Raw genomic sequence first — 72089 nt, forward strand, 5'->3', positions numbered from 1 at the left:
GCGTGTTCTTCTCATCTCCAGCCTGACAAACAAGGCATGAACGCATCACAGCTCCATGCGAAGACAAAAGAAGTGGTGGCCTTTGTGTCTAGCATGTTCTTATTCCAAACAGTCTGCAGTGTTTTTATAAATGAGATAATTGTGTTTACTGGTACCAAGTGGCTTTCAGCCTGTGCCGACAACAAACTCAGAGAGGAGAGAAAAAAGCTGCTCTTTTGATTCTGTTAGGTTTTCAATAATTAATGCTCTCTTCTGGCAATTTTGATCCTTTATGTAAATAATATCTCATTCCATTATGCAGAGCAGTGATGAATATGATGAAATTCCAAAAGATGACAGTCCAAGTCACACAGATGTGGGCAAACATTACAATACATTAATGAACCGGGCCTTTAATGTCCTCCCATCTGAGACATTAGAGAATTCGAAATTAAAGGTACAGCTGGCTCACATGACAAAGTGGCCCTCATCTAAGTGGAATATCCACATCAGTCAGGATGCAGCCATGATGCGGCCACGCTGAGCTTAAAGCTAGTTATAGCTCAGATCAAAGAGACGTCATCATGCCCAACAGCTACCCCTGCCATTTGGAGCCAACTGAATCCAATCCTTTAGTTACATTTTTAAGCTATCTCTCCTCTCGCTTCCATAGTTAAACACCATTAAAATGGAAAATACAGTATTTTCTGCATCAGCTGTGGCCTTCGTTATTCCACAGGCCCGTCCTTGTTATCTTGATGGCAGTAAACAAGGAGCATATACTCCTCTGAATTCTCCCCTTTAGTGTGGAGTTGTCTGACAAAGTGGCCAAGAATGCAGACACAATTAGTGTTTCAAAGAAACGTCTACATATGAACAAGTTTCCTCCGTGACCTTTAAAACAAAGGATTATAAACACCCGCAATCAAGTCAAAGCACAGGTTGCCGCCGTGAGGGTCAAGCTAATTTATTTTAGTTGAGTTATACGTTCATCTTTGAGGAATAACAAGTCTGCATGCTCTAATCATACTGCTCTGGGCGGTGGATCTATCCTTAGTTATTAATAACACATAAATGTAACAAGGCATCAGAGAGATGCGCCAGATTTGTACACAAAAAATAAAATATGTGATGTTGAGCTTCTTTCCTAATTACCCTGCCTGGATTATATCGGAGTGAGCTTGTTCCTTTTTTTTTTAAGTTGTTTTTTAACAAAAGAAAAAAATCTTTTTAATTTGGTTCTCTTCAAACCGGTTGAATGGAGCATGACTGTGATTAACTTAAAAAGGTCATCTAAAATAGCTTTTTCGGGAGCCATGTGAGGAAACCTGGCTGAATCGTCCTTAAATGATGTACTTGGAGATGAAGACGCCACGGAAGTCTTGCTCAGTGACCCCTGAAATGCACTTTATGCTTTAATAACCCCTGACAGCACACAGAAGTCATTTCCAGAGCTCCTAGCACATGTACCTGCAGAACACACACCCGCTCTACGGACAACGAAACATCGAGATTCCCGTAAATGAGACCTTACATTGGCTCCAACTCTCCTCTTTGTGACCTACACCTCAGACAAGAGAGGTTAGTCCATGACAGGGTTAAAAACTTCTCTGGCCTTTCTGGTCACATAACATCCCAATTACTTGAACCGCGCAGTGATTGGAGGGAAGGAAAAAGATGGGAGCGAAGAGAAATGCAAGAGATAAAAGTCTGTCACACGAAAAGATAAGTTCTTATCCTAATCTAATGACTCTCTACCCTTAATTTGTCAGACCTGGCTTGCCGGGAAGAAAGGAAGACGATGGTTTCTTGTACACAGTGTTAATAAGGGACATCTCTCAAGTCTACTGGCAAGGAGAAAGGATCATCGGAGGAACATTCAGTGGCAACAGGGAGATGTGCTTCATTTTGTAGCTGTAGTCCCCCCCCCCCGTTAACGGTTGCTAATTAGCACCTTATCACCCTCCAAGTAGCTCAATGCTGCAGAGACGCCAAGACGCCCAGAGTATTTATAACCCAACTACAGACACAGAGGAGATAAATAGATCCATGTGGGCCAATGGCCAAGACATTTTGGGGTGTTATGGAATTATTTTGCTGGATTATTTATAGAAAGTGTGAGAAATGTAAAGAAACAGTGGCTTTTTAACTATACAAATGTACAAATGTGTGAATTAAGATGCCAACAGTTAACAATGCAATGTACAGCGATTCTAGATTGAAATTTTAAAAGCTCAACCACACAAGATCCAGTAAGTTTGACTTTATTCTCCAAAGGCTTTCCACTGACTCCACCATGATGAGAAAATATGGCTCCTCAGCTGAAGTTAGTCACATGATGATCAACTGCAATGTTGCCAGTTGCATCCGTCATAACGGAGCTTGGTGAAAAACCAAACCAACAACTAATCCCCAAGCAACCAAATTCTCTTCATTAGCTCTACATAGAGAATATGCCAGATAACCTTAATGTGAAATTTAGCCCAGGGGTTCCAAGGAGTCTCCCTAAAACCAGTCATACGTTTAAAAATCATTATTAATAATTTGGTGATTAATTGTTTTTAAACTGCTCTTTAATTGGCGCCTTGCTGTTTGTTGTGATTGAACTCATCTGGTGCATGCATGGCTCTCTTTGCAAACAAAGAACTAAAACTTGGCAGTGTTGATGATATGCTTTACTGACAGAGCTGCACAGTATCAGCGGAAATGACACAAGACAAAGGAAAAAAAGCAAAAACATGCCACTCTATTCTATTTTCTCTGATGAGACAAGGAAAATAGAATGTTCACAGTCTGTGTGAGCAAATCTCAATAGATTAATTTGAAGAGTTCACTGAATTGTGATTCCTTTTAATTAATGATAGAATTAACTGCTTTGTTAATGTGTTCCTGGAGGAAATGAGCTGCTGGCAAATCTGTGGAGAACAAAAGGAGGACACATCTCTCTTGACATTTATACAAGTCTGACTTCACTAGTGTCACGGTGCAGCGACTTATGTTGGAGGAAATTTATCTTGAAAGAATGTTTTTCTGTACCTGCATAAAACCACTCTTAAAACAGAAAATACACTTTGAAAAACGCATTTCGGAACCATAAATGGATCTGAAGCTAATCAGTGGCAAACAGCAATGTTGGAAATGGAAATGTGGAAGAAAAAAAGTCAGGTTTTATAGGGATATATGGCTCCTAATGACGTTCCTCAGACTGTAGCGTCACCATCATAATTATAACAACTCGCGATAAAAGCTTTAGCAGAAATGGATGCAGAGCTCTCAGGCTGTAGGTGGGAGCCTCATCATATAGATAGAAACAACCTCAATGAGTTTGTGTTTAGGAATCTTTCCTGTCTGCACTGTGTGATGAGAAGAACCCAGAGAAAGTCATCACTGGAACTTTAGTGCGTCGCATAGGTGCTATCTTTTCCAACCATTTAACCTTTTTGAGAGCTAAAAAGATGAAAACGGAAGCTGCATTGGTTAGAAGCGGTTTTGTACGGCGATGCCGTCTTTCTGAATGCAAAACAGAACTATATCGCTGGTCATCTTGAGTGAGAAAGACATGATTTCAAAGCGGTGTTTATTCAGTAACAGTAGTGTGTTTCTCAGTGCTCCCTGACTGTGTGCAACACCATAATAAATATCCAAATGAAAAAGGCATTTAGCTCATACGAGCTTCATCATGGAGCTTTAATGAAAGGAAAACACTCCTGGCTCCTTTGGGATCAGGATTTCAAGATGGTTCACCTATCAGGCTAAAAGCTGCACATGTTCACACAAATGTCACCTTGTGTGAGCGGTAGTACCCCTCCCCCACCTCGCCCAAAAAAACAACAGCTGCATATTCTATTCAAGAGAGCGGGGCGGGCGACAGGGCATCCATACCATCATAATATCGCAGAGCAGGCCTTTTCCTGTCGAGCATGATGTACGCAGTGCCCCCGTATCTCCCCCAGCAGAGCCCAGATTTTTTTGATATTTTTATTAGCATGTCCTCAATCATAAATCACCCCCTGGGGGGAGGGGGGTTGAGGCCGATCCCTTCTCTCCGTGCCGCATCAGATTACAGGTGGAAGACAAAGTTATCAGACTCCTTGGCCAAGTGCCTCATATTTAGGCTGACATTTCCTCCTGCCTTCCCCAGGAAGCCTTGAAACCAATTTCTACTCAAACATTAGGCTGGGATGGAATATGCCTCGTGTTGTGGAAATTCACTTTTATTTCTGTTTTTATTTGGGCATGTAATGTTGTGTATATATAGAGTCATCTGGTTATGAGTTCACTTTAAGAGGTTTGTCGTATTCCTTTAAATAAAGTTTGATGTCGTCATTTTTAATTAGCGTTGTGATACTATCTGCTTAAGAGACGCGCTGATGTACCGGTGAGGGATCATCCAGCGTCTATTTGCATCACAACAAGAGTCCAGTGCTCCCTCTGTTGTTTTCCTGACTTCTCAGCAAGCTAGCATGGAGGTGCCATCTTGACTTGACTCGGGCCGAGTTGCAGCCGAGCCGATTCTGCAGCCAAAGACATTTTAATGTTGTACCAAAATGTCGGCATGCGCAAAACTGTCAGGCTCCCTTAACAGCTCTGGATGCTATGCGTAATTCCTTTAACACAAGGCCACGCAGATATCCTTATCATTGGTGTAATGGCATGTTCACGCCACCCTGCATCCTGCGAGTCTGCACGAGGCAGCTGGTAATTCCTTTAATTTATTCAAGTTGACCCCAGAGGATCAGACGGCCAGACTACTCGCAGCAGCCTTTGTCCTTCAGAGGTGAACTCAGGGTCATGTGTGATTCTATAATATCAACCATGATATCCACAGGGAGGATTTCATGAGGAATAAATGTACGGACTCTCAGCGGTGAGAAATACTGCAGTCGGTTATGAAGGACGTGCAGAATTGGTCTTAAAGCTTCGTCTGAGCAATCTAGAACCGAGCCTGCCGGGTTTGTGTATCTATGTAAACACCATCTGGTTTAATCCTCCTCAACAGGTAGCCAACTCTACAGCACGTCCACTCACAGCCCAGTTCATTTGGTGCAGGGACGCATCATCTAACATCAGCGTGTTGGGGTTTCAAAGCAAATGTGTTGTTCACGTGTGGTCTGAAACACTGCAGGTCTGGTCAACAGGATCCCAGGGAGCACAGGGTGGGTTGATCTCCCTTGATGGATCTGGACACTCATTATGAGGTGGTCTCCACTAAAGAGCTCTGCGTTAACACTGCTTCAGTGTAGCATGAGTGTGGCATTATTGAATTAACTGGAGCGACGCGGTTTCATTGAGAGTTTAATTTCCCTTTGAATGCATGTTTTCCAACATTTTTACCTCTCTCAGTGATTTATGGGAAGCCTTTCAATGACAAGCATTTGTTTGTTGTTCCCCAGCAATATCCCTTCAGTTTATTTACTACATATTTAGACATTATCTTTCTTTCCTGTAGGAAAATGCACCATTCCTATGCCAACTATTGATTCTAAGGGACGCTAGAGGGATTCACAGAAAACAATTATGAAATTCACCATTGTTGTTTTTCTTTCAGATGCATTTTTATTGAAACTGCTGAGGGCTATTGTTCATAAAATAGCATGATTTTTCTACTTTTCTACACCTCATTTAATTAATTTGAGGAGCGTTTATTGGACTGTTAGCAGGACACCTGGTGGATTTGAACCAAAGTGTTGTTTTAAGATGGGAAGTAGAACACGGATTGAGTGCGTATGATTTCCTTCTCATCTTCTTGACCACTTTATCCCTTTTGGGGTGACAGGTTACACGTATGGGCGGAAGCAGGATACACCCCGGACGCTGGATACACCCAGAGCTCTAAGTGAGCATTTGTGGGTTTGGTACCGTGCTCAAGGGTACCTCAGCATTGTCCTAGAGGTGTTCTGGTAGTTGAAGGTGCCAGATCACCTTCAGAGCACTGAAGTAACACTAGAACTATTATCTGTTTAGTTTTTTTAGGATGCTTTTTTGTCCAAGTTCAGCTGTAAGGACTATAAACCAGAGCAGAGAATGTTCTGGTAATAGACAAACATCATTGTCTCTTCATTTCCCTGTTGCTGTTCCTTGAACTTCTTATGATCTTATTTTCCCAGTTTCCCCCCCCCCCCCCCCCACTTGTTTCGTCAGCCCCGGTTATTTCTTATCAACTGCTTTTGTTTCTCCACCTTCTGTTCAGTCCCGCTGCTGTAAAAAAAACAATGGTAGTCGTTGCCATGGTTATGCTTCACAAACTTTTAATTATACAGTTTACTTTAATGTAGCTTATTACTCAATTAATGCGTTGAAATGTTTACAAGTTGCTTAATTAAATACATCTATTACTTTTTAGCTCTATTAGCAAAATACACGTCATATTTATATGATAATCAATTAGAGGTTTTATTTAGGAGCTTTTTATTTGATGGTCTGATAACACAGATATTATACTGTGAGCTTCTCCGTTAGTGTTTGTGAGTCAAATTGACTAACATGGTTTGTCCACTGTTTGTTCCACTCTGTTCTTTCCTCACAAAGTGTCATTTGCATTTTCATATTGTTTCATTAAAAGGATTTTGGACACAGTTACAATAAAATCCCCCAAAGCTACAGTCATTCAGTCTTGGTTATCCTAGACTAGAATAGATCCTAGACATCCACAGGGCTCTATTACATTTGATCTTGAATCGTATAAAATTGTGTGCTATTTATGAATACCTTTGCAACAGTGGTGTGTTGTAAGTTGCTAATTATATACAATGTTTTTTTTTTTTGTTTTTAAAAGAAGAAACTATTGTCCCTTTGTTGGGTTTGATATAGTGGACCCTGACAACGATGTATGCAGTGGTGATAAAATGATGGCATATTCACATTATGGGCAGATGTACCTCAGGTGGTATACCATTAATCATTAGAGTGACACTTAAGTTCTCATCTTTTAATTGTCCTTGAGCAATACACTGGTCAGACAATGCTGAAACCACCTCTCTTTTGACACTAATGCATCATTGCATTCAAAGAGGAGGATGAGCTCCATGTTTGTGATGACAGAGGAGCATTTGTGTTGTACGATTGTTCCCTAACCTTTTGTTCTGTCATTTGTGACGATGCGCTATTGAATAGATTTGAGAGAACCCACAGTAGGGGTGCCCTCCAACATGCCCACCTGCCTCTCTCACCACAGTTTGCTGTACCATGTGGAGCCCCAGATGTCGCCTGCAGAATAATCCACACTCACGCACTCATGAAAGTGTCCATCTGGCCCCACATGCACACATTAAGCCCCCACAACCACATATGCATGTGGAAACTGAAAAAAAAGCTAACTCTACAGTCCTGTAGTGGCATTTCTACTGCAGGCTGAGCTATCAATGCTTCCTCTCTTGTGTCCATAGAAACGCTGAGGTGGTGCACAGGTGATACTCACTTGGCTTTGGCTGAAAGGTGACATGGAGAGGGAATAAGAGAGCAGACCTTATGGAGAGTAAGGGATTCATTTTACATGAGCAATGGCTTTGAGCACATGCAGATAACAGCAAAGCTGCCTTCTGCCTTTATAGATCTGCGTCACAGTGGTTATCTAATCAACGTAAGGGTTAATTTGAAGCTTTCTTCTATAGATCTGTCTGTAGATGCTCTAGTAAATGCTCTACAAAGCCCGACACATTGCTTAAAGTAACAAGAGTGCTGTTATTATCGTTATGGTAACGTATGGGGTTGATAATGCCAACATTGATTTGTCTAATCAGAAAAAACAGAAATGTAACACTAAAAAAATAAAGATGCTCTTTGCATTTGTGTTGTTGGAGTCAGAATAGGAACTTGGGGATGACTAAACCTCCATTACCATTTAAGTCTAGTTAACCAATGGTGGCCAATGACTTTTGTGTTTGAAGATCAAAACCAAAAGTGAAACGACGGCACTTGTATTTTATGCATTTTAATTGTAAATTCACGTTGTATACACATTTGATATAATAATATCATTCATAATTTCCTTACTAAAAGCATTCCAGTAATGTTACTCTGAAAGGACATAATCCAATGTGCAAATAGCAACAGCTATGAGTGCAAATGCATGTCATTATTCTGGGAAAAAATGTTGTAACGTTACACAAATGAATGTAAAGGTGATATAATAACTTGATTTACATGGAGTAAAAAAAAATACTGCTGATTTAAAAACAGATAAATGAAATTAGTGAACACCAGACAATACAATAATTATATGGAATAACTATAACATGTAGTAATAGGATAAGATAGTAAAGCTTTTTGTCGTTTTAAACATTGTCATTGGGAAATTAGAATTCACTGAATATAAACAAAGATTACAATTTTAAAGGTTGGAAATAAATAGAGCAAAACACACAAGACTGCAGTCACTCAATAATACTAACACATGTTCAGTCCAGGGGGCCCTGGTCAGAGTTCTGATTTATTTTAAGTGGATGTTCACATCATTTCAGAGTGGTCATGTAGAGGATAACAGACGGTGGCAGCCTGACATTTCTGGACAGGAAGTCAAAGGCAAACATGGAGCTTTCAGATTTATTCCGAAGGTATTATCAAGCAGGCAAATGTGTGTTCAGCCTAAATCGTGGTTTCTCAGTCTAAAACCACGTTGTCCCTTTACTCCACTGACGGCCGCCACTACAACAGTCCTTCCCGTTTGTTACTGTGAAGTACCTCCAGAGGGTCCCACCTGTGCGTTATTGTGAAAAATGTTCACCAGATGTGGGTCACATGAAAAAAAACCCTTCCAGGCCAGCTTGCAGTGTGGATATAGCCTCTCTTACCATGTGTTAAAAAGAACATCCTGATGTGTAAGCCTGTATCAGTGGCTACACCTTCACATTTCCCCCCATATTTTATTGTGTTATTGTTATTAATGCTCAGAGCCAGTGGTTTTCACTTATTTGCTTTCCATTTTAATTATGGGAAAACCAAGTTACTATTAAACTTGAAGACTTTCAGTTTCGCTTGTTGGAAGGTATCTATAAAATCACATCAGCCTACCTAAAGCCTTTAGGAGATGGGGGGGGGGGGGTGTTCTAAGCAAAGATCCAATCAGTGCATGCAAAACTAGAAAGGGAGGATTTAATAAACACACAGATAATTCACACATGAAAGCCTCCACATCTGCAGACTGTAACTCTACACGAACCTGATTATTTGGACGGTAAAATAAATATGATATCGATAATGTTGGTATCCTTGTACATATAAACATGAATAACGTCTAAAGCTCATATTTAAAATGTTTAGTCAGTTACTGTCTGCATTGCCAAGCGACCTGGAGATGATATTTAAGGCGCGACCCTGTAGCAAACAGAAACCACAATACATGTCATGTTTGAGCATTTGTGTTTTTAAAAGATACCAATGCAGGGATGCTGCTGCAACACTCTGCTAATGTATGTCCATAGCCAAGCTGTCAGCTCTACAAAGCTTCTATATGTGACTTACTTGTGTTATGGAATCTTAAACTTTGACTCAAGGTCAGGGATCATTGGACCAGTTAAAGTGCATCAAAACCCCAAAGTAAAACAACAAAAACATAATGGCATGCAGGGAAACCAATATAGTGCTGTAATACTGCATATATAAACACAATCAACAGAGTCAACACAAAGGCCGACTGTTGACAGGTTTTACGTGTGTATAATAATGGAAAATGTCATTACAGCAACAGTTTCCTTAGGAAGCTTTACTCTCGTCTGTGGACCAGCAGCAGGACGAGCAGACGCTCGCACGTCATCGTTGTCACCACTTCTTATCAGGCTATTCAATTAGCAGAAGAAACAGCCATTATAGATCAGATGAGATGCATGTAGACAGGTGACACTAATCAGACGGGCACCCCATTGTCTCTGTTTGGATATCATAAAGAAAAGAGAGGGATTGCAGATTGTTTTCCACTTTTCGCCATTGGTCACACTCTGCAAACCACTGGGAGCCACCAGCATTTACACAAAATAAAATCTGAATGCAAAGGTGCTAAAAGGAAAGCAGAGACCTACTGACAGGAAGCTGACAGGTGACTCTAAATATCGCTTGTTACTGGTTTAGCACACTGACGCGCTTCTTCTTTCACACATCTGCTTTTCTCTGGTTCACATCCACCAGTGAGGCATCACATGACAACGTGGGGTGATTCCAGCCGCCTGGAGCCGTCCCATTTTCCTCCACGCCTCTGGCCCGGACAGTAATGGAGTTCTGTGTCGCTGCCTTGTACCGACTACAGAAATAACTGGACAGACATCTGTGAAAACACCAACGTTAGAATACTTTTAACACCTGTTATGAAACTATGGATACTTTCTCTTTTATACATATATGGTATTATGGTACATATAAAACCTGAAAACTCAAAGTCCACCAAAATAATCAAGTGTAAGTTGAGTTATTTTCATCAGCTCGACACATATATGGATTAAAGAAGCTTATATTGTGTATTTCAGCCCATTTTGTCAATCTGAAATACATTTGTCAATGTTTACATGTTACTGGATTCTTAGAACAAGTGATGTGATAGAATAAAATCAGCTAATGTTCATGTGTGGCAGTCCGAGCTTGATTAATAAAAGCAATGCTTTAAGCATTTTGAACTGGAATTCTAAAGGAAAAGAGCAGACTGTCACTAACAGGGATTTAGCATCGTGGCTATCACAGAATGAGCATGTTACGGTGAGGTTTATATGACTATTGTGGAACTTATCATGATAGCTTGACTCCCTGGCAGTTGACAGTTGCAAACCTTATCATTTCCTCAATTTCGTACCACTTATTTTAAAGCCATTCGCCTTAAAACACCAACTGACAGACTGCTGGAGGCCTCAAGGACTCAGGTTCAATGCTGGCATTTTGCTTATCATAAAGGTTAATGGTAGATTTTCTTTTCGAATGGGGTGGAAGTTCTGTGGTACAAAGTAAACCGAAACAAAAGTATTTTCCTGGGAGACACACTGAACAAGTAACCTCAGTCCACACAGTAATTGGCTGCTGAGGCAAATCAATGCCCAGGATCAGAATTGAAGCATTCAGCTTGTTTACAACATCTATCATTTGTTCTTATCAAGTGTGATCACAGCAATTTTCGCTCCTTTAATATAGGTTTGATGGAAGAAAGAAAAGCTCAAATCTCAGAGAATTGGAAAACACATTTCTTGGGCGCTGTGTTAACCAAACTGTCAACAGATAAGAGAGTCCATAGTATCAGCTCCTGGGTAATTTATCTTACAATTGTACGCTTTGGAAATGTTAGAAATTTTGTTTGATGACTTTGCTCCGACGCCAACAGGGAAGGCGCAATCCAAATGTTGATTTGAAATTCCAATGCACGTTATTGTAATCGCGATACTTGTGTTTCGAGAATGCGCACGTTGTTCATTGGAAGCTGCAAAACAAGCGACTTGTCTTTAGGCGGATTTGCAAATTGCTGAGGACAGTGGTGAGGTGACAGAGCAGTGTAGGCCACTTTGTATCATGTCAGTGCTAGCGGTTAGAGGCCATCTCCACGGTGTCCCTTGTCACCAATCACATCTTTTTAAACCACCCAGGGAGCTCGACACCCCCCTCCCCATCACACATACACAAGCATTCCCTTATCTGTCAATGCTGCTTAAATAATGTAATTAATGACTTAATTAACATTTCCATAATCTATTTTAATAAATCTAACACGGCATAATGAGAGTTTCTAACCTCCAGGCAATGGCATATAAAAATTCACAGTGCAGAGCTGCATGGTCAGGACACCGTCTCAGCAGCCGCTGCCACTGTGGCAATAAAGGAAGGAGAGGTTGCATATTGGCACGACAGCACCCTGAAAAGCACTTCAAGTGAACATGCACAATAACAGACCTGCAGCAAAGGAGTGAACGGTGCAAGAACCTTGGCCAAAAAAAGGAATACTTTATTCGTTTCATAAATGGGAAATACAAAATATGGCTCCTCGTGCATCAGTCTGCCCTCCTCCACTTTGTAACGATCACATTGGTTGATTTCATAAAAGTGGGTTTGTCTCTTCTTTGATCATCGGCATGCAATTTTAAAATACATTGTGAGTAAATTGAATGACATATGTCCCACGTTGTGAGTGAGCTAGGCCAGGCTAGTTTAGACCTGAGCGTCACATATGTCTCATAACATGCATTTCTGTCAACTTAAAATACTATATTTTTACAAACACCGTGTCAGTATAATAGAGAAAATAGGCCTCTGAGTCCTATCTTTTCATAAACCCTCACCATATGATGTATTGTGTAATCCTAAATCCTTTGCTTACTAAATTTATTTAGCAGAATTGTGCGATACAGCAGCAACCATCCTGCTAATACAACAGATTGCTCGAGTTTGACAGATGAGAGAAAGTGTAGCATGCTTTGAGGATAGAGGAGTCACAAATACTGGAGTTTGGTGACCAGGCGCACCTGAAAGTGCCTAAAATGATTTCAGGCCTGTTCTCAAACCACCCTCATGTTTTCTTGCTAGCCACCACAACAAAATGGTCAGAAGTGATTATTTGATTCTAAAAAGGTGATTAATCTATGGTTTATCTTAGTCTCCTTCCCCTTAATGCCTGGTGGGAGATAAGGAGGTTGTTCTTTACAAGGTCCCACACCCTTAGGGTGGAAAGTGACTGAAATGTACATTGACGGGGGGCAGCAGGAGGCTGGCATGTCTCAGGCAGCACAAAGCACCATGGGGCATTGCTCCCTGAGGCCTATCAACCCTAATAGGGACATCCACCAACCTTCATATCGCACCAATAATAATGAAACTACCAAAATGAAGCTCTTTATTACAAGAACTCCATATAGTAGTAGTATAAACACACATATCACAAAGATCTAAGTCCTCGCTCAGTAGTTCTGGAGCACTGTCACATAATTACAACTTAAACAACCCTTCATTGAATAAGTCGCTTGTCTGTATGGTTTTTAGATATAAACTCTATAATTCCCGTATTGTTAATTAGCTTAATGGTAACAGGTATCATAATATCTGCTTTAACAAGCACACAAAACCGTAACAAAATAGAATAATAAATCTACTCCTAGTAAATAATGATAAGATGGTATACTTGTCAGCATGACAGCTTCAAACCTCTTTAAACAATGAAATACCTGCATATATAATCTGCTAGGAAGAGGCTGCTGAACGTGTTGTAAACAAGCCAATTTCCTGCCATAAAATAACAGTTTATTACAGAAGGGATAACGGCTCCGACAACATAATGAAGCAGAGGCACATTACCAGTGTAACTACATTTATTAATTACCAGCCGACTAGCCACATTCCTTGCAAATGAGTTTAATGTGGGGAAAATGTTACGAGCCTTGTTAAGTACAAACGAGCTCCCTTATTTTAGTGCAGGCAAATACCAGATCGCTGACACATAGAACACGTTTTCAATTTTCTGTGGGGACCGTTAGCATTTCAAAACAGTTAGTGTCAAAGTTTGAAGACTCGATGCAGGATAATTGAATTACTATTTATTTTTTGCTGGATTACTGATTACTTAACATGATGCTTTTCCAATCAGAGGAGATGTATATGTTAGCAAACAGATGCATTATTACCTCTGCCAAATGTTAAAAAAGGGCCAAGGAAGAAACTTTGGTGATGTTCTTACTTCCAGAGGGAATTTGCCCTTTGATCTTTCAAAGATACCAGGGGAAAACAAAACGAGTTTGTATGTTCTGTAACCTTCACTGCCCATTTATAAAATGCACAGTAAATTCGCGTGATCTGATTGGTTCCTGGCTGTGGTATATTGAACATATATCACAGTTTTGCCTGATATTACTCCACGACTGAGCAAAGACCAACTCCTAGCTTAAGTATTGGTAACCTAACTTAAGAGAGATAAAATGAAAACAAGTGCTTTGTAGATTGGTTTGAGTATAAATTAGACATCGATGGCTATTAAGCTGATGTCTATACAGTAAGACTAAGATGATCCTGTCTGGAACGCCACTGAGAACTCGGCTATATGGAAATCTTCATTGGTCTCCACCCGTTATTCCTGGTCTCCTAAACACTGACAGATTTTGGTGGATGCACAATCCACAGAAGCCCACCTTAGTCTCAAGAAAATGTAAATTCCCTGCATAGACAAAGCCCTTGAAACAACAATGTAGTTAAACTTTTTTTCCCCTATGCTTTGTTTATGGGTGACGTCACAGTAAAATAATTTTATTTTGAATGCAACTTGAGATTGTGTTTGCTTATTTAAGGGGTTTTTATACCACCGCCTCATGTCGGGCCAAAGAAAGTCCCTTAGCTGTGGTATGACAAGCGTATACCGTTGGCCTGTTGTGATGCATTGCTTAAATATACTATTCTACTCATACTGGTTAACTTGTGCCTTCATTTTTATATGAAAAATCTCCATTAAAGGAAGACAACTCAGCTCTCTCTCTCCTTGAATCTCTAATTGGAATCATAGGCAATAAGCTGCACGTCAGTCAGTAATCCTTTCACCAAGGCTTACCCTTGAATACAAGACAAGCAGTATACCGTGGCAGACAAACTCGTGGAAGGTATTCTAATTGGGACTATTAGTTTTGGGTGTAATTCACATGTGAGAAAATTACCTGCTTGTTAAAAAGAACTCAAATGTTAACAATATAACATAGTAGATTGCTTTATTATCAAAACCAAGGGACTGGGATCATAAAGCAGCCGACTGTGTCATGTTAGGCTGTATTTTGACTGCCTATATAGAGTCTCTATGCTATGGGTTTGAGTCACAATATGTGGGGATATGAGCTGGATTCCTGTGCTCTCCAAAGGCCATTTTTAATTTACTTCTCAGACTGATATCATTCAAACACTGTGTTTGGTGCAGTTAAATAAGCTTTCAGCAGATCAACTTGTGTTCTTCTAACTTTAATTGTTCAGAGTGAGCATTGAGAGTTCTATTGTATCATAGCTGAAATACTCACTTGAGCAACAGGATTTCTGCCAACAGTCCAAATGAGACTGATGCCAGTTTAAAGACTCTGGGAGGTGGAGGGTTATCGATGAGCATTATCAGGCAATGGACCATGTAAGACACCAGACCCATCAGGACGAACACGGTGATCAGCACCACCCACGGTTCCCACTGTAGGCACAGCACTCGCCATGGAGACCTCTTCTGGAGCTGGTACTGGGCAGAAGGAAAAAAAGAAAGCAACATGCATCAGCGTCACTGATTCTAAACAATAAAAATAAAAGCTGCACGCCAGCGGAATCCAGTTTCTCGACGCACTCTTTTGTCAAAAAAACCATGGAACATTCAAATTTTACTGTTCGTCCAAAGGAGCCTCTCCCCATTTTTGGGGACACATTGTGTCCTGTAGGCCCTTTCTCCAACACAAAACAGTAAAATACAGCCGCTCGTTAGGTTCAATAAACCTGTTTACCAAACGTATCACTGAAAAGTACAAATACACAGTTCATCTGTGAGCACATGAGGCGAAACATACTGCACAATATAATGTACTGTCTGATCATGATGACGCCTTTAAAGACTCAAAATAACAATGTTTATTTAGTCTGCCAGTTCAGGTCTAATTACAACTTTAAAACATCCAAGAAGGAAAACAGTGTTTACTCTGTAAAGCCTCAGCCAGGGATGTTGCAAAATAAAAGGAACAAGAAATATAATAGCCCTGCTAGGAGTTGGCGACTCGTCTGGTGGGTCCTCGGATCGAGCCTGACTGTTGTTGTTAAAGCCACAGGTCAGTCTTGTGGTGGAAGACCGTATTTGATGTCCTCAACATGTAGCTTCATTCTCACATGAACCTGATTTCTGTCATAGTCTTGTTACATTGCAGGTAATTAGGTAAGAATCACAACAATAACATTTAAATGACCAGAGATGTGTTATATTACTGATACTAAAGGTCTGTATAGGGAAATATTATATAATACATTTGCCTCACATGCATATTAATCGACGTAAGATTCAAAAATGCGCCCCTAAAGCACAATGGATGTTATATAGCAGGCTGCTGTAAAGAATTGAATCCTACCTATAACTATAGTGAGATATGTTTGGGCAAATTTGAGTTTTACTCAGATACATTTTCCATCATTAACATTTTTAGATATATTAAAAACAAAAAGTTCTTGATTGAGATCTGGTAGATGCAAAACAGGAGATACCTAAATGCAGCTCACACGAGTCTAAATGACATAATTGGCTGTAAAGGGTACGCTCGGTGTTACAGGCATCCAAAGATTTTGTTCTGAACCAGAGCAGGGAGTGGTTTTTATTTTGTCAGTCGTGTAAATAATTAATGTTACATTGTTACACTGAAAATGTGCAAGACATCTCTGTCAATCTCTTAGTGCACTGTGCACTCTACATCCCAGCTGCTGAGATGTTGTGGCCCGGGTAAAGTTAATACTCCTGATCAAAGATTTATAATTCCACTCACCTGCAACCTAAACACAGTTAATCAGAATATCTTTTATGGGCCAGCCTCCCTAATCCAGCACTCAACCCACACATGACAGTGCAGCGCTCCACCTCCTTAACTACCCGTGGGCTGTAATATTACGTTGGTGAAAGAGGATTAGAAGAGACAGCACCAGCCTTGCACATCATGTTATGAACTACTAGATCAGGTGACAATAATAGTCGCTATATTGCTCAATTGAGGCATTTCTTTTTCACTCTTTCTAAATTGTTTCAATCGAAAGTTTCAGAGCCCCCTAACATTGTGCCATACACTGAATAATTTGGCTTTAAACTTTCTTTTCAACTTAGAACTAGAAATTGGAATAATTATACAATAACCAGTAAACAAACTCCAATAATTTCAATGCAAAGCCATTTTTGGGAGCAACCTTTCATGTTCAGTTCACTCCTTTGGCTTGAACCATTTAACATTTGCACATAACACTTACAAGGAAATAAAGGTGGACACCGAAGGCAATAAAAAGAAAACAGACCCAAGCGAAGCATGCACGCAGTGCCTTAAATTTTTCCAAACAAGCCTTTTGGACACAAACCAAAGCACTTGAACAATGTTTGATTAGTGTCTGGAATTCATCTGCAAATGTACACTTGCCTTTCATGGCTGCTATTCATTAATTAGACTTTGTGAGACAGCACTATCCTTGGTGTTTAAGGTTACATCAGGCACCAGTAAGTGACTGCATGATAACAGAGCACATCCATCTTCATTAGTCAGCCCTCTCTGTCGAGGCTTGCTCCTCCACAAGTGAGCTATGTCAGGAGGTTCTTAAAAACCGCTCCATTTCAATGTATTCAGATTCTGACCTTTTACCTCCTTTGATTTTAGACCGTCTGGTTAAATTATAAGGGCGGATGTCCTACTCATGTCATCTTTTGTAGTGGTATTTTCCATCTTCAAGCAGACAGCATTTAAATAAACTCTCTTTAAAAGACACCGGTATGCAAATTTCCTCAAAATTTGGCAACACAACACAGAAACAATTAAAATTACACCGAATTTGCAGTTACATTTCTGACAAGCTAGCCGTTCCTCTAATCGTGTATCAGTCAAGATAATGTGAATTTTATTTATTTGAGAAACCAGTTTCCTCCATGTGTGCCAAGAAAAAAGCTATTGAAGATAGAATGCGAAGATCAGAGGGAAAAAAATAAGACAAATAGGTATTCAGTTAAAGGTCTCCTGTAATCCTGATGTGGTTTTCATAATTGCATTTGTGATGAGCAAATATGATGGATTTCAATTACCCTGGTGGTTACTCCATTGGAATACTATTATTAAAAGTTGGTAACGATGGAAAATATAAATCCAATTAACCCTACAATACAAATGTCACAGTTAGCAACCCCATTACCACAACAATCGCGTGGGTGAAATTTGCCCGACATTAGTGTTCTACGGTCAAACATGATGGTAGTTCTTCATGGTGTAGAGTACTGGACATGTTTTTGCTGAAAAACATGTCTGAGGCTGATGAAACCCCCACTGTTAAACAAGTTGTTTTATAATTAAATTCACTCTGCAACTGTCATCAGTAAGTTAACAACCTGTTAGCTAAACTAGCACACTAGCACACGCATGATGGACCTTCCTGACTTTTCCTAAACAGGGGATCCAATTAATTTTTCTCTGTAGTTGACTGAAAAATGTACCAATCCCTCATTTGTTGTTGTGTACTTTTCTTTACATCTTGAGATGCTTTTCTTTCTTAATTTGTAGTCACATCTTTCATCTCTACATCCAATTATCTCGCACATCCAGTATTTAAAACACGCAAGCAGACAAACAATAATCTTTGTTTTAAAAACTCTACAAGCTATAACTTAACTCGACAAACACAAACACATTAGCCAATGGTTAAAAATTACAATGTGTTAATTACATCCTGAAGTTTTATTACTGTGACCTTTAAATTCTATACCAATCAATCAATACAAGGGGGAGCAGCCTATTGGGAATATTTAGATCAACATATTCTGAAACTAGGGCACCACTTATCCAGCCATAATCATCATTATTAATAGCCAGACAGTCAACCCCAATACATTTTTTACATATTTTTTCCATGTTATTTTCGAAACATAAAAAGGCACGGTTGTTTATTGCAACTGCAGGTAATGAATTAATATTATCACAAGACAAAATGTGCTATTTGCAAATTTACGGGAACATTTTTGCAAGCAATATTTTGTGCCGGGATATGACCTATTGTCTTTGGTGCCACCGGTGTTTTTAACAACTTTAATTGTGAGCTGAATTCCCACCTATAAGAGGAAGACGTAGATGATGATTAGGCAAGTTAGAGGTGAAAATGGACAACCATATTTATACTGTTGATCCATTGTTAACACGCATTAAGCATTTAAACAGCCACTATATTTGACCCTTCCAGCTGCTTTTATAGGGCACTGTGGCAGGACACGACACAGGCACCGTACCACATGGTGATGCTCTCCGTGGTGCCTTTGTAGAAGGTGTGCATAGTGGGGGCTGTCTTCAGTTTGTGGGGAAAGTATAGGTTTTGTTGGGTTTACTGGCCAGTGCTGCAGTGTTGCAGCTGCAGGACAGGTGTGTTCCAACCTTTGATGGTGAAAGGAGTACCCTTGGGTGTGCGGTTTCCTGAAGTCCACAACAAGTTATTCATCTTCTCCATGTTCAGGCAGAGATTATTGTCCTTGATACACATGACCAGGTGGTTCACCTCACTCTGTACTTTGTCTCGTCACTGTTGCTGATGAGACTTACCACAGTTGTCAGTGGCAAACTTGATGAAGAGTGTATAATCTTTAAGGTTTTTATGGATAAATATGAGGTACCTCTTCACCCACCTCCATATAATTATTTCTCTTTGTAAGCTAGTTCTTCTCTGCACATCATTTTTCTCGGTAGCAAAATTATTCAAGCAGATCACCTCAAATAGATCTTTTTATTAAACCAAATAAACATGGTATATTGATGGTCCACATCTTACAATGAAAATAGGTTTCGGTACTATTTTTGTTGGCGGTTTTCAGGTGCACTCCTGCTTAATGTAAGCAACTTTTAGAAAAGTTAACCATTAACTCTGCAGTGTGAAAAATGCATCGCAAATCCAGATACTCCCTGGTGTAGATGCTGCTTGTTTGTGAACAACAGGGAGGAAGTTGTGCTCAGCAGAATGAAACAATAAAATCAATTAACATCTTGAGATTAAAAGCCTGTTGCCTACATTCCCACTCAGCCTTGCGTGGCCTCTTTCTCTGGACACTATCACACCTTCAAAGAAGAGAAGTGCTGACTGAGACCCATCAGGCAACTCTGAATCTCCTGTTCCCATTAGTCTCCGTCTGCATTTAAGGCACTTCAACACATTGACACGCTCAGACATTTACATTTTACATTTATCTGTGCAAAATGTATTTGATGGAATACTTTCACCTAGACTCTCCGTAGTCTCCTTGCTTGGACAGCTTTATTCCTTCTCTTTCTCTCTCATATAGGACTGTTTGGAAATTAATGTCTCAGAGGTAGCCATGCTTGGCTAGTTGGGATGGATACCATAATTGACCACTGAGACACTCTTGAGTTTGCTGGAGTGGTAAATACAGCAAATACTGCTGTATTTTGATAATCCTATAAGAGACAATCTCAGTCATAGTGCAATATAATATTGTTATTATGCACTAATTACCAGTGGAAACTACTATAATGAGACCAGTGTCACTGCAAACCAATTGGGATCCATTCAGTCAAATAAATTACCTCTTTGCATCGAAAACAATAAAAAAGACGGATAACCAGAAACAAAGCCCTCTAAGGAAACTATTTCTATGCAGCAACCCATTGTTTTCACTGTCCAAACACTCTTCAGTTAACTGAAAACTTGAATGTGGTGTAGATAATCACAGAAGAAAATTAGTTTTTAAAGCTCTGTGCATGTTGCTGAGAAATACTCGCTATGCTGTTAGTCTGCCTGCTGTGGATGCTTAGCTGTTTTGTTTTTGTCTGGATTTGGTTTAACTGTCCTCTTCTCGCCATCTCTGCATTCCCCTCCACCACAACAACTCTTAACAGAGAGAGCCTGTGCACCATTACACACCAGTCCCCTCCAGTGACTTTAACATTTTCAGACAGCCATGGCCGTGCATATTTGTTCAAAAATGGGACAACACCACCTAGTGCTCGGACAGCCATGGGTAGCTCAACATGCTCCCTTCATTCATTGGGACCAATGGAGGTATTTCTGAGTGGGGGGTCCCACTACTCCTATACCTACTATCAAAGATCTATTGGTCACCCTCATTTGAAGGACAAAATATTTTTTGTCCGTATTTAGGGAGTATTGGGATTTGGTTTTCTTAAAGGTGGTAACCACTTTCTTTCCTCCTCATGGTCCGTATAGCTTTCACTCATGGTAGGACAAAACCAGAAATGTTGTAGGATTCAAACTTGTCCTGTTTATAGAATAATCATATATTTGGGTCAATGGATGGAGATATAATTAGAAGGACTGTCGTTCTCTTTGACTTTAGTCGTTGACATAGTGGTTAATGGTAATAATGGCAACAATATAAAATTATAAAACAAAACATTTGTTACAACCCAGTAGGTCTTATGTTTGTGAAAGTGATGTTTTGAGAGCAGTTATCATAAGAAGTAGTTACTTAAAAGCATAATGTTGGCCACTTTGGGTCAGTGTTGATGCCTGATTAGTAGCAGGCACATTGAAATACAATAATGAAATATATTGGCATAAAGATTATAAATGTAGTGACCAAACAATGCCATTTTAGTAGGATTTTTGCTATTTGTCCAGGATGATAATTGTAATAAGAATACGATATTTTTCAATATGGTGTGAAGCCCTGAGAAACTTTCAAGAGAGGCTTTAAAAACCTGCAAAAAATGCAGGCAATTTTTGTAAAGACATCTTTTTTCCCCCCAGTTGATGTCATCTCATTTAAACACCACTGTAATTAAAAATATATATATATATATATCTTCTTTCTATTACTGGATGGAACTTCCAGTTCCCCAACAATCTCCAGCAACAAAGAAAAATTAGGTGTTGAGAGGTATACAGAAGCTTTGCTCTGGGCCCATCAAGGTACCCCGACACGCCAGCAGAACCCTTGCAAAAAAAACCATCAACAGTAGCATTTTTGCACCATCTGGTCAATGTTTTCATTCTCATAAAAACAGGAACATGTGATTAAAATACTGTTAATTTGTGGATGGACAGATACAGTCTCCACTCCCCCTATATCCAAATACTCCAACATTCAGGATTTGGGCTACTGCTGGACTGTGTGGAAACTGGTGTGACCTCCCAATTCAATCCAGTTTCTCCAACATTTCTTATGTTTCCTATAACTTCTATAAATGGTGGAGTGGCCATCTAGCATTTTCTGGTCTATCATAAAGCCGCAACATCATCACACACTTATTAATGACAACCATTGGGTTTAAGGGTTGTATCACAGATTCTAAACAAGACCATAACAGTTTTAAAACAAAACAGGCATCTGGCCTCTCCCTTTAACAGCTTGAACCATCACCAAAGCAGAACCTCGGTCCTCATCCGAATCTGGTAGGTTTCACAACAATTTGTGGATGTTTTTTTTTAGCTTTTATGGTGGCCTACAATGACTGGAGATTTCCCCCACTGGCCTCTCATGAGACATGCCATTTATGGTTTATGAGGAAAGACTTCCTGTCAATTGACAATTATTATCTTGCAAAAAAAAAAAACCTTTAGAGAGGTATTTGGCCTTCTGTGCCTGCTAAGGAAGCTGGTTCCACAGCAGGGGGCCAGAACTCTTAGAGCACAGCAGTCTATCATAAGGTATGGATATGGAACTTGAAGTATTTTGAAATCTATGCTGGGTTTGGTTGCTAGGCAATAAAGAGAAGCCAGGATGGAAGAAATGTGATCGCTTTTGTTAATTCCTGTCTGAATTTTAGCTGTAACATTTTGGATCACCGAGGGACTTCTGGCAGAATTATTAAGACAGCTGATAAGGACATACAATAGCTCAGCCTAAAATGCTTTTTTCTTCATTATTCTGACTCAAATGTAAAAAAACAGCAGAAGCCTCCTCTTACCACATTAAACTGATGACACCACCTAATATTTTGACAGATGTGACCTTTATTTTGGTGAGAACTTTAAAACCTTTTGAGCACGAAAGCTTTATTCATATTTTGTGTTTGACGTTTTTTGACATGTTTGACGTAAAAAAAAAAAAAAAAACCCAGAAAGCATCACTTTTGTGATACATTTCAATAAATTTTGAATGATAAAGGAAATTGTTTTATACTGTGAGCATCAATGCTTAGCAGGTGCACCAGCTGAAACTTGGCAGTGTGTGAGGGTGTGTGTGAATGTGCGTGAAAACAGAGAATAGACTGTGAGAGACAAAGACTTAGCCTGTGTGACGGGTGGGATTTTGGTCATCTGGCATTGGGTAAGATATCCTGACAAGGCAATCAGAGAGAAACAAATTCTGCAGCCGCACGGCTTCAACTCTCCTGTTCTTCACTCTGATGAGCTTTTGAAAAATGGAGTGCAGTTGAAATTGGTTTTGTATGAGAGGCTTCAGATCTGTCTCTTGTCAGGATTATTGCCACCTGTCTTCATTGACTGCAAAGGTCTGTTAATTAATCTGCCTTTCTTTTTTGGAGCCGGAGGAGATGGGGTGACCACGGCATTGTACGAATGTGTGTGATGTAGTCCTCCAAACAAATACACCTGTGCTTAAGGATGAGGCAGCTGTGATGTTGAGCTGTTTCTCTAATCAATGTCATTAATATAGCACATCAGTTCCTTCCTCTTCAATTTTATGAGTAAAGATCCTTAATTGGATAATAAATTTAATTTGGTTAATGAAGGTCTTGGGAAATTTAGTTTAGGAGACGTCGGTATCTCTTGTGATCAATGAAGCTGCAAGGATCTTTCTTGAAATCTATTTCTGACTAATCATTTCTGGCTCTGAAAGTGAAGCTGGTTCGGACAGAATATAAATTGATACAGCTGCAAAAATAACTGTTTGCTAATGTTAGGATGTATGCAATGAGCACCGTCCCATCGTAAGGTCATCCCTTGCAAATGCTGTCAGGTGATATCAGTAAATGTAATTGGAATCCTGCAGTTAACAGCAGCAGCATGCAATCCAACATTGATTAATTGGAGATGGATAGATTAATATCCCACTAGATACCCATGCCAAGCTCATCAGAGTAAAAGTGTTATTACACAACCATCAGCTGTGGTTCTATTAATGAACAGGGGAACGTATAAGGATTTATTCCACCAGGATATTGCAGCACCAAAGTGAAAACAACAGCTCAGTGGGCTTCTTTATTTGCTGTATGACACCCAAATACAACAAACACGAGCCCACGGGAGCCTGTCAGTGGTATTAACCTTGCAAAGCGTCAAATAGAGGGAGTGTTTGCTGGGATTGACTGCTGCAGAGTGTCTGCACCTGTGCATTCCTCTATGTGATGAGAACCTAACCACTCTTAAAGTTTGAACTTGGCCTGTTGTTTTCCTGCTCCGGCATACCCAGACTTGCCCAGCTCAGAGAGTGTGTGTTGTATACACACACCCCTGTCACTCTCCGCTGTTCCTTTGGAATGTAAACCTCTGGTGTCACTCCAGAATGATATACTGGGGCAGCACATTTCTCAAGTGTTAGCAGTGCTGTAACTTACAAGTAGGCTTTGGCAAATACGTGATAACTCCTGCTCGACTGCACATGCAACAAGGTTTCTTGGTCAATGTGAGGAGAGAATCAACAAAATGATTAATACATTTGAGGGAATATTTAATTCATTTTAACTTTTTTAGTTCAGAAGCTGCTTGTATGCAGGACAATGTTGTTTTGGAACACACTTATAATCAACTAGAAAATTAACAATCACTAGCAGGACTATATAAATCATTACTCTTGACAATTAATAATGTAGGTGAAGCTTAAGATGTTTGATTGCAAAAGTTATGATTCCTGTCATTAAGGTTTGTATTTTGCATTTCACAATAAATGTAGGCAACACGTCTGCAGATCACTGTGGAGAAAAGATATGGAGCTTATGTCCCTCAGAAACCCAAGCTAAACAAAAAAAATTACTTTTGTACTTTGTATATATTTCCAATTTGATCAATAATTTAATAAACAGTCTCCAGATTTTATTAAAAAGTGAGTGAATAGAGTTTTTTAGATTATTGTGGCCAATTCATTTCATAGATGACACTTATGTTTGAACTGCAATTGGACAAATGCAACCAGAAGAAGAGGCGCTTCAGCATTCTTTAGAAGATTTTTAGTGGTCCTCTCAGTAATCATCCCAGGCAACAGATAAATAAATTCATCGGGACACGTTTATCATCGGATATATATTGATTAGTTTCAAAACGCATCTTAAGGCCGGATTACAAAGCATCTCAAGGGAATATGTGTACATCAGGTTACTTGAGATTCATTAATGTCCAGGGTAAATGAAGTCGCCAAATGCTACCAATAGTAATACAATGTTACACTGCTGATCTCCAAGTCAGCTGGCACAGAAGTGATGCAGTCTCTCACTCGTGTGTTGGATCTGAAAATCAACCTCGATGCGACGAATACACATTGATTTTTTTTCTCAGCAGGACGAGTTCTAAAGAGGCAGGGGTTTATTTCTAGGATGTGTTGGTTTTTTTCCTTTTCCTTGGTTCTCCTCTCTCTATTCATTCTCTGCCCTTCTAACTTCAGCTGTTCACATTTTTGCAGATGACAGCATGGTGTTATGGAAGTTATGTGCACAGCAGGTGGAGGGTTTCTTGGTTCCAGTCCTGGTGTGGACAATACATGTAAGGTGTCGTAGGAGGGGGTGCAGAACACCCTCAAAGCACTGCCTAGGGACCCTTAAGCAAGGTACCCAACCCTCAAATGCTAACACAGGGCCGTGCGATGAGCTGGACACTCATGAGGTATGAACTCTGCCTTTGCCCATATGTAGGTGGGATAGGCTCCAGCACCTTCCCTGTGACCCCGAAAGGGATAAAGTGGTCAAGAAAACTGTAATAAAGGTTCATGAATAACAAAATAAGGTTAACAAAAAGCTAAAAGCGATCACATATGTTTTCACCGATTGTATTTTCTTAATTAAATGAACAATCCAGCATCTGTATAAGAAAGCACCACACGAACCGCGGCGCCACTTTGCACGTTCAGCCAGTCCATTCCCCAACTCCAATAACAAAGGCCCACAGATGTTTGGGAGAGTGAAACTCACATGCACAGCCTTCCTAAGTTTTGACATCCAGCTGTCAAGAATGAAACCAAATATATTGAAAGGTAAAGAGGGGCACTGCCTGAGTGGTGGAGGGGACACAAACTTCCTCCACCTGTGAAATGTTTAGGAGCCGATGAGTTAAACACTCTCAGCGAGGCTGACTCATACTTCATGGAATCAAAAAGTAATCTTGAGGCACTTTCAAATCAGAGGCAGCTTGATGAGCACAGGCCAGTGATTTATTCTTCTGAGACTTTTTGAGAGGCTGTAAGAGTTTGTCATGTTAGAGTCCTAATTAAAACTGTTAATCACAGATTCCTGTTTGTTCAGCACTTGAGTGCAATGAAAAATGTGATCAAATTATTCATTGCTACCATTCAGACTGGCAGGCAGGTAAGTCAGCATTGCCCTGAGTATCAAGGTACTGCTGAAGTTTTATTTTTGATATACATACTTTTTTTAATTTAAGTTGATAACAAGAATCTAACCATGTTGAATTTATCAACGTATATAGTTCAGCATAATTTAGAGTTTCAGGCAATAAGACATATGCTTGATCAAAATGCTTGTTCAAAAGTGCATGTGGGCAAATTCAGTGTGAAACTGAGGGTTACATCCCACAGGTGAAGCTAGAGAGTCTGTTTGATGTTTACAGCTATAATGTTTCTTTCTTTTTTTAACAGATTCTGTTAATTAAAAAGACTTTTGGCCCGTAAAATAGCATATTTTCATTTACCGTATGGTACGACTGAAGGGCCTGACATCTGATTTTCACATTTAAATGGATGTTTTTTTGACATTTTTTGGTATTGACAGTCAGGATCCACCAGTTGCCACATATATTTACACCATGAAGTACTCCCATTCCTACATCTACTTGCTCTCCTGTCTTTTAGGTTCAGCCCTTGTTAATGTTTTCTGTTTCCTATCTAGATGATCCATTCTACATTAACAGTCCCAAATGAATGTTTGGTAATTTGATAGCTTGACAAAAAGTAACTCCTACTTAGGGCTTAGAATGATTAATCATGATAACAAAAGCCTGCTTGTCCTAGATTCCAAAAAGAAAGTAAGTGGAGACTCTGCAGTCACTATTATGGAAATAGTGGACAAAAGTGAAGACCACATGTAGCATGGTGCTGTTGCACTTAAGGGAGGGAAGGCAATGAATTGGACAACTTCATTGTGACATTCTTCTTTCCAAATGAAACATCCATAATGATAAACACAATAATATTGCCTTTATTATAAAAGCAAACACAGTTTGCCAGATGCAAATCACTCAAAAAAAGTCATTAGTCAAGAAAAAGCTAGCTTTGGCAATCGAAAGATTAAACATACTGGCCTTGATCGTCAACGACATTGTGACAATAAGTGCTTTGGAGCTGTTGTAATATTTCAACATTGTGAAACCTTAAGAAAGCCCTAATAGGCAGGCACATAATATGAGCCTATCAGCATTGAGACCTTTGGAAATGGTCTAAGTCAGATAATACATGTATAACGTGCACTGCAAATCTGAACAAAGACTCTAATTGCTGGAATACAATTGAAAATAAAAGTGTAGCTCATTTTAGTAATTAGTGAGAACGGCTGTCACTCAATTCCTATTCTTCTGTGAGAAATATCCCCATCTTGTTCATTCGACCAAGTGAGCATGTGAGTGGGCCCGACTCTAAAAGCCCATTCAGACATGGATGCTTTGCAATGGTGACCTTTAATTTCATTCAGGCTGTGTACAAATGACTACCGCATAGCCCACTTAGAGGGGGAAAAAGCAGGTGAAAGAAAGTCTTTTCAAGATTGTAGCTACTTTGAGTTTCGGCACTCTGGCATTATCTGCTAATGACTTCCCGCCGAGTGGAGCCACGGTGAGAGCCTTGGCAGTCAGACTAAGAATAGCATTAGACACAAGGTTATCTGGGCATTACACTCACTGTAACATGCAATTAACTCCACTACGCTATTTTCATTACACAATTATTCATTAATGTCAATTTAATTTTATGCATTGTTCTACATGACCGAAGCCTGATTACGGGGCCCTTGCACTCCAATATTTCCAAGTTAACTGGTTTTAGCCTCACTTGCAGGCCAACTAATTGCAATTTAGCCCTAGACAGCACCTCCCTCTTTAGACTGTCGTTAATGGAGCAACTGATTCCCAGACAGGTAACGATTGGAAAGACAAAGTGCTTCTCCCTCTGAATGGAAAACAAATGCATTGCAGCGAAGCTGTTTTCTTTGTGATAGCACTAAGGTCTGCTCTTTGTAGTCATGGAGAGACAAGGGGTAATATGTTTCCTTAAATCCTATTTGTCTTCAAATTGTTTCTCCATACAGGAATAAGAATACTCTATTAAATTACATGGAGATGTCTAGTCAACAGTAGCAACAGAAAGAAATGTGTGGACGGATAATAATGTGCATTTTAATGTCAAGATTCATGCACAATATGTACATTTTTCATTATACTAATCTAACATTTTCTGAACCACATCGTGGGGTGTTTTTAAGTAATAATTTGATCAGCTGTCATTTACAGCATTATTACAAGTGTTCTCATCGGCTACTGTCAACATTTTTGAAACATGTTGCACCAAAGACCCAGGAAGTGTTTTGTAGACTTTGGTGACTGAGATGCAACTCTTGTTACCTTAAAATGTTAATTTTGTTCTTCTATAAACAGCAGTTCTGTCTTTTGGCTTTTTAATTTTAAAAAATCATCAATTTTCCCTCTCTGGGGAACATAAAATCTGCTTCTTCTGCTTCATCTTTCTTCCGTTATGGAGTGTGAGGCATTTGGAGGATGTCCCCTTATAGTTATTTAATGACAGGTGTAACGTATTGACTTGTTAAACCTTGTTAAAGGGAAAGGTTAAGTATCAACTATTGAGATATGGTGACATTTCAAAGTCATGTCAAATGAGGTACATTTAAATTAAATTGGTGGCACTGACAAACTATAATGTTTGCAAGCCCACTAAATGTTGTCAAGCTAGCAAAGAAATCACCACTGCAGTTCAAATGGACAAAGAATAACAAACATTCACCACAAGTAACGGATACAGACAGAGACGATTAATCTTTCGGGGGTCGATCGTCACAATACGTTTAAGAGGCCAATTTTTTTTTTACTGGGACAAACAAGTCCTTTAATCTATTTATTTTAAATTGTGCTACCACGTACCAGTGATCAAATGGCACTAGCTCATATTTGCAGCCCAGTGAGTGACTGGTATCAAAAAGGACACTTGGGTTGGTCTGCTTGTTGACCATGACCACTCCTAGCAAAGGAGAGGCCTAAATCGCCATCAGGTTAAGGGGTATAGCTAAGATGGAGGGCTACTCTACCCTTAAAATGAAGACAAACAAGTTTCCCCAATCCGCTTCGCTCATTGATGCCATTTCAGAACGTTGACAAAAACATGCACGGTTATGTATGGTTAGTTAATGCTAATAGCATTGGAATTTGTTAAAGAAAGTATTTTTTATAGTAAAGAGCATGTTCGGGGATGAAAGGAGTAAACACATCTCTCTGTCTCCTCAAATATTTCTGCTATTTTGTAGTGTAAGAGTTTCAACAGAACTCTTTTTGGAGCTGTGGCCGTTACATGTACATGAAATTTAGCACAATTTTCACAGTAATGACACTCCTATTAATTTTACCTACTACACAACCATGCTTTAAACTGTTAGCTGTATTTTAAAATGTTTTGTTATAATGAGTTAATGCAACAGTAGCTAAATATAGCAAAATCACTGCAAATAACAGCAGAACCATGGTGACCATTGCTATTGATGCCGGCATTTTGATGTTATATGACTTGTCGTATCTTCTGATATAGCAGCTAGCAGGCTCCAATTCTTGGGGTAGTCAAGTGGTGTCCTGTTTCTTAGAGGAATGTTTTTATCCCTTCCTCGGCTTACTCTGTTTTGAGGGACAAGGGTAGACAAAGGGGAAGGGGTTCTGCTACTTTCCTTGTGGCCTTGGCCCTGTACAAACTCAGAGAGCTCCTCACAGTTTGTAAGTTTGGTTTGGTGAAGGCTTCTTCATAAAACCCATAGCTAGTTCTTTGATTTTAACTTTTAAAAATGATCTCTCATTCCAATTGTAAAAACCTTTCACCACTGGACTGTGATTGTTATTTTTGTTAAGCAGTGACACAATCACTGTCATGAGAAAATTTAATATGCCAGCATATTCACATATGGACTTTGACACGCATTTGTGTATAAAGTGCAGAGAAAAAACAGCCTTGAGAGGAGCCACGACCATAATGACCATATATAGAAATAAATAAATGAAGAAAGAAAGAAATTATGTTGGAACAATGCTGTTGCTGTCATGGCATCTGTTGCTTAGCTTGATGACTAAAACAACATGCATCAAATGAAATTCCATTTACTGTAAAGACTTGTGCATGTAATAGAATCCATTAGGTTTTTAAAAATATTACTGCCGGTACACCTTTCTTGTTAAAAGAACATGGTAATTGATGGCATATTGTTCTGTCTATCACATTATAAAACAACAAATATGTCAAATACGGAAGCTTGAGCACCCTACACTTCAGATGCAAATGATGACAGGGTAGCTTGATGGTCTTTGTCAACATGTAGAGAGCTTAAAGAATAAACACGTTTATTTAATACATTGTCTAATTCATAGAGCATGTTTCACTGAATTAGGACTTTATATACATTGATTAAAATAGGGGTGGGAGTCCAACATATCAAATATAGCTTAAGGCAGACTATTTTGCTGCCTTGGTAGCAGTTTTTACAGCTCCAAGTGACCTTTCAATTTCTGCCATAATTAGGTGATGCAATTTCGCTGTTTATTAAGGTATTAACACAACAACTGTTTGGGCTTTTCCTCCCATCTTGTCTTTTGTACAAGCATCTTGTCTTTCCCATATTTCGCACAAGCCAGCATATTTCAGGGCAACACATCACTTCTCACTTCAGAATCTCATGCAATAATAGTCTGAAATCATAAACCATATGGGACCATTTCTTTTAACACCTGATATGGAAGACATGATTAAAGAGTGCAAATTTGAGGGTCACCCCAGGCCAATTGGACCTGTCTTTCATGCAGTCATTCACATCAAAGAGTCTTAGGCAAGACTCCTCAAGGCGCCTGCTGTGTGATCAAAGTACTCCCCTTTTTATGAATTCTATTTTATCCTTGTTGTTCATATTATCTTCCAGTAATCACACAAACACGGATAATGGTGAGCATAAAGGAGTTTTTAAAGGTGAGCATAAAGCAGATTTTAAATTGACAAAAACCAAAGTGCAACACAAGAAATTCTAATGTAAAATAAAGATTAATGTACTTCTTTACCAATTGACCATTGAAAAGACTTTGTAAGCTTTAGGATGCAATTATTGTTCATTTTCAGACAGGCATATTCAGGGCTTTTAAAGGATAATTAGATAATAACCACCAAAATTAGAGTCAAATCTGCTCTCCAAATGAAGGAATTGGTAATTATCATAGCAAGAGGTTTCTACCTGATTTTCAGTATAATAGGTATAATTAGATTCATGTTGAATTGTGCTCAACAATCTATCAGAATTATTGAAATCTGTTTAAAATTGGAAGGTTTTCATTATAACTCATCTTACCAAGTTGTGTTTTTTTTTTTGCAACTTGTTTTGTAGATTTATATATTCTGCTAAATAATCGTGGAAATCCATTTTGTGCGTGTAGGAACTTCTCATATTTTGAACTGCATTAATGCAAAGGAAGTACTTGGAAAGGGAAAATGGAGTTGCCTGATTTTTTTTTTTTCCCATAACAATCTTAATCGCTAGGTTTTACTTGTATCATTCACTCTTAAATCACTCAGTTCTGCGTACTGAGAGGAGCAGTTCCTCTGTGGAGAGAGTGTCTGCTATTGACTTTTATAGCTTTTTTATAGCTAGTTTGTTTCTTGTGCTCCTCTCTACAACATTAGCGGGTCCAGTCTCCTGCACAGCACTGAGCCCGCTTCTTGGAGCAGCTTGTTCAATCACTTTTTGTTTGTAAGGCTGCCTGGCAAAGAGGAGCATCCTGGCCACCCCCGTTTGGTAAAACATGGTCATCATCTCCACATAAAGCGGCTAAAACAGCCCCTAGTGGAGCACCAGTGCTGCTGCTGACCATCCTGGAGACACAGCGCTCAAGCCTGGCACACTGGGGCCACCCTGTCAGGTGAGTCTGTGACCTACTCCCATCCTCTTTAACTTGTATGAGGGGCTGGTTGGTATTTAAATGCACTTGAAGAGTCAAAAAAGAGGAAAGTCACACAACAGCTACTCATTTAGGTGTAGATACAGACACTACAAGATGCTCTGATAAACAAACTGAAATGGCTTCATTGCTTTCGTGACCTCTGAACTCACAAAATGTCTACTGGGAAATTAAAAATAATTTCAGCTTGTATGGGACACGCCTTTTACTGTTTTATCAAATAATAGCTACAGGAGGATACAGCAATTTAAAATGCAGCTCTGGCTCTGCACATGAGGCTGGAATGTGGGGAAGAAATGACCAACAAGCCTTGAAATTTGTGACAAATTAGCTGAAATAAAGGCTTTGAAGAATAAAAATATTTATTTACATCCATTGGGAGGATTTTTTCTCAGTCGATTTGCACTCAGTCCACCTTGTTAAGTTAATGGTTGTTAGGCCATGGGTGATTAACAGCTCTGTGCATCAACTAGCTCTCTAAATTCCTTTTGTCCTTTAATTGAAACATTCTCATCATCTCTCCCTGCATTGTGGAGTTGTTTAATGAAAATAAATGAATGAGTCTTCCTGGGGGTATGAGCACACCTCATAAGATTTAAATTGTCCAAATGAAACTTTCCAAAACTGGCTTTAACTGAGCCCACTGTTAGACAGAAAATAGATTAGTATAGTTCTTTTTTTGTTGTAGCAATGCACACAATAAAATATCAAATAGAATAGTGTATATGCCAACCTATATGTATATAATAGTGTATATGCCAACCTATATGTATATAATAGTGTATATACCAACCTGAAAATAACATCTTCCCCATTGTTGTGCCTTAAAAATTAAAATTATTTTGGTCTGTAGTGTTCTTAAAGTGTACAACACAGGGAGGTTTCTGGGTAATTGAGAGGATAATTGCACTGAGAATGAAACACTGCATTTAAACAGTACTAACATTAGTCAACACGTACGCAGCTTATGCGTGCCAGTAATAAATGAACTGTGTAAGAGGGCATTAATGTGAGAATGGGAGGCCCTGGATGTCATGGGGAGACTAAAAGTTCTCTCCTCTCCTCGGTTGGAGTGTGGAGGCGATTGTCCACTTAAACTTGTTTACATCACTTCAAAAGCTCCATTTAGTTTCCTCTAACAAGGTTGAATGAGTGACTTGGTCATGATGGATGGACACACATGTTGTAATGGTGGTTCAGTGTGCCAGCCAGTGCACGCAACATTGATGAATTAACAACAGTTGGGACGGCCTATGCTAGCTGGGAGAATGAGGCTGCCAGGACGTTTGATGGAAGCATTAAGGAATCTCACAACATGGAGGTCCCCAAACAGCTGCACCAGAGGATCCACAGTTCTGCTTTGTGGGCTCCCCATGATTAAAGCTTGATGTCTCTCACTGCCAAAACAGGCAGAAAACATCTGCATGTTTTAGGGGGTTAATTGACATTTTACAGTTGAAATGGGATAAGGTACATTTACTGGAATACGGAAAGAAGTTCTACTTTTAAATGGTGTTTCTCCAAATGTATTTTTTTTCATATTCATTAATTTAACCAAATTTAGAGCATGTAATAAAATGCTTTAATTCAGGAACTGAATCAATGTAATTATTGCTGAACAAACACACAAAAAGTCTAGTTTTGTAATAGGTTTTATTTTGAAAATTAGAAATGTTTGTCAAACATTACCTATTATATATTGAACTTGGTTTTGGAGATTCCTATAAAGCTTTCTTTGGCAACCTCCCTGCTGCCTGCTTTGCCTCGGTGTGATATGGGATTCATAACGATCAGCACAGCTCTAATTATTTTTTAGCACTCACAACTTGCTCAGAAGGAGAACGTACCAATTTGAGGCATTTACAATGCTTTAACCTTCTTTTAAAGAGCCAATTAGCAAGCTTATCTACCCATGAAGCCCAGTATTACACCATTTTTTGTCACTTATATTGCAAGCAACCCATATTACACTATTAATGAGGACCCACCTCGCAGCTCTCTGTTCTAATTCTAAACTGAACTGTTTTGTGCGTCAGTGTGTAAGCACATCGGTGTGTCAAAGAGCATTTGGTGCTGCACAACCATTCACAAGTATGATGTACTGATGAAAAGCACGAAATTAAGGAAGGTAAGTCCAGGAACACATTCAATTAAAATGATTTGAAAAGCGGTCCTCCGTTAACTAACATCTGCAATAAATTACCAGGGCTTTTCTGCTGGTTAGTCAGGTTTCTCAGGACTTGCCAGATTAAATCCAGATGTTGGCGTTTGGTCATAGCTGAGAATAACAAAGATCTCGAGACTGAATCTGCCTGTGTGCTTGAGTACAGAAAGATGGAATGCGCATAAATCTATCCATCTATCTATCTGATCAAAACAGGCTATAGCTACCAATTGCAAAATAGGGCAACCATTCCTTCGACAAGGATCTACAATGATGATAAAATATAATTTGGATGCTACAAGTGTTGTCAAAGCGTAGACAAGAAAGGAAAGGTAGTCAGAACTGAAGGTGTGGAGTGATCAGAAGGCAACAATTGACCAGGAACTTTTAGGAAGCCACAGGAAAGTTGGTTAAATACTTCCAAACAGTGAGCACAAGCTCTGAGAAGTACCTGAGCTGAATGGGAGGAACAAAGTTGGTGTGATAAAACGACAACACCACTGATACAAAACAATCCATAAGGGAAGCTACACCAAGCCCAGCACCCTGGGGGTGTATAACAAGTGGCTACAGGCAGCGAACTAGTGACCCACCATGCAGACTGAAACAATTATATACACAACATACAAACAGACATCAGAAAGTTGGTCTACATCAAGAAACCCAGCTGGGAAGAAGAGGAAATGTCATGGGTGGACAAACCCTTCTGCATGGCATGTCCAAGGGTTTGTGGGTCAAATTCTATCAGTTGCTGGAAGGGCTGAATTAAAGACAGAACAGAGGAATTAATAATGGCAGCGATAAAGGCTGGGCGTTACCACACCAGCCATGGTCAAGATACAGGATGTGCAAAGAAGCACCTGATACAAATCCAGCACATAACAATAGGGTTTAGATCTGAGGTGAAGATGGAACATGCCTCCAAAGATGGTGGAGGATGTTCGTTCTGAGACCTTGTGGCAATTCCAGGTACAATCAGACAAACAGGTCATGGTAACTTAGTCCGATATTGTGGTGATGGAGAACTGGGAAAAGAGAGAAAATGTGGCAATCCCACGTTAGGGAGAAGGGAGAGAAAGGTGAATATATATCAGCAGTTGGGATGAAAAGCCATCAGTGACTCCTGACTCCCTGGAACTCCCTGGAGCTTTAGCGCAGCGCTAGTTTAAGCTGTTGCTTCTTAGATCTCTTCAGGGAAACATTCTTTTTCATCATGAATGCATCCATTGAATCTGCAGTTGTTATAAAAAAAGAACTTTATTTACTCTTTTAACATACATTTTAAATATGGTAACTGGCGAAAAACAATGTAAAGTTGGTGTGACTTTCATATGTTCAGACACTACACATGAATAATTCTTTCATTTTTATGTCAACAACAGATTTGTGACTCTGCTATTTTTGTTACTATGCTAATTTTACTGATTACCATCACATTTAATAGCAAATATCAGAAACAGAAATGTGAGGTTTGGGCTAATTATGCTAAATAGCAACTGATGTTGATCAAGACTCTGTCTAGATCCAGATTATGATGTAGACTTGATCAATTATTCCTTGCAAATCATGAAGCCACACAAGAGAAGTAAATCCAAATTTATTTTATGAACAATTTGCATCAGGAAAAGAGTTGGAAGGTTAAATGTTAAATCTGGCTGCAGCTCCAGAACATTCTCCACGTCATTCTATATATAAGACAAACATGCACCTACATACATCAGTTATAATAACTTCACAGTTTCACCAGCAGCATGTCTAATTCACCAACAACACACTGTTATAAATGAACAATGAGGAATGTTGCTTTTAATGGTCTCAAGCAGATGGGACACATAATATGAAGGTGTTGCCGTTATTATGCCCTCATTTCCTTTTAGAAATGAGAACTGCAGCTACACACAAAGCCAGATAAAGTGTAAGTCTTAATCTGTCCCTGTTCAAACTGCTTTTAATTGCACTTCACCGATTACAGAGCGATTATTAATGCATATAAAACATAATTGAATGCTTCATTTAAAGGATCCATACTATTCTATTTAGATACCATGTGAAAAATAAGTGTTGAGAATCTGATTAAATGTTCATTTTCATGAGGCAACTTGGTTATAAAGTCGGCTATAAGAGAATTATTCCAATTTGTCCTTTCATAGTATTTAAAGTATACATCACAACATAGAATGGGACTGTATAATGGGGGCATATGGGTGTGTGTGTGTGTGTGTTCATCCTCCTTCTGCCTGAAATCATTAAGCATCATTTTCCTTCACATCTGCTTAACTTTTATCGTGCTTTTCTGTCATCAGCTCAAAATCCCTGTTGGTTTTCTACAACTATGGAACCTTCATTATTCAGCCGGCCAAACACGTTAATGTCTAGCAACAACTACAGAAAAATAAAGGAAAATGAAAGGCAGTATGTACATGCATGAATAACATATATCTTTCCTATCATGTCTGAACATTTCAATTACACATTCCATACATTTTCTATAACCAATTCAACGCCGTGTGTAAAAATATGATTAAAGGACTGTGTGTAAAATAGGATTCCTTTCAGTAGAAAGTGTAAATTATGCACCAGGGAGATTAGTTAAATTAAACCCAATTTAATTTCAGCTGTGCTGTCCAATTTGCATATCCTGTACCTAAAAGATAGGAGGACTGACCTCTTACCCGTCTACAGATGGAATCATCAAGGATCAACTGATGCATCAAATGCATTTTGATTTTCCTTTTTTCCAGTATTAAGTAGCTTTTAATAAAGTCTTAATTTCCTTGCGACATCATTATTATCCTTTGATACCAACGTGGCATCTGGCAAATGTGAAAGCACAAGCAGATAAGAACTCCTAATGAATATGGCTGACTGTATGACAGATTGTGATAAAAGAGTGGGGCTGTGACAATTATCGCAGAGACAGAGCATGAGGGCATTTGACAACGTGGCAGGCCCGCACTTGCTAATTGCAAAGCTGCTCCTACATTCCCACTATCTCCCAACCATTACTATTCTTTTATGTGCAAACACATTTTTTTTTTTACACTCCTATAATTTCTCACCCATCTATGAGACTATGATGTAAGGCAGACATTTTATATAGCAGTTAAAGGAATGTACTGATACATAACACAAGACCTGTAACACTTCTCCACCTACACATGGTGAGAAACAATCTAAATCGCTTCATTTCACAGTGGTGTCAACTCCTCCCCAGCACCACCTGTCATCAGGATATTTTGCAGCAATATCAGAGGAAACACTTAGGAGATTGTGTGAGCCGTGTGCTTTCATCAGTGTCCCTTAATTAAATCTACCTATCCCCAGGCTCCCTCATGATCTCTGCAAATAAAATACAGAGTAAACACACCTAATTAAAGAAGTTAAAACACAAGCTGTACAGGTTCTGCCTCTATGTCATATCTGCAGAGACTCTGCAGAGCCCAGTAATTCCTCCCCGGCTTGCAGTCAGTGCAGGCTAAAATCATGTGTCATTAGTAAATTACACAGGTGCCAGACTGAGTTATCATCTTGAGTATGAAAAGCTTCATAATAACCTAAGGAGGTGCTTCTAAAACGGTCCTATCTTTTAAGCTAAATGAACACGCCACACTGATATGAGATTATCCAGCTTTAGAGCAGACACTGTTGCCCTAAGGCCTGTAGCCAGTTTATGATGCACTATTTTCCTCTAATCTTTCTCAACCTCGGCAAATGCAGGTAAGAAGAAAAGACTTTAAAATAATAGCAATAAAAAAATAAATCTGATACACATTTTACTACATTTTGTGGATTTTTATATAGATCAGAGTGTTGGCCCACATAAGATCAAATTCATTTCATCAGTTGATTCATAAAGGAACATAATATATAGAACAACTATGTTTTGCAATCACATGCGGGTCACTGTAGGTGATACCAATGGATGTCATTTATTTCACAAGTTAGCACAAATTATAGAAAGTTGGGGGTTCAGCGGCACAATTCCTCTTTCCGGAAACACGTATCGACTTCAGTCATGCTGGAAAAACAAAGTACAGGAAAAAAGTCATCTAAAAAAAGACAAAAATAGCATAAATATGTAGAAAAATATGGTTTCTTGTTGCCTTGGCTGAGATGTGAAGATTGGCACGTGAATGTTTTAACCTGGTAGTTCCATTTTACTATCATGTTTACTCCTGTTGAGCTTCATTGCTCAACTTTAGAGAAAAAATAATCCAAACAACAACAAAAAAACTGCTAAAAGATGACTCACAGATGCTGAAACAAACCTCTTTATTACCATAGCATCTCATTAAAAACACATGATGATACACTAAAGTAATCTTGCCTCACCAACATTTCTAAATTGTGTCAAACTTATTTTGTTCTATTGCAATATGAATAAAATATTACGTCAGGCTAAAATCATTTAATTGTGTGAGCTACAGATGTGTTGTCAGTGTATTGCGCACACCGTTAATGCCTCAAGTGTGTGTCTGTCCAACACTTATCTCTCCAGGACTTATAGGACCTAATGAGAACAGCTTGACAATGTGAGAGTACCTGAAGCCCGAGGCTCTGTCGTGGGACGAGTAAGCCATTAGACCTAGCCCCAGGGCAAAAGTCTCTGAAAAACTGGAGAGTTCTGCAAAACCACTTTATGACAACATTTCCATGCAAGGACAGATACAGTTGGTATTTACAGCAGACAGGATGAGGCTGCTTGGTCCTGATACTGCCACTGCAGAGAGCGGCAGAACTACGCGGACCTTTCGAAACCCGATGCCGAAGTTGGTCAGAAAAAGTCCGAGATTTGACACTGACATACAGTAATCCTTGTAACACGCATGCGCTGGTGTCTTGGAGAGACAAAAGTAATGGGCCTTCCACCGGTAACATGACTCTGGGTTAGGAAGAAGAGCTGCAGACGGCCGGGTGTGTCCAAGTTCATCCTTCTCAGCCAGACACCACTATTGTGCAGCTCATTGTCTTTGCATGATGGGTCACCCAGATAAATCCTCTTAGCGCTCTGCTAACAGACACGCAGACAAACGATAGCCCTGGGAGCGTCGGTTTTCCACTACGTAACTAAGAAGTCAAAAATAAACATTAGTTCATTTGATGAGTATAGCTGTAAATGATGCTGATGTCTTGATGGTGTGAGTAGTAGCATTATGTAGCTCAGAATCATGCTAATGTCACTTCACGGCTAATACCGATGTGAAAAAGTTTGAAAATCAATTCCGACCCATCCGCAGGTCTTTAAAAATGTGCTCTTCTGTTCTAGACAGTTCTCAGGAACAACGGATGCACTAGAAATGCACGACACTTGTGTCAGCGCGACCTGCCCTGATCGGTTCCTATTGTGGTCGCAGTAATGTAGCACAAACCTGGAAAACCACAAAGGTGCACGGCTGACGCTGGACAGACTACAGTTAATACTATAATAGAACTCAAAAGAAGCGTAACTGGACTTGAATGTCCAGCCAAGCACAGCGCGTAACTTCCTCAGCAACCGTCCACAATATAAACCACAATTTAAAGAAGGAAAAAATAAAAAAACAATTGATTAGTACTCTTAAATGCTTGAACACTTTAGATACTTGCTCCTGTGACAAGGAATTACTGGAATTACTGTAATAATGTAATGTATTTAATAATGTATTTCTCCTAGCAGTTAATGGCAACACTAATGATCTTATAATATCTTAATACTTCAGTGATATAATTATACAGGAGTCATTATAGACTCTGGAGATATCTGTTTTTATTTAACTCTGAGGAATACAAAAAACAATATAGGTAAAAGATTTTGTGGGAAAGAGACTTTTTCAAGCGAAATTTTTAACAGAAACATAAACAAAATAAAGGTTAATGTGGAAATACTAAATGGAACAATTCCTCTATGTCTTTTAATAGTTTACTTGAACAAAGAAAGTGCACACCCTTTTCAGGATTTCTCTTTACAGCAGGGAGGGACACTGGAAACCCGATGGGTTTACATATGATTATTTAGATGATTAATCTGCCAAATGTAACATCAAAATGAGTAAAAGAGTTTTTAAAAGTAGACGCATAAGTAGAAAATTATCCAGACTGTTTTTTTTAGCTTTATAATGAAAACAATCGAACATAAACAAATGAATGCCAAAGCCTCAGAATTGTATCTACAACTCATTTATTTTGGCATGAAATTAACTATTACGGGACATCATCCAGTGGATGGCCAAATCAAATGCTCATCATCGATATCCTACTTATGTAATAGAACTACGGTATTGACATGAATTTGTATTCCTCTCCTGTCTGCAGCGATAACGCAGGTGAGATTTAGAAAAGACTAAAGACATTAAATGGGAAAGTTGAAGTTAACTTTTCCCATCTTTTATCTAAAAAGGTTAAGAACGTTGGCTGATGGCCACACTTGGACTCTTTGGACCACGTTAGAGTTATTCAAAAAGGCGTGAAGCGATTTCCAACATTTGATCGCCCCGGTAGTGAGCAGGAGGGCCCGGCTCAAAGGGAGATTGTGCGAAGATTACACTCATGACATTGTCAAATATATTAGCTTGACAGCTAGATATTCCAATTTCTTTACCACTGAGCCATGTAGATTTTTCAGAGTGCAGACACGTTTAAGTACTTCTTCACAGCCAATTAAATCAGATACTACTTAGATTTCCATATTTATTAACCTGTGGGTTAATATTTTTTGTAATTTTAATGACTCTGGGAAGACTAATAGAAGGGTTTTCCTATGAAGACAGCAGTCAGGGTCATTTAGAGAGTGGCAGAACTAATCACTTGACGTCAGCTTGAATCTGCCTTTACATTCACTGTAAAGCTCATTGGATGATTTACATGTGCATGGAGATTATTTCAGGTTAGTAAAAGGAGAGATTAGGAGTGGCGATGAGCCGCAGGTACCTAAAGTGTCGGGAAAATTCAGTCATACCTGAGCCAAAGTCAGATTATTAAAATGAAGGCTGTCCAATATTTCAGAGGGCTTAGTGAAATGGTGCAAAGTTCAACTATTTTATGCATTATACCACAAATTATTTTTCATTTCGCACGCCCACACCTGTGGGCTCCTCTTCCTTTCCTCTATCATGTGTGACGTGAGGCCACCACTGAAGTGTGGACAGTAAATAACACCAAGAGAACATTAACCTTTCCTTGTGGGCTTAAGATGGAGTCTCAATTAATAAGAGTAAATAATCTTTGTGATTACCTTTCGCTGGCCTTTAGCACCCACATAACCTAATTAAACGGACCATCCTAATATAAAACCACAACTAATCAAAAGCTTTGCTGAAGCATTGCGGCATGGCTGTGAGAGTTTTCCACACATGCAAACAAACTAAGACCCTGTTTGTTTATCGAGCAACAATTTAATTAATTAAATCTCTCAAAACATTAAAATTTGTATTGTTAATGGCATCAAATTAAAGTAAATAAAGAATCCTTTGCTTTTGCAACAATACTAATTAAAGACTATAATTATGATAGATAAGGAGCAATACTCTCCATTGTTGAAGGTTGTTTGATTAATTTAAAATCACAACCTATGGTAATCAGCAGTTGAGTTGTTTTGAGTAGAACCAATGACTTTGGCCTTCAAAATGTAATGAACAATCCAATGAAAAGATTGGGAGCTAATTAAACAAATGAGACCACCTTCGGGGGGGTTATGTAGCATGTCAGTGTTTCAATAGGTTGCTCACAAGAGCTGAATAATGTAGAGAGGCCACCTAATATCTATTTTACAAAATGGATAATTGGAGAACTCAACAAAAATTACAGTCACTCCGTAACAAGGCTCATCTGTCAACAACTTTACAACTCCACTGTAAACAGCGTGATGGTTTAGCACATAGGAATAGCTTAAAGTGTTTAAGTATTTACCAAACCCTCTTAACATACGTTTGCTGTCAATCAGTACAAATTCAGACAGTCCAAGTGAAGAAGTTTTCTGTAAACTTGAATTTTGTGAGGTCAATTAGCACAAAGAAGATCCAGATCCATAACATGTCTCTCATTGTTGGTTGCTGTAAATGCAGCCTTGCGTGACATTTTTGAAGGAGGGAAGACAGCTATATACACACATTGCGTGCATGTTGTTGTTTTCTGGAAATCTTATATTTCCATAACGTCAAAAAACTTTTTAAAAAAGAAAGCAATTCCATATATACGGCTTATTAATTTTTTTTTTTTTTACAGTGGTTAACCTTTTGAATCAAAAAACTGTCTTAAAAAAAACTTTTTTTCTTTAAATTCTTTTTCAGCAACACCAAATTAAGCTTCATGGTGTTTGCAGGTTGGAGTTGGTTTAAATAGGCCATAAGAAATCGACTCTGTTTCATCTGAGCATTGAAATGTAGACCGTGTAATCAGTTCCCGTTCACTCGTGGGCCAAGATAAGACTGGTTTTATTTGTGTGTAAATCTATGCTGAGAGGCCTCGTTCTTGGCTGTGGTTTAGTAAGCCGTGCCTCCGAGCTATGGCATGTGTGTGTGTTGGTGTGTGTGTGTGCGTGTAAAGTAAAACTGGTTCTTCACTGGGGTCCACACCCTCTGCCTCAGGATCCTTGTGTAATTGAGAGATGATCTTGCCATCACACACAAAGCATGGTCACACCGCCTCAGGACGTGAGCACAATAATCTGAATAACAAGCCAAGGAAACCTCCTGCTCTCACACTGTAAGAATGAGCCAATGTAATTCGCGGGGGAGATAACGCAAATACACAAATGAATTGTTCAATGAGGGATGCTACCTGTACATGAACTTGCCCCGCAGACCTACAGTCATGCCCCCAAACGCTTTGTTTCAGTAAAAGTTGAAGTAAAATTCAATACGTACATATATTTTTAATCATCTGCGTCCATGTCTGTTACTTGAGCCTGTTACTGCATTGTATAGAAAATCTGTTTGCAAGTTGTCACATGAGCCTCATTCCCTTTAATTACATCCATTGTGTAGACATATATGCATACAAATGACTTATTTTAGAAGTGAATGGAAGGAGTTCATTTTGAAAAACTCCAACAAAACCATTTATTCCCATGAAAACAGCACTTGCCGTATGACAAATGACACTTTAGTCTTATGAATAATTCTCAAATTCTAAGCAATCAAGTTTTAAAGATATCGTAAATCCTGTTTAAATGGCGTCATTCATTACACCGCGGCTATGGGACGGATGCTAATAAAGTGTTGCGTCTGAAATTGTTACTGACTTTACGCGTGGAAGGCAGAGATTCAGCGCGGGGCTGATGTATGGCGCAGCTGACTGTATGGTGATGGAAGCATCGCCATGGCCTCGTTAGTATGCTGCTGTAACCCTACAGGCACGGGATGTCAGATTCCCTCAAAATTTACAGCTCCGTTTGGAACCGAATCATTCTGCTCTTAATGGCTGTGAGAGGCCTCATAATGAAAATACAGACACATGCCTGCAAGGTCCGAGGAAGAAGATGTTGATTAATGGACATGTACATGCGAAACCTCAGCTATGCTCAAAGTAGGAAAAACCAAATTATTAGCTTCAGTATTCTTATTATTGTTGAAAATAATAATCCGAGCCACTGAATCACTGGTTTTCACATAGATGTCACGTTGGTAGAAAGATATAGGGCTTTGATTGTGTTGTCAAGGCAGCAAATCTTTCAAATGAGGATGCAGCACATGGTTCTGTATATTATCCTTTATAACTCGTGTTTGACATATGGCGAAAAGAAAATCAAGTGGAAGGTGAGAGACACAAAGGGGTGGAGCTTTAAACTTCCCAGCTGGTTCCAGTAATGGAAAAACACTCCCTGAAGTTGGAATTTTATGTCAGAAATTGATAGTAATCTTGCAATCCAAAATGGCTGAGAGCAACACACACATACAATTCAGTTTATATGCTAAGTAGGCTTGTTTTTTAGCCCTTTAATTACTTTTACAGATGGTACTGTGCTGCTTCTCTCTGTGGATAGTGTTGATTGGGATGCTGTTATTGGATGCTATTAGCAAACACTGCTAAAAACAACAATGGTATGTCTTTTTTATGCTCATTTTGCACTACTTGTTTTATTTTTTTTACAATATTCCACAGCTGGAATATTGTCTTGGATGACAAAGCACTCGTAAATCCAATTACCGTTTCCAAAGGTGAACAGAAAGGTGACCATAAAACCAAAGCTTTCAGCAGCATGAAGATAGCTACCGAAAGTGTCCCAACACTTTAAAACTAACTGTAAATGTGAGAGATGACTGTGTCCATTTCTGATATGATAGATTTCTGTTGGAACAGTCTCTGCCTAAAACTGCACCCTTCTGCTGCTTTTAAAAAACTAGTTCAGTCTGTTCAGTTTTTAGTTTAGTCAAGGTCACATACCGTGGTTGCATGCACATATTACTCTAACTGAGGATTCCAAAAGTGTTCTTTGTGGTTGATTGATTACAGTAATATGTCATTGCGCCGTAGCTGTGACACATAGAAGCACATAAGTGAGGAAAGCAGAAACCCTGCTGTCGTGGTTCTTCTTGATTTTTAATGATTTTGTGATTGATGTGCCTTTCCCCACTTGACACGCTTTAGATAATTGATCAAAAAGACCCCATAGTGATAATAGTTTGCAAAAGTTATGAAAATGTCATATGTTCATACCTACTGAATACTTTAAAGACAAGCCATCAATCCATCAATGAGCACACACATCATAAAGCCCAAGGGTATCTCAACCATGGTTTGCACTATGCATGACACCTTTGTGACACGCAAACTCTTTTTAGAAAGAAAAAGTGCTACACTATGCTAGACCCCTCCCACCACCACCACCACACATACACACACCACCCTACTTCCCAGTATTTGCAACATACTAAGTACCAAAATACCACAATAATCATTTTACTACCAAAGTGAGGACATTTTTGCAAGATGGGGCCATTTTAGCCAGTCTCTAGAACTTGAAAGTACTCAATCAATCAATCAATCAATATTTATTTGTACAGCGTCTTTAACAATCAAAATTGTCTCTAGGCCCTTTCCAGAATCCCAGGGCCTGACCCCCAACAAGCAACAGTGGCAAGGAAAAACTCCCCTTTAACAGGAAGAAACCTCGAGCAGGACCAGGCTCATGTAGGGGGACCCTCCTGCTGATGGGGGGGTGGGTAGAGAGAGAGGAGAGGGCGAGGACAGGTAGAGGAGAGAAGAGGCAGAGATCATAAAGATACATTAAATGAGGATTTAGGGTTAAATATAGTTTTAAAGTTGAAGTTGGAATTGGGTTTAGTTTAGAGTTAGGGAATTGGGTGTTGGGAGTTGGTAGGGGGAGGGTAAAGAGCTTAATAATGTGTTATGTCTATGAAAGTCCCCTAAAAGTGAGAATGTATGGGTGTGTTTAACATAAATTAAGGGTTAGGGTTGACCCTTGTCTGGACACTACACATGACAAATGTATTTCAGAGCATATGTAAATGTCGGCGCTGCCTCAGATGCTTCATTCATGCACACTCTGCTAAGAGGGGTAGAAGCTACTAAGCTACTTAACCACAATGAATTAAGGCTGAACATTTGAACATCTGATACTGAAATTACTGTCATTATGGCGAATTATGGGAGAGCACAATCACTGCTTCAGCGCTGTATGAAGACAAAAGCCGACACTAGGGAAAAGGAACCGTTGATTTCAAGGCTGTTAATGATATGTGAACCTCAATCTTTCATTTCAGCAGCCCTCATCTCCAGCCTTTTTACAGTTGGTCTGTTGTTAGATACTCTAGTTCAATTTCTCGCTCTAGTCTGAGTCCTTAAAACTCTGACCAAAGACTGGAAAAAAAGGGTTTGGGGTGTTCAAACCATACACCCATGCCTGCTTTGAACAACTTATGTTAGAGTGAAAATCAAATTTGCGTGGACATATGATTAAAACATAAAATAAACACCATATTTTGATGTATCAGTATGGTCCAAGAGATTCAACCTCTTTTACATCAACTATTCGGGGTGAGGAAAAATGGTCAGAGAAGTCCTGCAGAAAGTAGGCCTGACCATGTTATGTTTTAGGGTGTTTCAACAAGCAATTGGAATTGTAATTCATTCTCTATCAATTTTGGTTTGATTGCCTGGAAGTCAATTAAAGGAACCTTAATTGGATCAGTCTGAGGACCCTCCTGAACAGGAACGTAAATTAAAAGTGCTTGGGGACACAGGCAGGAACAAAGAGGGGAAGATGGAGGTTAAACAAAAAAGGCCAAATATAACAGGAGTTCAAATCTTTTCTTTGAATGACAAAAAGAGTCTGAATGTGCTTTAAATAAATGATATTGGGTGTTTATTTGGTTTTGCTGACATTAAAGTCATCTGAACACTATTAACCACAAGCATATAGACTTTCTGAAATGTAAATATGCTACAAAGGTTTGATTTGTTATTAGTTATATTGACAGAAACTATTTCTATCATATAAATACTCCACTTAATACAGTATATACGGTACAGTAAATTTTCGGCCTCATATCCATTGGACATATACAACCATGTAGCTGGCAAAGGAACGTCTGTACCAGGGTTGGACTGGAAACCCTGATGTCAAAGTGGGACACGCCTCCACTGTGGTGATGGATGTGGCAGTCCCCAATGACACAGGCCACTGGAACGGGAGAGTGTCTAAGAGAGCAGTTGGAGAGGATGTTGGGAGCGAAGACATCGGTGATCCCCTTGATCATTGGAGCACTTGGGCTGTGACCCTCAAGCCGGAGGAGTGGCTCCGGCAGATCCCAGGACCAGCATCTGAGATCGCTCTCCAGAAGAGTGCCGTGCTAGAAACAGCTAAGACACTGTGGAGGACCCTCAAGCTCTCAGGCCTCTAGTAGGGGACCCCAGCTTGAAGGAGGAACAGACCGCCCAGGGAAAGAGGAGATTTTTTATAGTACTAGCATACACAATGATAAAAAATAATATCTATAAATCGATAAAAAAATGACTCATTATAGTGTAGGTGCAGCACCTTTTCTCGATTATGGCTTATTTTTTTATTTCTAAATTGGACATTGCAGCAAAGCCACAGTGTGTGTGTGAAAGTTCTTGAACACTGGTAGCAAATACATCTGAGCAGGGAGGTTTTTATGCATTGAAAAACCACCCTGGAACTAAATTTAGAATGTAGCTCCTGTCGAGGGAAGAGCCAGAGTTGATCCACAGCTCGTGAAATGTTCTGTTGTAGATGATTGGCTTTGGAGCAACTGCTAACACGCGCACACGCACACACCGCACTACCTTAAGGCTATGTTCCATTGTCCTGGGAAAGCATGAGGAGGAATTCCTTTCATGTGTCATCACATGTCACACGACTGTCCTGACAGAGGCTTAGTGACATGCGAGAGGCCCTGGCGGAATGTCCTGCTTTTAGTCAAATGACGAGTCTGCCAGCTGCCGCGTTCATCAAAATCAAAGGATAATCTGCTTTCCATATAAAATCAAGTGATGATTAACATTTTTTAAGACGGGAAAGGAAGTGAAAATGTGAGCACCTATAAGGAGACGTTTGAAAGACATAGGGCGGGAAAGGTTCACGCACGTTGGACTGTACGGCTGTGTGACAAGACTTAAAGAAACCATTTAAAAATGGCATGTCTTTAAAAAGATTTTTTTTTTAAAAGCTGTGCTCATGTTATGTTCCAATATAAAATGTTGATTTTGTCATTTAAAGTTGACACACACACTAACACACTATCTCCTAAAATGTATTTTGTTCCCTTCTGTCATTGAAGATTCACATTTACAGTATGTGGTCTATAATATCAAGAGAAAACAAAGATTTCTTTTCAGTAAAAGATATACTGTATATTTGTATGTTTGTAAGTATGTAAGTACATCTTGATTTATAAAATTAGAATCTATATTTATAACCTAAATATTTACTACCCATGCACACTTATGAATTAATTAGGTTTGTCATTTGATGAAATACATACTTTCAGAGTTTCTGAAACTTGCTTAAAAGAATAGAATATATACATAAATAAACATATATACATGTATTGATTTATTTTCTGTAATTCCATACACCATATGACATCCAGGCATTGGTTTATTAAGTTGTGTGATTTGGTTTTTGTCCTCTTCACTTAAGACATTATCAAAGTCTTTAACTTTGCAATGAGGTTAAAGGTACAGATGCTGTATATTTGATTGAAGGTTGGGTGTGTCTCTGTGACATTAACCTGCCTATCTGGTAACTGTGGCAGGGAGCAATGTGTACTGAAGATTATACACGAAAAGGCGCAAATATATGTGGGATTGTATTTGGTGTTGTCATGACTTTTCATGCAAAACAAGGATTCAGGACAAATGTACATATGAATTTTCTTTTCATCCGTTGTACTAAATACTAAATACGTTGTAAATAAATACAAGGCAGCCCAGCCATGTGCTACCCTGCAGGACATAATACTGTCCTGCAGGGATAAATGTGTTTTTCTTCACAGCCAGTAAATTGCCACAGTTGCTTTTATGCTTAATAAATCACATGTTATGCTAAATAAATGTATTTACATTTTCCCCTATCTGTATTGTGTGCAGTCAGGCGGATATGCTCCACTTTGATTATTCGTTGAGTCAAAGATGCTTAAGAAACATTCAGCAATTACTTTACTTATTTGAACAATGTAGTTTTGCCGGTGATGTCAAGTTTGATTGAAAGCCTTTATTAAACTAATAATCTCTGTTACACTCAACCTGGTTCACTGTCAGCTAAGGCGTAATCAGGGCCGAGGAACTGAGCTGTGAATCACTTCCTCTGCCACAAATCCCCACCAATATCTTCTCCACCGGGCTCCAATCAGAGGCAGCCGAGGCCATTAGGTGGATCTGGACCTCCTTTGTCTATATAATTACACCCTCCTGGACAAACCCAGCACCAGCTAGCTCTCTGCTATTTGTGGTAATTAGTCCAGAATGTGAGCTGTCAACATGCAAAAATCCTGCCAGTAGGCCCACAATGCCCCGGCCACCCCCACTGTGTTCAACAACAAGGACCTAGCCTCGGCCACTGGAACGCATTAACTTTCTGCTCTCTCTCTCTCTTTTTTCCTTCGGCAACTCATGTCAAATCCAGGTCCCTCAGAACAAAATCTTAATAATTAACTGGCAAATTTTAACATGATTGCTTGTGACACACCTACTCTGTTAATTATTGCTTTGAGGCCATGTGCTAATGAAATTAATGCGTTCGTTGCCTCAACAAATTATTATAACTCATACAAACAGCCCCCATTTGAAACCTTGCTGCAAAAATGAAAAACAGCAAACATGCAAAACATCATCAGCATTAAAAAAAAAGATAATAAAATGGTTGCCACGGCGAGTGGGTGATGAGAGCTGCTCACCGAAAATCGGAATAGCTAAAGCCTTTTAATGTAATGTAAGGGTGATTGCAGTAATGCATTACAGAGCGATAGCTGAAGACCAAATGATTATCACGATTATCATTATAGTCATTATTGCTGATCTACATATACATTCCTCCCAGGTGGAATAATAAAAGGCTGGTAGTAGATATTACTGTATTATTACAGACACGCAAAGTTCAATATCAGTCAACACTGGAAAACAATCATTTTCTAAATGGCACAGCTGCTGCTCACAATTCACTATTCTTAATACCGACCCTTATTTAGTCCGTTTGGTCACTCAGCAGGAAGCTTCTGAGACAAATACTACTATTACTACTATTACTAGTACTACTACTACTACTACTACTACTACTACACATTAATAATTGATGGCACTGCCATTGGTACAGTGACAAAAGTGCAGTTAGAGATGCTGCAAAAAGAAACTGTCAGCTAAACTCTGTGAAATCTTTACCGATCAAAGAATAATCCCATTCGACTATATTTGTCTGTTTTATTATTGTTATCATTATTAGAACTCTCATACAGGAGAGCAATGACAGGGTCAAGAATTAATTCAGGAAATAGGAGTCCATCTGCAAATATTGGGATGTATTTACTGTTTGAAACACACAAAACATGAAAACATTTTTATCTGTCAAAATTTGGTGTTTTGAATGGTGAATTCCATCTTCTGTATTTAGGAGAATTATTTTATGCAGCAATGGGACTAGTGAGTTGAATTATGACAAAATATGTTACTGTTAACCTTTGTTTCATCCAGGCCTAATACTAGATTTATGGTTTTTTTGTTTTTTTTTAATTCAAATGATGATTCTGCTGTGATTATAGGACAAGTTACCCATATACCTATACAGGTACAGACACAATGTGATTTTTTCTTCTATAATGCAGTGAACAGATGAGACCTCGGTTGCTCTAGGTGAAAAAATACTATCAAAGGAGACAGATGGACAGCTGTTCTGACTGTCTAAATGCTTTATTTACCTTTATCAGTACGTGAACACAGTTTCATGTTTAAAATATCTAAGACCCCGAAAGGTCGTTGTCAAAGTTACTGTGACATTTCCTTCCACAGTGGGGGCCCCTCACATACATACGCACAAGAGGAGACAGCGAGGATCAGATTTTTGTCTCACCACTGTCGGCCAAACAATGAATAAAACACTAAGTATCCTGCTTCTGATGCTTTGACCCACAGCACGAGCATGAATACATACACCACATCAACAGCTCACTTCCTAATCTGAGATGTTTAGTAATGTGACCACCTTATCCACCACGCAACCCCATCTGTGGTGACACATCCGCGCCACTGTTTCAAAACGAATAAACTCGCCAGCAGAAGACACAATCTGTTGATAGGAAATTTACATTAGGAATGTACCGGTGAGGCATGATTAATTCCTGCTCCCAAAATGAATACAGATTTTGTCATTACATGACTTGTATCCTTTTGCCAAATATTGTAATGTTTTCTCCCTCCTTTCCATAGCAAGTGTTCTGCTACAATAACATGGCGTAGACGGCAGTGATGCTGACATACAGCACGAGTGCTGGTAAAGCAGTTCAATCACAGAGCAAAGCAAACCAAAGGACTGATTGCTCATTAGTATTATGGATCTGCTCTGGATAAATCTGTTATGCCAGAGGACCTAAAGTGTGTTTGTTTCCCCTCACACACGCAGACAGAGGATGTACTTACTGTGGCTCTGCAGACAATGCATCGCAGTCTGTCTTCACTCCCACGTCCCTGTAAAGAAGCAATTTGTACAACTGTATTAGGCCCTCAACTTAAAGGGGAAACATGATAACAAAACATGTTTGAACGCATAGTAAAGAAATGATTATTCCAGTTATTCCGAAAATATCATAGAGATGACGTCAAAAGTGTGGGCTGGTATGATGCAGCCATAGCAGCATCATCAATGGAGACCAGTGGAAATAGGATTGATCATCGGATCACCAATGTGTAAAGGAGGACCGAACCGAAGAGGGTTCCTAATGGGACCATAGTAAACATGTGTGATTTAGGGGATTAAAATAACATCTATAGGAAATTGTGTTTGTAGGTTTTTTCCCTTGAATCAATAAAGTTTTGAATGATCTTCTCACCCTTGTCTAGAGTAGATGTATTGTGAAGATGATCAGCATAAAGAAGATGGTGGCAGTGCTAGGTAAAACAAACTCTTATTGTTCTATTTTCTAAAATATCATTACTTTTATTATCTCTAGGATATAGATGTAAAGCTATACATCAAGCACATACTTCATCTATTGGTTGGAATTGCTGATATTACCTGTCCAAGCTGTTAATAAAGAAAGACCGTGTAGACACAGCCAATACACTGGGAATATGCAGTGCAGTTTGAAATACATTCTGATAGATGTTAATGGAATATAATTATACAACACTGCTATTAGGCCAATGTGATTTTGCAAAGAGGACCATTGCCCCTGGCACTGTGGCCTGATTGCTGTGAGAGTTGGCCTAATGAATGTAAACCAAGTCTGTTTTAGTGATGTGAATTATCAACCCATGAGAGAGAAAGTGAGGCAGGGTGAGACGGGGGAGGCTTAAACATCACTAGCAACTACAGGAAAATATAGACAGACGCACTGTCAAACATTCGTTTAATAGAATTTATACGTATAAAAACAACAATCATTATACCATATGAAAACTCATTTGTTAGTATTTTCCGAGCCTTTACTGCTAATGTCCATCCTCTAACTGCTTCTTATTTGTAGTCAACGTCATGGAGGATGCTGGAATCTAAACACCCTGGACACCACCATGTGACACATTCTCACCATGGAGCAATTTAAAGTCTCCAAATTAACTGGATGTGTAGGTCTGTGGGATAAAGGCAAAGGAAGAACATTCCATATTAACATTAAAAGGGCCCAGCAAGAATTGAACCCGGAACCTTCTTGCTACAAGTTCTAACCTTTGCACCTCACAATATCAATGTTAAATCAAGATATCTGGCCTCTGATCCCGCTGACCACCTTCAAATCAAAAGTCAAAAGTCATTTTCTTTTATAATCTGTCCCTACCTAATGTATTTGTCCATCTGCTTTGATTAATCTTAATGTGACCTTTATATGAGGTGACCTTGAGGCACCTATAAATAAAATGAATTAATATTGTTGTTAAATCTAGGTTGAATTTTAAAATACCCACATTACTGTTCTTGTTTTAATTGGATTGTGTTACAAATGTTTTAAAGCAATTCATGTATATGTATGTTATTCCCACTTATTTTGAAGACAACCTGAAACAAAATTTTCTATTCCAAAGCCAATGTATGCCAGAAGCTTTGATGGTCTGTAAAATCTGCAGCTGCTGTTGGTTTAGGCAATGAGAAACACCAGCCCACACACTCAGCTGGTGAGCTACGAGCCATAGAGTCCTCCCATGCCCTTGTACTTTGTGTTATGAGGGGCTTCACCCCTCCAGGAATGTGCTCCCTATAATGAGTGTCAGGGGTCAAAGTGTTGCTCTGCCTGGAGGCCGGGATCTCCTAGACACACTCAGTCACTGACTCTGTCCCTATATTTAAATCCAGCCTAAGGACATGTTTTTCGAAAGGGCATCTCCTAACTAGTTCCTGGTTACTAATTAGTTTTGTGCCATGCTATTTGTCTTTGGGATCCTGGGGTGTGTGCATGTGCCTGTGTGGCTGCCCTCGTTGTAACTGATGATCATACAAATCTTCCTCTACCTCAACATGCAGAAAGGCTTATAAAATGGTCCAATATAAGTCACAATAAACAATTTAAAATGGTATCACAGCAACATCCATCCTAATGTTCTCATAAAATGTTTGAAAAACAAAGCTCTTTAATTACCTCCCATTAACTTATATTACATGACCTACATGTACACAGTATCAATCCCAGTTATGCTCATTGTGGGGATAAATAGATGTTTCTTTTTCCTAATCATGTCATTTTGAGAGGCAGGATTCTCTTACATGGACTGTTGGTCCCCGTACAACCAATTTGTTTCCAGTGAAATATTAAAATACTGACGACCCCCCCCCCCCCACACACACACACACACACACACACACAGATCAGATTCTTTCATCAGCCATAAAAAAGGCTCCTTTTAGGCAACCTACTAATAAAAGTCAAAATATTGTGCTGTTTCTAATGTACCAACTCAAATAAAACTTGAGTTTGGAGACTAGCAATACATAAAGTGGCTACATTTTTATTTATTTATTTTTTTAAAAAAGCAGATAAACTGTCTGGTAAACATTTATTAAAACCAGCCGACCCTGCTGTGGGTGAACTTCAGCAGAAATGTGGCATTTATTTCTTTTTTTCTGCAGCTGCTTTTAGTGGAGCTCCACTCTGTGTGTGTGTTACACAAATTAAATCATTATTGGATTACCTTTTCTGGCTTAATGAAATGTGGTTAAGAGGCACTTTAGACATATGTGGATGACCTGCTTTCCAGAGATGGCCATCAAAGCAAAAGTGACAGGTCAATTGCTGATTTCTGTTCCGTAAATGGTAAAAGGCCTCCCTGTGCCGAGCACTCTGAAAGGTCACAGGCGCACTCTCTCCCTCACTCTGTCTGCTCCTCTTGCACACAAAAACTAAAGTAGTCTTGTGGCATCAGTGCACACTCTAAACAGCTCCGTCCTACACGTGTGGAGCTTTGGCATCAATGTTGTACACAGTAACTATAGAATTGGAAGGTACACACTTAATAGAAGTGGCATGAGGTCGACTGTAGGCTTGGGTCTTCCACTTAAAAAGTTTCCATGGAGATCCAGCACATTAGATGATCAGACAGCAGATGTGAAGCCTACTATATTACATTAAGATAACATTTTTGCCCGTGACAAATAATGTGTTTGTGTACAGCCAAGTGATTTGAGTAAAGATGAACAGAGTTGGACTCTGCATGGATATAAAAGCAGAGAAAAACCATGCAGATAAAATCAAATATTGAACAGTCCAAAAGTGCATAAGTGGGAGCGATTAAATTAATTTTCGCTTTATCTGCTCTTTGGCTCTCTGGTCAAAGCATTACATGCTTCTGTGACTCTGGGTGAGTTGCAAGATAAAGATATCAAACATTAAATGCTTCAAAAATACGTAGAGATAACGGATTTGGGATAACCAATTCTTATGGATTAAGCTCCAGCAGATACTTTACTTCCTTGAAGGAAGCTTACAGTAGTATACGTTTGTCAGTAAAATACTGCATCTGCACAACAGCATGCTCCCATGCCTTCAAAGGAGGACAAAAAAACTCATATTCACAGGAAGTCTGCATAAAAACTTGCATCAAGGATTTGTAAAATCAGAATTACTGACCTCAAACTTCAGAGTAAAACAATGGGAAAAGACTGACATTTCCCCCAGGGTGCTCCTAAAGGGAAACAGTCCCTTGTTAAGTACTCTTAATTCTTAAACTTTACTCTTTTCCATCTCTCTACATGCACCACGTTGCCATTTCCAAAGTTGCTGCTCTGGCCAATATTACAAATTGTGAGAATATGCAAGTAACAAATGTGTTGTGCAATCATTTCATTGCTTTACTTGTGTGTCCCAAAGCTGGTATTTAGTTTTACTGCACATATATAGACAGGTTTGCATGAGGGCTGCAACGCTACAGGTTACTGCAGATGTCAGATGCAGCGTGTCTGACTTCATCCTCTGCCTGACAAGGAGATGAATATTAAAACTTTCCTGGGATTTTATTTTCCCTTTGCTGTGAAATGCCCATTCCAAATTAGCCGTTACTCCTGACCCACTTACCCTTGATTCAGTGCTTTTGGCAGACATCCATCACAAATAATGCAAGGCTAAACCAAGCTTTTTCATTTAATTGGCTGATCAGTTGTTCACATTAAAAACTAGCAGCACAGTGGGGTTATACACAGCATTTCATATCTGGCGTCTGGCTGAAGATAAGGTGATCATTAGTAAATTACAATTTTTCAGGGAAACTATATGAAGCTGTTCCCAGAATATAAATTCCCTTTGACTTGATAAGCTACACATCGTAAGCAACAACCCTATCATGTAGCATATTACAAGATTAGTTTTTGTCTGAAGTGGCTTATTAATATGTGCTGCTCCCTGATATTCCCATGTCCAATAACCATTTGCTTTTTATTCAGCATTGCAGTTTTCTTTGGGAGGAACATTTCCAACAAATTTGTTTGTTTTTTTTTTTACAATCCTCGCAGCAGTTGCAGCTGTCCTAGAATTAATGGAGGAAGCATAATAAACATGCACCACAATAATCACCTTAACTGAGCAGAGAAAGAAATATAAGCACCATATACTTTCATGCTGAGAACAATGTGAAATTATCTTTCTTTGAGGTTCAGTGTAAAAATACATTTTAAGGGTTGTACTGGATGTTAATGAGATTTTCTGCAGTAGGTGTCAGCTGGATGATGGCCTACTGCCAGTCCATAATGAGGCACTTCTGTTTGACTCTGTTTTATCATTGCTTGTAACCCTCATTAAAACTAATTAGTAGTTCTATGAAAAAGGTAGATCATTATCTTGAGGCATCAGGTGATGTGTTGTCTCATTATGGAACAGAAAACACATTAACTCCAGCTCAAATTCAAAATGTCGATATTGCCAATGTGGAAAGTTTCTTACCCTTTGGATCCATGTGGACAGACACACGTGATGGGCAAGTAAATTCTTGCAGTCACAGAATTTTCTCAGTGGGTCACTGGCTTGGAGTTCAACATCTCTGCATATAAAACACTCTGTTTCTGCAGACAAAGAGGAGCGAGATGATGAATGCTTGCTACTGATTCCACAGTGCATCATGAGCCAGATTCCCATGCAGGTTTAATACTATACTGTCTCCTGTGCCTTCCTTTTCGTCTTAAAACAATGTGCAGAGCAAGTCTGTAGTGCATCAAAACCGAGGGCCGGATAATGCTAACAATGCTGGTGTCCCTATTTTCAGTGAGGCACAGGTACGCACTTAATAAATGACTGACAAAGGAAGTCCATTTAGATTCTCCTTTCCTGCATATAAGATGTATGATAAGATTCCTTCTATAGCAGCAAAAAGCCATTTACAGAATGTTTCACATTTGTTATTTATTGTGTTAATCACGTTCTTTTTATTTTGAAATGTCAAAGAGGACCCCATTTTGCTTTGCAATCTATAGCAGCTGTTTTAGCAGGCAGGTAAAAGCATTCCTTATTGCAGAATTGTTCAGATAATGCTGGACATTAAAGTTGAAGAGTAAACCATGCAAGCGTTGCCAGATGTGACGGTAGCCCCCAGGCCGCAATAGCCACAGGACCCATCCATCACAGCTTCTCCCTTTGTAAGCGCCTTTGATTTAACCAGCAAACTTCACCAGAATCTTTATCGCTGGTGATTTTCGAAGCCAAATGCCGACAGTAGCCAGAAGCCAGTTTAGTTGTTTTCATCTCATAAACTTATTGGGTGTTAGCTGTCATCTGTGCTCTCACCTTCCTGGGCAATAAAGTGCAGCCTCAGAAGCCCCTGTCTCTTCTGCATCGCTTACTGAACGGCACAGCTTCAGGAGAAAATCCACCGTCAAATTAAAAAGTCTTTTAATGAAAAGCCGGGCTCTTATTTTTTAAATTCAACGAGTCAGATTCTGGGTACGCAGATTCTACTACTGCTCGACCATCTATTAATATTAAGACAATCTTTAAATACGAGTAGCAGATCAACTTTTCTCACATAAAGACGTAGCGATGTGGTGACTGTTCCCTCCATTTCCTCTGGATGACAACAGCCACCTGACCCATATGAACCGAGACATTTTTCAGTGATCACAGTGTGTTCGAATTCATGTTTCATTCCTGTCTGGCTGCCAAAATGTCAACTTTAGCCGGATTTTGTTCATTGACAGAATATCTTTATATATGTAGGAGACTTTATAATGAAGCCACAGAGAAGTGCCCATATCCAGCATGACAGCCAGCTCCCAGGCAGTCAACAGCCTTACCGAAAATACTTCCAGTGTTACCGCGATGGCAGGTTAACCAATTATACCTCCAAGTCTTTTTAAGCATTGCACCCAAAATCTGTGCGGCTGTGGGGATCATTATAGGGAGGCCAAGGGCGTTTATGGAGCTGAATAACAGATGCGCGGCTCACTGAGAAAACCCACTGCTGCTTTGTCAACATGTGTGTCAATTGTAGCCCCATCTGACTGATATGTAACTCGTGTAATTAAGTGCCACTGTTGTTCAGCACTGTTGCACTTGAAGGTGAGCAATGGGGTGCAGACAGAACTTCCTGTGCGCAGCAGCAGAAGCAGCAGCAGCAGCATTAGCGGCTCTGCGCTGTGATGTTGAAGGCTAAAGACATTCTCCACGACCACTGAGAAGAATGTACTAACAAAACTCTGTCAAGTATCGCCTCTATTTCTGTAAGTGGCTCTGGTGGTGGGTCCATTTAGTTCCCTGCTGCACAGCGTTGCTCCCATGAATCATAAAAACGACAGAAGAGGCTACAGCAACGAAATTTGGTGGGTGACGCAACATAGACGTACGTCGTACGATAAACAAATGCCAGCTTCGGCTAATTTGATTGTCCGTTGCGTCACTAACAACCTCATTAACTAAGGAATGATGGGAAATCAGCATGGTCTGGCCGAGAAACTGCCTGTGTGACAGCCATCTGGCTACAATAGGGGGTGTGGTAGGGTGGGGGTTGGGGGACGGGTAAGCTAACACATCATTCATCCAAGCTCAAGACCAGGGCACAGAGAGAAGCAACAGAACGTGCATTTGGCTCTTATTTCTTAGCTCTTTTATTTGAATTTCAAGCATAAATAATCCAAGTGACAGAAGAGAGAGTAAAGAGCGAGCAGACACTCATCCTGGTGTCTTTACATGAGCTCTTTCAGCTGCTCTGCGGGTGAGCTTTGGTTGTGTGTTTGATGATTTAATCATTTTAGAACTACGAGACAGACCTCGCAGAAAATTAGTGGGAGGATGAGAATGGAAAGAGTGCGTTAGGGAGGGTAGAGGAATTTTAATTTGATGGGCCAGTTAGGCCTTGGCAAACGTATGCGCTCTACTACATTCTGATATTCTGACTGTTATTTTGATGTGAGCCATGTTGTAGGTGGTTTCATACGCACATGTTTTTTTACTCACTTTTAAAAGTTACTGAGTGATACAATTCTGATAAACGCCTTAAAATAATAGCTTTTAAATAACATTTAGGAAGAAGCCAATGTAACTGAAACAAACTGAGACTGGAAAGAAGCACAGTTGTTTCACATTCATTGTTTTCCTGGTTTCACTTGTGCAGCCTGGTTTCATTTAAATTATTTTTGGAAGCATTGAGTCACTTGATTTTATTCACATTACTCCATTTCTGCACTCGGAGACGCATTTTTTACTCATTCGATCATTTTAGAAACTCCTGCTAAAATATGGCCCATTTGCAACACTCAGGAAGAAACGAAAGCATTATTGCTGTCTTGTTGGTAGAAAATAAACATGGCATGTGCACACAGTAGAAGTTGTTAAAAGTAACTTAGGAGTACATATAGTACATACCCATCAACAAACTTGTGCTTGACTGGGCTGGTGAAATCGGCTGGCTGTCACTGTCCATATTTTCCTTCAGTTCGCGGTTGACACACAGCTTTTACCAGTCAGTCCCAAGTATTTCCAGACCCCAGCAGTTTCCTGTTTACATTCCTGTTTCTTCTGTCTGGGTTTACCTGAAATCTTTGAAAATTTTGCAGGAGAAAAACAGAAGTTTGCTCATCTCCTGTACATTCTGCTTCTGCAGTCAGCTGATGTCTCTGGGCGTTTGTTTTTCAGGAAGTTTTGAAAAAGGGGCAACCAATCATTGCCGCACATCTGTTACGTCATAACAGGAAGTTTAAAAAAAAGCATTTCCAGTAAAGCCTTGAGTTTCTGTAAAGCACAGATGTGTGTCATATAAAAAAGTAATCCAGGAATAAACTGAAGGCTAGATACTCTGTCAAGTTCATAAATCTTGGTCCTAAAATCAACATTGGGCTGCCACAAGTATGATTAATGATTGTGGGGACAAAGTTTGGAATTTCCCAAGTTCTTTGACTAAAACCAAAAAGGTTCCAGTTGTAGTTTTCTTGCTTTTAAATGAGATTTGTAGGCGAGAGAACGATCTTTATCATTGATCAACTCAACCACATTAACTCAAAACTATGGTTTCTGACAGCTCTGAATCTCTTGCACAAAGGTGATAAACATGAACATGCAGCAGCTTCACATCACCTTTTCCCACCCCTTTCTTTGCTGCAAGAGTTGCTTGTTCAAGTATAAACCCAGCGCTGGCCAAGAAAACAACCCTGAAAATGTCTTTTGCACTACTTTTGTGAAATAATCACCATGCCCCAGACACATAGTTGATAGGATTCGAAATCTTGGTCTAATCTAGTGGACATTGAAAGACTCTGGCTTTTACCAGGAACTGGAACTTACTGTCTGTCGCTGTCTGATTTTATCTAAACTCAGGCTACAGTCATTCCAAAACAGAGCCACACAAGGCCCACTGCAAAGTTTTATGTTCTTTTGTCATCCCTACCAGTCCACAACCACCGTTGTCTGAGTTTCTTACGGCTGCTTCATTTAAAAAAGAAAAATCCTGCTAAGTAAGAAATATACAGCCACTTGTCAGATTGTTTGCACTTCTAAAAGACAAAATAATTAAAATTAAATTATTTTCCCTTCGTATGGTGGAAAAGAACTCCAAACAAGAAGAACCTTTGGAAATTTGTGTGTTTAAAGATACATTCTACCTTATTAAATAACATGTCCCCTACCATAGGTCCCATTTGTGAAGACCCTTTATTAAAACAAACACTCGCTCCAGTCCATTAGATAAATGACTCTATGGCGAGTGCCATGAAGCACATTCAATTCTTTAGAAATGGATCTGGTCCAAACCCACAATTCAAGGATTTGACTACAGGATCTCTCAGATTAGCAACATTCGGAGATGATAGAATACAGAATAACATGGGGAATATTACCAGAAACAATGAAACAAAAAAGGCTGAACAGGATGGGGAGGCGTGCATTTCACTTTTAAGTAATCCTGATGTCACATGACTAGTGTAAACTACAGTAAATGCTGTCTCCCCTGTCTGTAAGAATCTGCTGTTTGTAAAAGAATTCAGATTACTGTGGACAAAAACACCCAGAAAACAAGGAGATTGTGACCCAAAGTTTCTTGTGACAGATTGATATGGTACTTTAAAACCTTTAGGTGTCACACTGTGTTTTGAAAGCCTCTCAGATACAAGATACAAAACAGAGAAGCTGATTAGTTCATTGTCTTACGAAAGCAAGGTGAACTCAGCCAAACCTTCAGCCAAACAGTGTTTAGGCAAGCAGAAAGAAAAGCATCACTTCTTTTCTTATTTCTACCAAAGTATTGATTACTCTTTGTAGTTTTCTCAAAAATACAGCCCTCTTGTACACTTGCAACAAAGTTTGTAGATTACGTACGTCAAATCTCATTTGAATATTTGAAGTAGGCACAGTGCCGATAACGAACTTTTCAACAGGATACGTAACGTAGGAAATGGTTAATGTTACCATTAACGTCTTTGCATATTTTAAATCTAGGACTTAAATTCCATTGCTTTAAATACAGGCTTTCAGCAATAGAAGGTATTTTGGAGGGTTTGATATTATAAAAATGTGACCGATGAACTCTGCATAATCTTCTCTGTCATTGGCTCATTTGTTAGGCCCGTTCCTTTTGTATGACTAGGTGGCGAGGACAGCGGGAAGCAGTAGCGTATACCTGCAGCGTCTGTGTGGAAGCTGCAGCTGAAAAGCTCAATTCATCTACGCTTTGATCACATTCGTCTTTAATGATGAATCATGTGCCTTACAGGTCGTCTTTGTGCTCGATTCCATTTGCGTTTTCTTCCACGACAGACGGAAAGTTCGTAAGTTCATTATCTGCTCCACTTTAGCGGTACACTTGTGACTCTAACAAATTCATCTAGACAAAGAGGGTGATTAGTGCCTTTTTCAAAAAGTAATAGATTATGCGTCAAAATATACTGAAGTTCTATTCAACTGGCAAAAAGAAATGTTTCTCTTGCATCTGAATCCAGCATTTACTGAGCATGATATATAATTGATATAAAATAGCTTATCTTTGCTTCAAAAGTTCATGTTATTGGGTATTGTGTTAAAGTGAAACCTCAGTTCCTGAAACTCAGGACTGCAGACAAAAAAACACCTTCTGGCACAACATTCCGCAGACATTGATCTGAATGAGTATGCATGGGATGTCCGGAATAAAGGTGAGTGGTAAGACTGTACTCTCACATACCAGCAGTGATACAAAATATCAATAGTCTCTGTTTCATTAATGGTATAAAAGAAAAGAAATCTGCTCTTGACTGAACAGTCACTGGCTGGGGTGGCATCTATGTAGCGTGGTTGTTATTGTAAAGGTCTAAATTTGTTACTCAGCACTGACAAGCTGTTGTTATTCAGTTTAATTTGGTTGGTTTTAGAATGTACTACTAGGTAGTAGTCATGGCATTCAAAGTGCTTGTTCATATGCTAATCTATCTGCTTTGTATTGGCGTATAGTCAAATACTCTATATAACATATTTTTTTGTTAAATAAAGTAATATCTCCAGTGTGTTTCACCCTTTGGGATGTAGCAATACAATAATTCTTGACTTCCAATACAAAATTCTGTTTCTTCCAGTGACTTAAATCACACACTTTTACTTTTATCTACAACTCTCATGCATGTAGTGCTTTCCCCCTGCCCCTTACCCTAACCATTACAACTAACTGCCTATATTTAAAAAACCCAATTCTAACCTTTAAACGTAAGGCCAAGTATACCTTAAACAACCCAGTGAAGAAATGAGGACTAGCTGAAATGTCCTCAATCCCCAAAAATGTCCTCACATTTATACACGAGGCTGTGTAGCATGACGAAGGTTACACACACACTACTTGTCACCAGAACACTGCATGAAACAGATCAGACCACTTTGACTGTTCACACAAACACTTGTCATGGCCAGGACAAACAAACCAAAAACAACACATGAATTGTGAGAATGAAAGTCCCATGTTCACGGCTGTAGCAGCGAAGTGTTCTAACGCGGGTATGTGACGCTTCGAGAGGTAGAGAGTTTTCACTCCATCAGTGACAGGACAAGCATAATTATGAAAATGAGATAAGGGAGAATCAAAATGGCCTGATTGAAAAAAGAGGGAGAAAAGTCCTCGAGTGCAGAACTTGGGTTGATTGATTCAGAGCAGATGAGCCCAGGGTTCCACTGCTGGCAGCCCGGGGTCCGTGCTGTAATGATAGCTTTATAATTAAGATTAAAGACCAAAGAGCACAGACAAGACATTCGAGTGGTGTTGGGGGCTTCTTCGATGACACTGGGAATAATTGGAGAGAAGGATCTACAATCTCTACCTCCCTAAAGACTAGAAGGTTGCGAGCATTACTTTATGCAAACACTGGATGTGTCTGACAATAACAACGAGGTACCAATGTGATTTTTAAAAATGGCTTCGCCAAAATAACAAAATAAAACCCCGATTTGCTCTTTGTATTACTGTTGTTGTTGGTTTAATTGAAGTAAAAGAGGTGTCAAAAGAGAGGATTATGTGTGATTATGATGATTCCGTCCTTACATGAGGCAGATTGGAGAGCCATCTGGGCAGCAGTTATGACAGCAACAGACTTCTGTTGATAATGAGCTGGACAGCAAGAAAAGGACAACCACATTTCCACCACTTCCCCATCTCATGCATGAGACTGTGACAGTTTTTAAAAAAAAAAATCTTTTACACATTTCTCATTAAAATGGCACCAAGGTAATCGCCTACCCATCCTCGTGCATGTCCCATGTTGAACAACATTTTCAGCCAGTCGTCTGCTTTTCATCGTTCTACCGCCGCTCCACAAGGTTCGTGTTCAAAGTGGCCATCATTTCTCACCTTCACTGACATCTCCAATCTGATGAGGGTGAAGTCAAGTCGCTTAGATGACTAATAATCATATCAAAGGTGCCATGTCATGCAGCAGATTTAAATAAGAGGGTTTGGAGCAGCATTTGCATGCATCTGTATGCCTGGGCTAAGAGGCTAATATCATAAAGTATGGTGCAGACATGATTTAATGTAATCTGTCATGTCATATGCTAATCTTCACTCCTCTCAGTAACATAAAGCACGTTAGCGCCGGGAGATTTAAATGGGGCACTGCAGTTAAAGGTGTAGTTTTGGACAATAAGAATACCCACAGTGAGGATCTGGGATGATATTTATCGCACCATTTATATGCATTGATTGTTGCAAGTTTTGTCACTAAATGAGAAAAAGAAATTTTACTGAAGGTAGCTGTGAGAATAATTTGGATTTGTTGGTCTTCATGATTCCAAATTCACCGTGAGCACGAGAAGTTGTCACCTCGCTGCTGACACTTAGCTGTACCTTTTATAGGGAGAAAATGTTCACGGACCTCTTTCAAATTTCACATTTTGCCAAGGTAGAAATGGAAATTATAGAGAAAAAAGGTAATCACCATGACCACGCTTATTCCGTTTCAACAGTTCTGAGTATTCAGGTGTCATTAGTTGCACAATATGGATCAGTATCAATAGATTCTGACTCAGATTGGAAGGCAAATTGAAGATGTTTATAGTGTAGTAGTTGTAGTTGACCACTTAACGCACATTCAGGTGGTTTAAATCAATAGTTAACCCCTCTACCTCTGCCGTCACCACCTCGTGGTGTCATAGAGTCTAAATTCTAATTACATTTCACAGAGATAATTTATCATCATGGAGACTTTCATTTGAATTATTAATCCATAGCAAAACAAATGTGTCAGTATCCCCTCTCTCACAGCCAGGCACTCAGAGGAAACACAGCAACACAAGGTTATCGTGAGGCTGCTTTTGTTCTGAGCCATCTCCGTGTATTGGCTGCTCCACAAGGCCTAATTATCCATTACAAGAGACCAATGATTTGACTGTTAGTAACCTCAGTTTGTCTCAGGCGTGACACCATCATTGCACACTTTGGGCATTCATAAAGAGGAAGAAGGTGTAGAAGACTTTGTTCAACTGTCTAGAAGAGGAGCTGCGCTTTAAGCTTATTCAAAAAGACTGCAGAACCCAATTGTTACATAAAGAAAATCATTTTCTTAAAACCTACTATGAATATATTAGTTTTGGCTGACTCCTATCATGTAGCTGTGGTGTCCACGATAGTTGTTTCTGCAAATACCCTTGTTCTTTCCTTTAACTGTGAGAGCAGATATCCAAGTGTTCAGTTGCAATGTTTGTTCTTCTTTAAAACACTTTAGTTTAGAATAATCCAGGTGAGGAGATTTCAAACTTAATTTATAAACACTAGAGCACTTGCAAATTGTCCTCTGTTCAATGTGATATTTTCCTAAAGAGCTGCTTCTTCTTCTTTTTATTTTATTATTTTTTTTTCATACAAAGTACAAATTTCACACTCTTATCACTGGTACTCAGTCTGCTCAGTGGGAGAAAAGAGCTAAATTTGGTCGCAAGTCGCACCAGTGCCAACATACCAGAGAAAGAAAAATGAAATTCAAAGTAGGTAAATGTCAGCTGAAGCTATGAGAAGGACTTTGGAGGTTTGACAGGACGCAATTACAAAAATGCCCCCTGGTGGGGTTTGGGATATGGTATTTTTATGTTGCTGTAAGTTTTAAAAGTAAGCCCACAGCAGTATCCCCCACCCCCTTTGATCAATAGGAGACACCCCATTTTTACTGTTGCTATAGTGATGAATGGGGTCAAGACCACGCCTGCATAGGGCCTATCCATCCTGAAGAACTCTTCCTGTGCTAATATGGTAACCTGCGTAATGGTGGACTATCCCTCCGAGGCTAGAATTGCTATGAAGGACGACAGTAAATTCATGTAAACTATCCAGACAACAAGTTGGTCATGTAACTTATATATTGTATTTAAAAACACAGCCTATACTTTGAGTACAAATACAGTATCTTAGAGTTTCAACTGAGAAACTTTCCAATTATTCAAGCCCTGAGGACAGCCTGATGAATTGCCCATGGTAATTAGAATGATTAAGTGAGAAATGCAACATAGTCATTTATCTTTGTATGAAAGAGTTAAGTAAAGGCGGTGATAAAACTTGCCTAATTAGCTGTCGTTAAAGAAAATAGGGGGGAGGGGAGGTAGTAAACAATCAGTCCCTACAGGGAACAGAATACTTGATGTTGGACAAGATGCTATACTGAGATGGTCATCTTGACCGGTGACACGCTGCAACTGTTTCAACCTAAAAATGATCATTTCTACAAAGGGAATGGCAGAAGTTTACAGCCAAGAAAGCTAACTGCTAGCATCCTGAGTAGGTCACAATGACACACACTAATTTTTGTTTAATTTTTAGGTGTTCTTTGTTTTGGAAGTGGGTATCCATATTACCGGTATGCAAATAAGAGCCTCTCCTTCTCTTATAAAGAGATGAAAGGTCCTTTCTTACACAAGGATATTGCCTCTATGACCCATTTGTGGCATTTTTGTTTTTGCATACATGACGAGGGTTTGTGACCTAACTACAATGTAGCAGCCATAAAGGCCATAATGTCCACACAGAAGAGCGATAGATGCAAGACGAGCACTAAAATGGTGCTGCTTTGCAGTTTGTGGTCAGGTCTGTGGCAAGCTAAATCCCCCCCCCCCCCCCCGAAAAAAATCATTCCCATCAACTGCAAGCCCCCAAACTGTTTAAATGCATTAGATTTGGCTTTATGCATATATCCTGGAATCAGTCATCACGTACAAAAACAGCTTAAATTCCTTTTAGGCTAAAGAACAGAAGCCGTAATCACTTTGAGCGAGAAGAGTCATAAATTCATCACTTGTTATTTCTGTTCTTTATTTGTTCTGAATTTGGCCGGCTTCTTTTTATTTGTCTTTAATATGCAGTTCTAAAGTCAAACAACATGTCGCAGCCAGTGCCCTGCACACAAAGACATGTACAATAACCTTTACCAACAATGTCTGTCCCAGCATGAGTCTGTCAGTGACACAACAACATTGCATGTGACATTACACTCCAGGGCACATTTCTCTCAAATATGATTTGAGATGATTGAAAGCTTTTTGATTTAAAAGTGTATTCTCTTAAGCTAAGTGCTCCCAGAGACCATCAAGAAAATTTAATTGCCTCACTTAAAGGAAAAAAAAGCAGGTTTTCTGCCCCAAATAATACCAGATCTTAACATCTCAATAGAAACACATGGAATTAGATGCTCAACTGTGTGCCTAATGTCATTGGGAAATGTAATTTTCTGATGGCATTTCCTACGTCTGTCTAACCGAGAGCAGAAGATTGATCCAAATCTTAATGAACCATTTTCAGAAGTGGACTTTGGCTTTGGCCACATGGTGGATTAGGGAGCCAAACAGCCATGAAGGTTGACCTTATAAAAGGAAAGTTTCTATATCCAAAAGAAAAGTTAGCTTGACGTGACTGCTCAGTCATTGTCCACTAATACAAAAGCAAAGCATTAAAATATTGAGTTTATAAGGGAAATGGAAAACACAAAATATAGTTTTCATAATGCATGCCCCCCCCCCCCCCCCCCCCCCACACACACACACACACCCACACACTTACACAAAATCATATATATATAAACCTATTTGTTGAAACAAAATGGACAACCTGACTTTTTGTCCACATGAGGTACTGGCGTACAAATAACATTGTGTAAAGATGAAAAATAATGCCAAAAATATATGTGCATGAAATTGGCCTGGGGACGTATTTCTAATAAATTATCTGCTGGATATCATTTCCAGGACACTCCAGTTTAGCAGAATTGGTGAGTGTACTCTCAGCACATTATTAAGCCTCTGTCATACCTGTTTTGATGATAACATCAATTATTTTCTGCCTGTCAGTCATTATTACCTTAAGATTTTCCTATGATGAAAGGGTTAATTGGGCCAAATGGTTCATGTGTACTAGAGAAAATTTGCTTTTCCCCTTTCGTGGTCAGATGTAAATTGTTTGGTACGATACAACATGAGTTCGGGAGAAATGAATAGACCTTTACTTTTATTTATATATTTTATTTCTTTTTTTTCACCTTCCTGCATGGAGGCAGGAGCTTTCCCCTTAATGTTTTTCTTAAATTCAGTCTAAATTTAAAGTTAAATGAGTTAAGGTAGTATTTATTTTACTTCTGTTTTACTAATGATAGTTAAACGTGTTTAACATATTTACTATATACTGTATCGGTAATATAGTATATGCAAACAATAATACAATATAGCCAATATACAATATAGCCAATATACAATACAGCCCATAATATTACTACCTTAAATGGACAATGCTGACATTTGTATTTGAAAATGTTCAATTTAGAATTAAAATTCCACCGTTCAAATCCAGCCAATATTTTGAATGAGTGCAACAATAGTTTGTACATAAGTGAAAAAGTTATCCATCTGTCCCAAAAAGAATCTCATCATCTCCTGTGTTGAACATTTGTTTTGTTTGTCATCCTGGTGTTTTTAGATATTTACAGAAACTCTTCACGTCTTGAGTTATGTTGGATTGTTATTTGTATCGCATGCGTTCCGATGTTTACAGACATCAGTGATAAGCAGCGAAAAATGATCCAGCCAAGCTCATCATAGACCGTCCTTGAGGCTTTGAAACAAGACTCATTTAGATCTGATGGCAGGCTAAAGGAATATAGCCTGTAATATCTATAACCGCTTTGAAGATAATAATCAAATGAATTGGTCTTAGGAAAATAGCTTGAACTTCGGTACTGATTAAGATCCAATTATAGCATGAGAAAAAATATCTGTATAATTAAGTTCAGTGTATACTCCAAAAAACCACAATCAGTTTGTTAGTAATATTTAATTTGATCTGATCCACCCCAACTGGTAATATTCTCTTTTGTCAGAGATGTGTTTATTAGTAGAGACGTGTAATTAGTCAATAATAAATATTTCAGCTTTTTCCTTAAACAGTTATGACTATTTTCATTTAGCGTTGATACAAGTCATTAGAATATTATTTAGAGCCACTGATGTGTTTAATATTAATGTTGGCCAACAAATGATCCCATGTAACCACTGGTCATTTTGACAAATTATTCATCTTAATCTACATAACAGGGCGAGAGATAAACATATTCACACAATATTTCATTGGACTGCCTTTAGCTTTGATTACACGTGTCCTATGGTTCCATACATTTCTGCAATGTCACAAGATTTCTTTGCGTCTCATCTTGCGTTAATTTTTCCCCAAGATCCTCTATTGATAATGGTCGGATCAACCCTAGCATGGTCATCTTGGAATATGCCCGTGACATCAGCGAAGAACAAAAACCCATGGATGGAGGAATCTGGTTATTTCGTATATTCGGGTATTCAGCAGACTTCATTCTTTGGGCATAGGCTGCTCCAGTACGTGCTGCGCCTGATAGTTGCATCACTTCATCCGCCTCTCTTCTTCCTCTGGTGCACTTTCACTCTGGAAAAGGGTAAACCCCGGACTCATCAGACAACACGACCTTCTTCCATTGCTCCAGAGTCCAATTTTTATGCTCACTGGTAAATAGAAGCCTTTTTTCCCAATTAGCCTTAATGATTAGTGGTTTTCTTAAGGCTAAACAGCTGTTCAGTCCCAATCTCTTGAGTTCCCGTTGCATTGTGCAGGTGGACCTGCTCTAACTTTCACCAATAAACACAAACACTTCTGCTGTTGTTTTCCTCCAATCTGATTTCACCAAACCTTTGTCGATCACAATCCTTCAGGATTTATTTTTTCATTTCTGAGCACAAGTTTTCCTCAAAAATAATGGTTCCCGCTACGACCTTTCCAGTAATAATGCATTGAACACTTTTTAACCCATTTTTAGTGTTTTCTACAATCTCCTTGGATGTTTTCTTTGATTGATGCTTGCCAAACGGTTTGACACCTCTCAAGCAGGCTACCATCTTTTCCACGACTGCAGGATGTGTCTTTCAACATGGATGTTTAAGGAATGAGAGATAATCACCCATCATGGACGGAAGGAAGGAAGGATGGATGGATGGAAGGAAGTCAGGAAGGAAGGGAGGATGGATGGATGGATTGAAGGAAGGAAGGACGGATGGATGGAAGGGAGGATGATGGAAGGATGGATGGATGGATGAGTGGGTGGGTGGATGGATGGAAGGAAGGAAGGATGGATGGATGGGTGGAAGGGAGGATGGAAGGAAGAAAGAATGGATGGATGGGAGAAAGGATGGATGGATTGGCGACTCTGTTTTGCGCTACGTGAAGCCGACTCCAGCGACCATAGTTAAGTGCATTCCGGGGGCCAGAGCGGGCGACATAGAAGCAAATTTATGGCTGCTGGCGAGACGTAATCGTAAATTTGGTAAAGTTATTATTCACGTCGGAGCCAACGACACCCGGCTTCGTCAGTCGGAGGTCACTAAAATTAACTTGAAGTCGGTGTGTAACTACGCAAAAACGATGTCGGACTCCGTAGCATTCTCTGGTCCCCTCCCCAATCTGGCCAGCGATGAGATGTTTAGCCGCATGTCATCGCTTCGTCGTTGGCTGTCACGGTGGTGCCCCGATAACCAGGTGGCCTTTATAGACAATTGGAGCACCTTCTGGGGAAAACCTGGTCTGATTAGGAGAGACGGTGTCCATCCCACTCGAGATGGCGCTTCTCTCATCTCTAGTAATCTGGCTAATTTTATTAGACCCAAAGTGACCTGACAATCCAGGGTCCAGACCAGGACGCAGAGTTGTGGTCTTACACACCTCTCTGCTGCTTCCTTAGAACCCTCATCCACCAACAATAACATATTTAACACTATAGAGGTAGTCTCTGTTCCACGGTTAAAAGTTCACCAAGCACAGAGCAGAGCGGTCAATCACCAAAATCTTATTAAAATTAATACTGAAGCACAAGTTGGAGAAACTAATATCACGATTAAGTGTGGACTGTTAAATATTAGATCTCTTTTGTGTAAATCCCTGTTAGTGCACGACCTGATAGCGGATCATCACATTGATTTATTTTGTCTTACTGAGACCTGGCTTCAGGAGGAGGAGTATGTTAGCTTAAATGAATCTACTCCTCCTACCCATCTTAATTATCATATTCCACGTGTTACTGGTCGAGGAGGGGGAGTGGCAGCAATCTATCACTCCAAGTTATTAATTAATCCCAGACCAAAACATGGCTTCAGTTCATTTGAAAGCCTGACTCTTGGCATCACTCATCTGAACTGGAGGACAGAAAAGCCACTTCTGTTTGTAGTTGTATATCGGCCCCCTGCTGGGCCACATTCAGAGTTCCTGTCTGAGTTCTCTGACTTCTTATCTGACTTGGTCCTTAGAACGGAAAAAGTCATTATCATTGGAGACTTTAACATCCATATGGACGTTATAAACGACAGCTTTAGAAATGGCTTCATTTCATTACTTGAGTCAGTTGGTTTCCTCCAGCAGATAAACCAACCAACTCACAGCTTTAACCACACCCTAGATCTAGTCCTGACTTATGGTGTTGAGGTAGAACATGTGTCAGTGTTCCCTCGGAACCCAGTCCTGTCAGACCACTCTTTGATCACTTTTACATTTATGATTAAGGATTCTTCTATGCTCAGAACAAAGTCTTACTATAGCAGATGTCTTTCAGATAATGCTGTAGCTAAGTTTAAGGAAGTGATCCCTGTGCTGATCCCAGGACCACCGTGTGTTTCCCCAGGGATCAGTCATTATAATCTGAGCCCTGCTGAGGTTGACTCTATTGCTGAAGGTGCAGCAACCTCACTGAGAATCACGCTTGATTCTGTTGCCCCCCTGAAAAAGAAAATAGTAAATCAGAGGAGGTGTGCCCCCTGGTATAATTCACATATCAGGACCCTCAAGCAGAAAGTGCGAAGACTGGAAAGGAAGTGGCATTCTTGTAAGATAGACAGCTACCATGTAGCCTGGAAAGACTGTCTATTAGTTTACAAAAAGGCCCTTCGCAAGGCTAGAACAGCTTATTTTTCTTCTTTGATTGAGGAAAATAAGAACAACCCCAGGTTTCTTTTCAGCACTGTGGCCAAATTAACCAAGAGTCACAGTGTTTTAGATCCACGTATCCCTTCTTCCCTTAGTGGTGAAGACTTCATGAGCTTCTTCACTGATAAAGTTCTAGCTATCAGAGAGAAAGCTAACCAGGCCATCCCTACAACTGGACCATCACCAGATGTGCCGACTGTGGGAACATGCAGGGTCTCCAACGAGCCCTTAAGCTCCTTCAGCCCTATATATTTTTCTGAGGCGTCATCGCTAATTCAGAAATCCAAGACCACTACGTGTCTTTTAGATCCCATCCCAACACACCTGTTGAAGGATGTTCTACCACTGATAGGCAGTTCTATCCTGGACCAGATCAATGGTTCTTTAGTGTCAGGTTATGTACCCCGGTCCTACAAGGTGGCAGTGATTAAGCCGTTGCTTAAAAAACCATCACTGGATCCTGATGTCTTGGGAAATTATAGGCCAATAT

At 39.4% G+C, this 72089-nt stretch overlaps 1 protein-coding gene across 1 annotated transcript; it reads right to left on the minus strand.

The window, feature by feature from the left end:
• Window positions 1-7893: 7893 nt before the first annotated feature.
• On the minus strand, window positions 7894-59350 carry LOC130528741 (uncharacterized). The gene is made up of 5 exons (XM_057038422.1): window positions 59053-59350; window positions 56143-56261; window positions 51203-51250; window positions 14925-15130; window positions 7894-10234 (listed from the first exon to the last, which is right to left on the minus strand). The coding sequence occupies exons 1-5, from the start codon at window positions 59108-59110 to the stop codon at window positions 10063-10065; spliced, it is 603 nt and encodes a 200-aa protein (XP_056894402.1). The 5' UTR covers window positions 59111-59350; the 3' UTR covers window positions 7894-10062.
• Window positions 59351-72089: the final 12739 nt, after the last annotated feature.

The sequence above is a fragment of the Takifugu flavidus genome, chromosome 7 (assembly GCF_003711565.1).
Source record: "Takifugu flavidus isolate HTHZ2018 chromosome 7, ASM371156v2, whole genome shotgun sequence".
Lineage (NCBI taxonomy): Eukaryota > Metazoa > Chordata > Actinopteri > Tetraodontiformes > Tetraodontidae > Takifugu > Takifugu flavidus.

Bases quoted from the DNA above. Each gene is read 5' to 3' on its own strand.
- LOC130528741 (XM_057038422.1), bottom strand. From the start codon at position 59,110: ATGGACAGTGACAGCCAGCCGATTTCACCAGCCCAGTCAAGCACAAGT. The intron at 15,131-51,202 runs GTAAGTACATCC...CCTTCTGCCCAG, and splicing joins GCATTGTCTGCAGAGCCACA to TACCAGCTCCAGAAGAGGTC. The intron at 10,235-14,924 runs GTGAGTATTTCA...GTGTTTTCACAG, and splicing joins GCAGAAATCCTGTTGCTCAA to ATGTCTGTCCAGTTATTTCT.